The 68597-nt window shown below is 44.8% G+C and overlaps 6 protein-coding genes across 12 annotated transcripts; 2 read left to right on the top strand and 4 right to left on the bottom strand.

Moving 5' to 3' along the window:
- Window positions 1-3623: 3623 nt before the first annotated feature.
- LOC137915999 (protein phosphatase 1A-like) lies at window positions 3624-16298 on the bottom strand. 2 transcript variants are annotated; one of them, XM_068759118.1, is made up of 5 exons: window positions 15450-16298; window positions 15246-15363; window positions 14176-14287; window positions 13945-14002; window positions 3624-4059 (listed from the first exon to the last, which is right to left on the bottom strand). In XM_068759118.1, exons 1-5 carry the CDS (start codon window positions 16284-16286, stop codon window positions 4024-4026), a joined length of 1161 nt encoding a protein of 386 aa, XP_068615219.1. In that variant the 5' UTR covers window positions 16287-16298; the 3' UTR covers window positions 3624-4023. The 2 variants fall into 2 exon arrangements, with proteins under 2 accessions (XP_068615219.1, XP_068615220.1); XM_068759119.1 differs by lacking the exon at window positions 3624-4059 and adding an exon at window positions 11436-12349.
- Window positions 16299-18760: 2462 nt separating this feature from the next.
- On the top strand, window positions 18761-22255 carry LOC137916003 (dehydrogenase/reductase SDR family member 7-like). 3 transcript variants are annotated; one of them, XM_068759124.1, is made up of 7 exons: window positions 18761-19031; window positions 19551-19703; window positions 19797-19903; window positions 20158-20397; window positions 20567-20662; window positions 20747-20962; window positions 21220-22255. In XM_068759124.1, the coding sequence occupies exons 1-7, from the start codon at window positions 18902-18904 to the stop codon at window positions 21259-21261; spliced, it is 984 nt and encodes a 327-aa protein (XP_068615225.1). In that variant the 5' UTR covers window positions 18761-18901; the 3' UTR covers window positions 21262-22255. The 3 variants fall into 3 exon arrangements, with proteins under 3 accessions (XP_068615225.1, XP_068615224.1, XP_068615226.1); XM_068759123.1 differs by having other exon boundaries at window positions 20540-20662; XM_068759125.1 differs by lacking the exon at window positions 18761-19031 and adding an exon at window positions 19117-19172 and having other exon boundaries at window positions 20540-20662.
- Window positions 22256-22348: 93 nt separating this feature from the next.
- Window positions 22349-29165, bottom strand: LOC137916002 (pecanex-like protein 4). The gene is made up of 10 exons (XM_068759121.1): window positions 28468-29165; window positions 28187-28366; window positions 27282-27820; window positions 27080-27180; window positions 26864-26986; window positions 25947-26307; window positions 24514-24617; window positions 23336-24441; window positions 23025-23211; window positions 22349-22876 (listed from the first exon to the last, which is right to left on the bottom strand). Exons 1-10 carry the CDS (start codon window positions 29163-29165, stop codon window positions 22625-22627), a joined length of 3651 nt encoding a protein of 1216 aa, XP_068615222.1. The 3' UTR covers window positions 22349-22624.
- A 3874-nt stretch (window positions 29166-33039) lies between these two features.
- On the bottom strand, window positions 33040-43967 carry LOC137916004 (leucine-rich repeat-containing protein 9-like). The gene is made up of 30 exons (XM_068759126.1): window positions 43800-43967; window positions 43428-43568; window positions 43240-43303; window positions 43068-43138; window positions 42246-42428; window positions 41722-41877; window positions 41387-41580; window positions 41113-41244; window positions 40843-41022; window positions 40608-40725; window positions 40363-40489; window positions 40129-40269; window positions 39924-40039; window positions 39542-39727; window positions 39340-39459; window positions 38986-39177; window positions 38777-38902; window positions 38509-38649; window positions 38236-38410; window positions 37902-38122; window positions 37689-37811; window positions 37478-37605; window positions 37259-37367; window positions 37040-37173; window positions 36403-36539; window positions 35731-35948; window positions 35127-35195; window positions 34127-34264; window positions 33286-33435; window positions 33040-33186 (listed from the first exon to the last, which is right to left on the bottom strand). The coding sequence occupies exons 1-30, from the start codon at window positions 43950-43952 to the stop codon at window positions 33040-33042; spliced, it is 4290 nt and encodes a 1429-aa protein (XP_068615227.1). The 5' UTR covers window positions 43953-43967.
- Window positions 43968-45109: 1142 nt separating this feature from the next.
- LOC137916005 (reticulon-1-A-like) lies at window positions 45110-58214 on the top strand. Of its 4 annotated transcripts, XM_068759128.1 has the most exons (10): window positions 45110-45308; window positions 50049-50370; window positions 50401-50786; window positions 51178-51852; window positions 56320-56527; window positions 56596-56734; window positions 56861-56930; window positions 57135-57181; window positions 57261-57319; window positions 57410-58214. In XM_068759128.1, exons 1-10 carry the CDS (start codon window positions 45110-45112, stop codon window positions 57450-57452), a joined length of 2148 nt encoding a protein of 715 aa, XP_068615229.1. In that variant the 3' UTR covers window positions 57453-58214. The 4 variants fall into 4 exon arrangements, with proteins under 4 accessions (XP_068615229.1, XP_068615228.1, XP_068615230.1 ...); XM_068759127.1 differs by having other exon boundaries at window positions 50049-50786; XM_068759129.1 differs by lacking the exons at window positions 50049-50370; window positions 50401-50786; window positions 51178-51852.
- Window positions 58215-59291: 1077 nt separating this feature from the next.
- LOC137916001 (ATP-dependent RNA helicase TDRD9-like) lies at window positions 59292-68106 on the bottom strand (the record flags this gene model as incomplete). Its single annotated transcript, XM_068759120.1, has 35 exons — window positions 59292-59390; window positions 59480-59552; window positions 59626-59744; window positions 59898-60036; window positions 60119-60215; window positions 60340-60449; window positions 60521-60591; window positions 60985-61152; window positions 61258-61515; window positions 61616-61705; window positions 61883-62098; window positions 62189-62300; window positions 62741-62911; window positions 62993-63093; window positions 63187-63294; window positions 63415-63531; window positions 63857-63910; window positions 64276-64320; window positions 64438-64501; window positions 64657-64720; window positions 64855-65017; window positions 65162-65293; window positions 65372-65469; window positions 65560-65664; window positions 65785-65842; window positions 65915-65999; window positions 66142-66264; window positions 66355-66458; window positions 66529-66693; window positions 66774-66854; window positions 67023-67145; window positions 67305-67529; window positions 67831-67898; window positions 67970-68052; window positions 68100-68106. Coding segments are annotated over 35 exons (3896 nt in total), but the record flags the coding sequence as incomplete, so codon positions are not given.
- Window positions 68107-68597: the final 491 nt, after the last annotated feature.

Genomic DNA, 68597 nt, shown 5'->3' with positions numbered 1-68597 from the left:
AATCAATAATATGAGATTAGAATGGAAAACTAATTTACAGTATTTAAAGCACGTGCCTTTATATTTATTTACCTCAATATTCATAGCTTAAAAGCATTCTTCATCAATTCCAATAATGAAAAATGTGATGTAAAGGACATCGTTATAATCCAGACACACACACACATAGCCAAAAGGACACCTGAATGTAACTTGAAATGAACATTAACACCCACTTGGTTGTTTGCTGGCTGTTTTCAACAGATTTCCACGAAACTCGTTGGGAGGATGCGTTTGGGTCAGAATGAATCCTAATAATTTGTTCGGGCGTGGATCTGAATAATTGAGTTTTTAATTTATTAAATCAGGCTTACATTCACTTCAGTACGTTCACAAAATTTAAAAGGCTATTTGATTTTTATTTGATTTTTTTTTTATAGCGAAGGAATGTTTTTAGCACTGCATTTTGTAGAGGTCAAGCCAATTTGAAACATTGAACAAAAAACACACGTTCAGAAAACAGAAAAATGTACTTCAGATTAATTTAAGATCAAATAAACTGAACCAAAGAGCTGAAGTGGCATTAGCAATAGATGAGCTCACTGGTCAAAGGGCCACATGCTGCATGATAGGCTAAAGCTGCTCACTTTTTGGCCCTGCTCTTTCAAGTTTACGAGAGTTTCTGATGACCTACCTTGATGTGGAGGGCATGTTCATCCTGACTGAGTCTGCTGCAGGATCTCAGCGGCCTCCTCCCCCCTCTCTGGATTTTCCTTTCTGACGTTTTTTTTTTCTTCACGTTAATTGGCAGCAGTTGAACTGTGAGCCGTAAATCAAGAAGTGCGGAGTGTATTAATGAGTTGGACCACCCAGGAAAACTATTTCCCCTGCACTTTCTTAACACACAATGTGAGGATACTCAAGATTGCCATGCTCTGAAAACCATGAATGAAGACTCACAAGAGCAGTGCTCCCCTCCTGCCACATTTCCAGTCGGCTAAGGGCCACAACAAGTACTGACTAAAGTGTTTTATTACATGTATAGTATTCTGGGCAAAAACTGAGTTCAATCAAGAAATTTAGTGTAAAACACGGAGCTGGGATGGAAAAAGTTACAACTTAAATTAACAAATATTTATTAACTATCAAAGCCTTGGAATCCATAAACATCCTTCCAGCAAATATTTCCATTCATCTATTAAAGTAAGGATGGGTTTATATTTTTAAGAAAATATTCCCTTATTAAAGATGAGAATATTTAAATTTGACCAAAAGCCTAACCCTTTCATAATATTAAATAAGAATGAATACATAAAGAATAAATAAATAAATAAATAAAGGCCATACTGATATGTGGCTATTCAACATGCTTCAAGGCACACCCAGAACAAAAAAATATATATTTCCCTCTGCCTGCCAAAAAGATCTTGCTATTAATCTCGCCCATGTGTTTTTCCTCAAGAGCAGATCCTCTGCACTGAAAGTAGTACTTAATTGTCTTCCATTATGAAACCTCACAAAGCTAGACCAATGGCTACTAAAATACCAAGGTTAATCTTGATTAAATGTCTTTACAAGGTACAAAAAGCATATTTTACATAAAACATCTTTCAAGGAGATTGAAACATGATGTTGGGAGAAACAAATAATATATATATATATATATAAATGTTGCTGATGGCAAGGCCAAGCATCCCCAAACCACAAATGAAAGGTATCAAAGAGATTAAAGGAAAAGCCATTACAAATCAACACACTAATATGGCTTTATCTGCCCTTCCCATTATCTTCCTCTCCAATTCAAGTCACGCCTTAGCAAGCTAATTAATCTCACCTTAAAGTACACTTTAAGATGTTGCATGATTCGTTTTCGGTGCATATGCTGTACTTTAACATTTCGTGTTTTAAAAGCTGTGATGCATTGCAAAAGACAAGTTTTATAACCTTAACAAAAAAGCACAAAATGGGCTAAGAGCTGTTGGAAAAAAAGTCAAAACCAAACTAACATGATTCTCCATTTGTGCATGAAAACAGGCAATGAAGGCGACTTAAATACAAGGGTTGATTCAAACAATCTCTTGCACATTACGTTAAGACTTTAAGCAGGACTGATTGTCCAATCTCATTATATACTAAGGACCAAACAAGTGCATTTAATTCAGCTGTAGAAATGCTTCTGCACTGCCAGCTGTATCAAGGCTTCCGGCTCTTCTCTCAGACTCTGCATAACGAGGAAACCCTCCTGCAGGCTGAAAGGCCCTCGCTAGCGACTTTTATTCCCTCACATTTACCCACACAAACGTTGCATCCTTATGCAGTTTAATAAAAAAAAAAACATTTCCTCCCACACCTGCTGGTGAATTGTATTTATGCACAACGTTCACACTGGGCAACAGCATGTGCATCTCTGAACAAGCGAGCACAGTCCTAAAATAGTTTCCTTTTATTGATGACGGTGAATGAGAGGAAACTCTGTTCTCAAAAAAACAACAACAAAGAAGCTCGTGGTCAAACTGGAGTAACCGTCACTGACAAACGGAAAAAGGTCCATTTGTGCTGCATGGCAGGTGGATGAACGGATGAATGTCCTGCCAATACACGCAGAACACCGAGAACCAACATAGACAGTCACGGTTATGTTATCTGCTGCGCTCAGTTGATGCTTTAACCAACCATTCCCAAATCCTTTCAGTTGCACTTTGTTTTTGAAAGAAATTTGTCAATCAAACAGGAATTTTATCATGTGATCATCTACACAAATTTAATACATAACATGTGATTAATACATTAGACAAACTGGTGCGATGAAATGTGACCATAGAAATTAAATCAATTCAGTAAATTTAAGGAGACAGGTTCTATAAATCAAAACAGTCAGATGTCTTCCTCTTACTTACAAGGTGAATTCTGCAGGACACATCACAATAGATTGACTGGAAACATAAAGCTGTATTTCTTCAGCAGCATAAGGTAAAAGGAATGAATGATTCATGGAGTTGTGTGTCCGTATAAGCAAAATAAGCTATAGGAAAACTTCCTCTTTTGAAATCAGGGAAACTTTTTAATTAAAATGCTATACGGAGCTTCTTGCTCGGTTTCATTTCTATTATATCAAATGTTGATATGACACGTTAAGAAGATTTTACACTTAATTGATTTTACTTTTAGAAGCATTCCCTTCAAGAAACGGTTGCCAAATCAATTTATATTTTAGTACAAGGTTGAAAGATTCAGTGCTATGAAACCACGACCGAGCTCTGACTTCAACCTTCAGAGAGGCTCATGCATGCGTTGCTTTAATAAATAAAACCATAGTATAGAGATTAAAACACGTTTGCACTATTAAGCACCATAATGTCATTTTTTTATTTAGAAAGAATGAAGAGAATTTCTCAGGACAGAAACCGATTGTGAATTAAACCAGGACAACTTTACAAAGAACAAAGCTTTACAAAAAGCAGGACAATACAGAAAAATCTGATCCTTTAGATGGAATATATTGAAATGATGTACGGTAATGTCTGTAAGCATGAAAATGCAAATAAGACCGTAACAAATAAGGACACAATTAAACTCAGCATAAAATCTTTGAGGCTGACATTTTGTGCCACAAAATAAGAGCATGTAAATTCATGACCTTTTCCACTCCTTAATCCTGCTCCATTAATGGATCTAAAGAGCGGCGTGTTTCCTATACAACAAAGAAACATTCTGAAATGCATCCGTCATGTTTGACCAATAATAGGCTTAAGGTTTAAAACAGAGAATTTAATTTAGGCATTTGGGATATTGGTTTAGTTTACCTTTACATTTGCAGGGTGTCCCACCTGGATACACACGCTGATGGTCTTATTTGAGACACCAGATCAAATTCAGATCGCTTCATAACCAGCCCGACACTTCTTTCAGCTACTTTGAAGCACAGGAATATTGACCAGATTAATCCTATGTGCGGGGGAAAGACAGCCGAAATAAAGGAAGGAAGATAAATTATAGCGATGGCAAAACACACGTTTGCTTGACATCCTCCCATTTGTTCTTGTTCTAGCTGAAACCACGGAAGGAGAGGATGCCTGGGTCCTGTGGAGGAGAAGAGCAGGGCGGTGTTGAAGTGATGTTTGTAGGTACAGGTGGACCGATGAGACGGCATGCCTAGAGGTTACAAGCCTCCAGATAACAGATAGCATGCATAGCTGATGAAATAGACCCCCCCCAAAAAAAAAAAGTGAAAATGCCATGACAACAAGACACACCTCCAGACAGTCGGGAACATTTCCATCTCGTCACAGACAAATGATGGACTACATGCTGTAAAAAGTGAACATCATACAGAAGAAAAATGAATGTCACATGATACAGTTTCACGGTGAAAGACAACAGTTAGTCGATGAAAAGCAGAACAATGAAGAAACTTGCTGCTGTAGATCCAAAGCAAATTAAGTCACAGCAAATGCTCAACGCCTCTAATGTGTTGCCATAAAGATCCAGGGGCATCGCTGACAGCATCTGACCATGATCACTCGTTCCTAATGCAGCGAGGCTTTATATTCCACTCACGTCGACGTGGAATATGTCGGAGCAGCAGTTCAGGTGTAAAACACAGTAAGGAGGAAGTTATTCATCTGGAAGGGAGTTCTTGTGACAGCAGTTGCTCAGACGCTGCAGTAATCTCATAATGCAATAACAGAAGCAAAATAAACCGAGTATTGATACGAGTGGCACAAAAGGGATCTCATTGACACCGTGGGCAGCTCTGAATATTCATTCATTCATTCATCTTCTTGTGCTTTGTGGGTCACAGGAGTTGATGGAGCCTATCCCAGCTTACTGTGGGCGTGTCACGGGGGGGGGGGGCACACAGTCATTCACCTAATATGCAAGTTTTTGGAGGCGGGAGGAAACCGGAGAACCTGGAGAAAACACACGCGGACACGGGGAGAACATACAAACTCCACACAGAGAGGATATGAATTAACATAATAAAAGATTAATAAAAGATTTAAAATGTGTCAGATCTTGAATATAAACACCCCCATTAGAGTGAGCGCAGTTTTATTCAACTATTTACAGGAGCTTTACCAGAACCCTGATATTTACCCAGAGATGATTTAGAATAAACGCACACAGGACTCCGGGCTGAACCCTGATCTCTGCTGTCAAAGGTGCAATAGAAAAATGATGACAATTAAGATTAAGATTAGGAAGAAATTGATTAAGACTATTTTAGTATTGACTAGAAAAGACCTTGGAGAGCGACAATTAACCTCCGCGAAGGCACAAAAAAAGGTGCCAAGATCATCATCAAAAGGTCATAAAGTCCATATCTTTATGCACCAACCATGAAAAGTAAAACTGAATTCGAGTTGATTTTCAACAGATTTTTCAATACGTGAATTTGGATTTCAATATTAAAATTTAATATTTTTTTCCTGATCAGATCCAGAAGACATTTTGCACTTGATGCAGACGAGTTATTCTAACCGATGTTTTTCTTCCCCTGCAATGCAATACGGCTAAAAATGACAAGGATAGAGGGCAACTGTCAACAAATACCACAGCTTCCCACCACCTCTGATGACTCTGTCACATATCAGAACCACAACAGCGCTGACCTGCTGGCTACGGCTGACATTAATCCTAAACCTTCCAGTCAGTGCGGAGGAACGTCAGGACGCGGCAGCAAACGCTGATGCAGGCTCTAACAAGGAAAGGTGCTGATGCTAATGAGCATATCTGTGGCTCTCTAACAAGCTTGCGTCGTTTCATGCTCTAATTTACAGTGAGCTGTGTCTCAGGGGTGCGGGATAATGAGCTGGCCCAGGATTCCCAGGGCAGCAGCTTGTGTAACCCACCTCATGCAGGAGACACTGAGTGCAAGTGAGAGGTGGAGACAGAAGAGGACGGACATATTTTAAGTCTGTGCGGACCGCTGGGGGGGGGGGCTGGAGGGGTGCATGCCATCCTTGCATGATGTGCTTGTTTTGTACACACAATCAGGGAATCTACAATCAAGGGATTGTAGTTCTCTGTGGAAAAGTGACCTCGGGAAGAAAAAAAAAAGAACTCACAGACAGAGGAAATGGAGAAGGAGAGCATGGCAAGTGGGAGAGGAGGAGATGCAGGATTGGATCTGGATCATGCGCCCGTGAAACACCCATCAAAAGGCATCCATTCCCCGGCTCTCCTGCGATCGATTCAATCAAAAACTTCTCTCTCCTTTTTACAGAGCAACCCTGAAAGAATTCCCGGCTGCCAGTGCACTCAAAAGCAAATTAGCAAACGTGGAGCTCAGTGACCTCAGTGCAGAGACCATCCACACAAAGTAAGCGCTGTGCTCCGCCACCCCCCACCTCTCGCTGCTGTCGCTGCATGGCTGCATTAGTCAAGCTCAAACTGCTTCTTCCGCCATGAGAAGCAGCGCATGACATGCGTTAAACAATGGCAGGCAGATGACGAGCCAGCTCCGTCTGATGATGGCCTCTGCCGACGCTGCTGCTTGTTTTGATGTGGAGGAATATGAGGGCAGCATGACTCATTAGGGGTGCACAGGTGGCCCCGGATCTAATGAGTCACTGCTTGTGCCGTTTTAACGTACAAATGGCTCAAAGGAGAATGGGAGTGCTTCAAAACAAGCTTGTTTTAGACAGGAACAGCGACACAGGATGCAGATTGAAAAACAAGAAGCTGAAAGCGTAACGAGACAGCGGTGACTATTAATGGCTAACAACCAGTTGGATTCAAGAATGGTAGTGTTATAAAAGGAAGAAAAGCCTTGATCAACATTTACTTCATAAAAAGACAACAGTGGTTTCGTTATTTTATTTTGAAAGGATTTGTGAGTGAGCCAGCAGCGCCTTTGTGCAGCTGTTTACTACATTTATTGAAAAGCAATGTGAATATGTGTGCATCTTTTCTTTTTTTTTTTTTTTGCAGAACGTTTAGCACTGTTGCCTCACAGCAAGAAGGTACCGGGTTCGAATCCTATCCGTGCGTGTCCGTGCGGGTTTCTCCGAGTTCTCCGGTTTCCACCCACCTCCAAAAACATGCAATCTGATTACTCTAAATTGTCCACAGTGTGCGCGTCAATGGCGGTCGGTCCATGTGTAGCTGCACGATGCGCTGGCGACGCATTCGGGATGTACCCGGCCTCTCGCCTATGGCGAGCTGGGACAGGCTCCAGCGACAAAGCAGGAAAACGGAAGAACATGGATGGATGGATAGTGAGTGATTGCTACACCTGGTGTCTCTAATCATCAGCCTCAGCTTTTAGCCCCCCCCCCCCCCCCCCAGACTATGAGCTTTAGTCCGTCACTAAAAGCTGCAACAATCCAAACTACACCTGATCTATTAACTGCCTGTCATTAAACATTTGACCTTCTTGCACAGCTCATGACATTATGCTGACATTTACAGCAATCCCTCTCGCGGTTCTTAATCCCAGTGGCCTTGGGCAGCCCTAGTCTATCCTCTGAGCTCAAGACCCTTATAGACACTCAACACACCGACAGAAAAGGCAGGCAAAAAGTCCTCCTGACATCCGGAGAAGACAACCACGCGTCAGCTTTAGAAACGTCACGGGGCTCAGGCAGAAAGGGTTTGAAGCACCAAGTCACACCTCAGAGTTTGAATTTTGGTGTGGAGGCGGCTCCTATTTAATGCCCCTGTTGTTTTAACAGCAGCAGATCTACACATCAATTTCTAGGCATCTGGATCTCACTGTGCACGTTACGTTAGAGCGTTACAACGTCGTAGTGGCACCATGGAGCGTTCCCTCTAAGAACTGCTTTTATGTTCGCTCTTCACAGCCATTGAAATGTTCACAGACCCAAACACATTAAAAAAAAAAGGGATGAAATGAAAAGGTACATATGACAACCAATTTATTTAGTAATACATTCTGCAAACTAGAAATTTTATTCAAACTTCAATGGCTAAAAAAAGAATAAATGAAAGAAAGGAGAGAGAGAAGGGGAGAAATGCATCAATTCACAAGCAAGGAATGAAGTTGTTCAATCGACAAAACACAAATAGTACAATTTAGTTCAGAGAACAAAGCCTTTAAGAAAAAAAAAGGTTTTCTTTTTTTTTTTTCTGCCATTCCTTTGGAGCTAGAACATAATACAAAATATACAGTCATTGAAACATCACTCACAGAGGCCTCCGAGAAGCATTGGAATCAACATTGACAATCTACAGCACTCTAAAGCTATTCTTGATGTCACCATAAATATAGCAGACATTAATGCATGTATGCACAGTTTGGATTCTTACGAGGTTACCATGTTTAAAACACTTGCATTTGTTAGGAGTATGACATCGTCTGCGGTTAAAAATTAAACACGCTTTCAAGACAAAAAGTTAATAGGTGGTGGGGGGGGGGGGGGTCATACAAACCAGCAACTGCTGAAAAGTTGTACCTTGTGAAGCATGACAGTCACTTTATTGATAAGTAAGTACCCTGGCATGGGGGGCTCCTCATAGTGTTTCGTTGAACAGGTATTTAATTGGGCAACATGAAATTGGGTAAGGCAAATCGGTGAGCTTATTTATGAGCTGAAAAACGTCAGCAAAGTGAGGCTCGGGTCGCCCCGCAAGGGGACAAGTTACCCCCCCACCACTAAGAATCACATATTAAACGCCACAACCGAGGTACAGTACATCGACATGTACAAGAGAATCTCTTCAGCCTCCACCTGGTAGTCCCTCCATACAATAATATGGAGTATGCATTCCAGACAACTCGAGTTAACTCGGTAAATAGCTTTATAATCTTTTTCAAAACAGTAAGATTTGTTTTTGTTGATTATACAGATGATCAGTTCAGGCCAATTAGCATTTAGTCACACGTCTCACATTTCTAAAACCCTGAACTCTCAATACAATTCTAGACTTAAGTGAATATCAAGTGGAAAATATACAGGAGAGCTTTAGGAGGGATTGTTTTGGTCGAGGTGGGGGAAGCTTATACGACAGGAATATAGTGTTAATAGTTACTAAAAGAAGTTGTGATTTGCAGGAGCCATTTAAATCATTGCTTTGCTTTTTCTTTTTTTTTTTTTTTACGGCAGCACAATTCAAATAATGTAAATCAGCACAGGCCCATCGCTTTCAAACAAATCAGTGTTAAAATCGTAACTGATGGGGGCGAGCAACAAGAAAAAACACTTTCATTAAAGTCTTGACTCTACTGCTCTCTGATCAGTTCGGGTTTACGCAACATAAGTTGAAAACACTTCCCATAAATGAGGTACTGTATTTCAAATAATGGGGAAAAAAAGTTAAATGTGCAGAATTGGGTTTATTTATTTGCTCATTTTTCAGTGGGTGCAGGAGAAGGTCCCTGGAAGGAGAGCGCTTGTATCTCAGTAGGACTTTTCCTGGTTAAAATTAGGATTAAATAAAATACTAAATGATGCCATGGAAGTCTGTCAGATGTGACAAAACTCAAAATGTCAGCTCCAGATATATAATTTTCACACGGTCATTTAGGGAAATTTGTAATTCGCTAAGCATCATTTAGCACCCACATCCCGAAATGTTAAATTTGATCCAGAGAGAGTGGGCACATCCGAGGATTTCCTGCTTCCGAATAGAAAGTGCAGGAAACGGTAGCCGTTTGATCACCAAGTACGCAGCAGGACGCCGCGTGCTGAAAACTGCAGCAGAAAATTAAACGGCTGTTTATTCTTAGGAAAAAGGTATTATCACACACAAGGTTTTTTTTTTCCTGCAAATACATTTAATTGACTTGAAGGGTTTTCTTAAGTGGCTTTAAAAGTGTACATATTTTAGTAGCAATGCAATACTATCATTTTGAAACAAAACACTGAGGATTATATATTTGTACACTGTCCATATTTTTGTTGTTGTAAGGGAGGAAATATTCCATATATTTTTCATACAATCACTAAACTAAACCACTGTCCTATTTGACATTTTCAGGCTTGAGTCAGTGCAGAAAAAACAACCAGATTCCAACTTGTTAAAAAAAAAAAGGTACCCTGTGGAGTTTTTACTGTAAACAGATTTATATTAAAAAATTTCTTGCAAAAATGCATTTTTCCATTAAGGCCTAATTTCAATCTTCATTGCTATTCCATACATCACACAAATCGGCAGTCTTTCATTAACTCTGTCATTACCGTGACATCAACTGCTGATGTATACGTTACTGCCCCCTGTAATCAGCAGGAGAGCATTTCACCCGCCAAAGGTTTCTGCAGCACAAGCAGTGGCTAAATAACTCCACAGAGTACCTTCAAGTTATACATATTACTAACACCAATCAATCAATCAATTCAGATCTTTTATAGGCGTATAACTAGCTTTTCATTTGTGTAGCTTCTTCTTGTGATACTAAAAACAAGAGCGTTCTTTGGCCTTTTTGCCACTGAAGCAGAAAGCAGATCATTTAAAGTCAAAGTTAAAGTCTAAATATTTAATAACTTCAGACCAAACCGAATCTATATGAAGCGATTGCTAGGATTGTCATTTTGATGAAGAATTTAAAACATGAAGCACTAAACTGAGACCGCCCAGATGCCACTCTTAATTACAGATTCCAAAATGATTAGATGGAATGCTTTCTTTTTTTTGGCCAGAAGTTTCACAAATGCAGCCTCAAATGAAAGAAAGTAGAACTACATTTTGTCCATTGGGGAAAAAAAACAAACACCTCAAGCAACGTGCCTTACTCATTCAGAGCAAAAAAATATATCCACACAAAATTGATATTTTAACCCCCAAAAATTTTTATAAAAACATTTACTGCATCTATCTCTGAAATGAAATATAAATTTCGTTTGTGACTATTCATCTTTTCAGAGGCAAATTAACTGGAAAAAATTTAAACCTTCAACCCACTAAGCAAATATAGCAGCAAACTGTACTGTGCTCTGGCTCGTGGTTTTCAATAGTTTCTCCTATCATCAGGCTGATGGTGTTTTATTCTAATAGTCAGTGCTTTGACTGTTCACATCGGATAAATTATAAGATGTTAAAATACAAATAATAAAAAAACCCGTCTAAAAAAAAAAAGAAATTGGAAGAGGCTACCATAAATAAGAAGCAGCCGATTAGAAATTAAACGGCACCCACAGTGGCCACTTTTGTGTGGCACACAGATGTGTAACTAGTCCACACCCGGCTGCAGCTGCAGACAGATGTGCACCATGGGTAAATTGCACTACTTGCTTCGTCCCACTCGATAGTATAGTTATCTTATGGAGCTCGATGTTGTTCACAGCATGTAAACTCCGCTATCCAAATATTCTGAAGAAGAGTGTTGGGATAATTAACAAGGCTGGAAGAAAAGTGGAGAACACAATTCCCTTTAACTGCAGCCTGGTCCGTCCTCTGATCTGAATCTAAATTAGAGCTGAACATACAGATTTGCCTTTAAATGAACACAAGTGTGCACACACATACACTGAAGCACCAATGCACGTTTACGAGCCTCTATTTGTGCATCCAAAATGGATTTATTTCCCCATCAGATGCCTCAAAGAAAAGGGAGGAGAAACCTATAGACATCCAGAAAGAATGAGAAATACCTTTGCCATTATTACTTGAGCATGTACAGAAAACCACTTACAAAAATAAAATACTATTAAAAAAAGCACAGGGAAAAATTTATTAGGATTTAAATGGTTTGATATAGAGAGCTTACTGTGCTGTCAACTATACAATTTACCCGTTTCTTTAAAAGGAGAAGAGACAAACTGAAAAAGAAAAGAAAAAGCGCAGAATCATTGTGCCTGCAGGCCAAGCAGAAATATCCACTGAATTAGACATTTGTTACAATTCCAGAAGAGCAGGAAAAGGCAGATAGTGCATAAAAAGGTTCTCTTTTTCATTTCTTTCATTTTTTTTTTTTTTTTTAACTTAAAATCAAGCTGCATTAAATACAGGCTGTTTTGTACAGGACAATTGCACTTCACAAAAACAAATATACAAACACACAAGGAAATGTGAATCAAATTAATTACAGCAAAAATAAAATATTACTATTGAAGCTGATTATTTAACAAAAACAAAGAAGACCTTGTGAACTTGTTATGGATTACTTTAGAGGAGAATATTAAGGTAGGTGAACATTAAGGGGAAACAAGACGGTAGGGATCCTGAACTCCAGAGTGAACTGGTGCTGCACTATACCAGGTCTGTGTGCATGCAACTCCTCCTCCTCCTCCTCCTCCTCTTCTTCCTCCCATGAAATTCCCTTCTTAGAAACCGAAAGCTCAGAGTGACGGAGAGAGAGACTGCTGAGCTGAGCTGCTTGTGGGTCTTGAGAGGATGGTGGTTTGTAAACTCTATGCAGTGTTAGTGGTAGGAGGTTGTGTTACCACATGTCGTCTGTGGACGCAGAGTCCTTGAGAGAAAAGAGGAAGGAGACATCCTTCAGACTCCGGTTCTACATCGTCCATATCTTTATCAAGAGGTGGACAGGTTGAAGCATGTATGACACAATCGCGATCATCCAGGAGACGATGGTGCACGAACAACATCATCTCAACAGGTTATGTTGCACTTACAAATTAAATCCACCCCCCCCCCCCAAAAAGAAACTACAGCGTTTCATATCTGAAAGCCAAATCTGATGGACAGAAGCAGCTCTGTGCCGGCGCCACGGATCCATGTTCGCTGGTCTTTGTGAGCGTCCTCTGTGCGGCGCTAGCGAGTGTTCAATTTGTGACTTGCACCACTGGAAACGCTCAGAACATACGACCTGTCTCGGTTGACTAAATAATTAAAGGAGGAGGAGGAGGAAGAGGAGAAAAAGATACTGTGATGTTTTAAAAGAAAATTGCTATTAAGACACAATATTGGAATGTGACCCGAGCATTGAAATGATGGCTAAAAACATGATTTATTTCTTATCATTATGATTTGTTTTACATCACAGTGAGCTTTTTCATCCAGGATTTCAATCCAACATTAGTGCCGATTGTGCATCATGTTCACAAACATCCTGGCCATGTGAGGACAAAGAGATATTGACCTTCATCAAAACCTAATCACTTCATCCTTCGGTCCAAAGAGCAAAAATCCTCAAGAGGGGATGGACATCCTGAAAACATTTTTGGGCACCAGAAAAAGTCAGAAGCCAATCAGAAGCTTGGGGGGGGGGGGGGGGGGGGGCATGTTCAACACAAACAACTATGGCTGGAGGTGGGTGACAAACAAGGCTGAATGAACAGGGCCAAGTGGAGTTATTATGGCTACAAGAAAACAAAGAAAACATCTGAAAGACGCCGTGCTTTATCCTAAACCCGTTGTTTCAGAATGCATCTTAACATGAATAATCCTGAGACCAATAAATGCTGCCGTTTGCCGAGGATGGCAGCTGCTAATCAAATATGCTTGTGTTTAATTTATGCTGTAAGCTTCATAGATGTAGCCTTGAAATAGCAACAGAGCTGCAGCCCTGAAACTGCTCGATGAATGGAGTAATCGATCCACCTGTATCCAGGCACTTGGATTGTCAAAATCTAAAACACGAGTGTTAAACCGCCAGCGCTGATAAGATCTTATCTAATTTACTCCCGACACCAACAGAGCAGCGTAGCCATTAGATTGCGCCACTTCAGTTTCGCTCTTAAGAATCAATTTAAATCACATTAATAATCTCATACTTTATAAATTATCAAGGATTATTATAAATTTTTTTTACTATACAAGATGGTTCAAACAAACATATCTTTATGAGAATAATCTGATAGAAAAGGCATTCTTCATTCAAGCATAATTATTGTTATGGAAACGGATTTTTGGCTACACAATTTAAAATGGGCATGTTGTTACGGCCCTACCCGATTCTATTATTACAAGAATATTTCCTTGTTTCATCTTGAATACTAATGACATGCCTGAAAATGGTTAATCGCAGGTCTCACTTCAAAAAGGCGTGCGTGCATCCATTCAAGGACGCCCACACGGAATGAAGAGACAAGCCGGGATACTCACTGTGTCATCGCTTCGGTATGGGTTGAGTTTGTTGTACATTGCTTCAATAACAGTTCGTCTGAAGGGACGAAAGGCACAACGATGTACTGTTTGCAAAGATATATTGTACGCAACATGTACATAAATTATAGAAGAGCATAAGCGGCATTTTACCCGACAAAAACAAATGTCACCGTTTAATGGTTTTCCAAGAATAAAAAGATAAGTCAACAAACAATAAAGTCAACTCACTTGCTTGCCAACTCTCCTCCAGGGGGAAGGTTAGGGATGGCCTCCGACGCTAACGTACGCATCACGTGGACCAAATCTGGGACGCCTTCATCCCCCTGCTTTTTAATAATTTCTGTTGGAAAACAAAATTACATTCTTTTAAATCCTTTAACAAAATGTACCAGTGAGTCTTTAGAAAATATTAAATTGACATGTACATCTATTGTCTTGTGCATCTATATGTACAAGAACGTGGCGCTATATGACAGAAAACCTCTCGTTTGCATTCCTCCAAATCTAACGCGATTCTTAGACGCAAAACCTGGAATTGGGTTCGAACTGAATTTTCTTTTCTTCTTCTTAAGAATATATTATTTCTAACCCCTCTAATGACTTGGAAAAGAGGCAGTTTAATACAATGCCCAAGTGTCCATTCTGGAAAGATGATGGCTCCAGTGTTGCTCTTCCTGAGTTTCCCACCCTTTTGTCTTTGTTCCACACATGAATGTAATATGTTGTGAGGATTATGAACTTTTTTTGGGACTTAAAGTGCTAAAACAACAACTATGAATTAGTCTTCTTTCAGCCTATTTTGCATTTATCTATAACAGCCACCACTAACACCAACCAAAGGTCATTTACTCACTAAGATGACAGAGGAGTCATTGAAATTTGCTTTGCGGTTTTCTTGTAGCTGTAGGTGCACATTTCATCTTCATGAAGGAAGGCTGTCAAAATCAAACAGGGGTTTGAAGGGCCCCGAGCAACTCGTGTTACTTTCATTCTGGTAATGTAATGTGCAGCTACACCTGCCTCTGGGGGATCTTGCCTTTGCACCTGGCCTCACCTTCTATACCAGTATGTGACCATGAAGAAGAATTTTGCATTTTTCCGTTTTGCCTTGCAGCTTTAGCATACAAACATGTGTATTCGTTAATTAACCAAATTAGATAACACGGTCGTTTTCTTTTGAAAACTTGGGGATGTTTTCAAGCAAAGCAAAACAAAACAGACCCAAAAGGAAGAGCGATTATCAATACCGCACTTTTGTACATTGATCTATTAACACAAATCCAACTTTTATCCCCTACCTTCTACTCTGCCTTCCAGATATTTATCCAACTCGGCCTCCTTTTTCACTGCCTCTGTAGATACCTTTGGGGCCCCAGGAAAGGAGATTAGCACAACACTCATATTGTCCCGGCTTCCCTGCACAATAAAAGAAGACGCAAGTCAATCACAGCAAAACAGACGAGCGTGTAACAAAATGTCACGGCGTCGTGAACGTGCCAAACCTTGTACAAGCAGGTGTCAACAATTTCATTGCTGACTCGCACAAGATCTTCTGTCACTTCTAGCCTTGACCTTACAAAGTCACCCAGTTCCTCATTGGCCATGACATCCCAGATGCCATCACATGCTAGTATAATGAATTCATCTTCGCCCTCACATCTCTCTATCGCATAAACTTCAGGCTCGGGGGACACAAGTTGCTCTGTCGGGCCTTTTCCATGCACACACTTGTAGTCGAAGTCTCCCAAAGCCCGAGACACAGCGAGGGACCCATTAACTCGCTGGATCATGACTGATCCGCCGGCATTCTGGATCCTTTCCTTTTCCAGTGGGTTGCTGGGTTTGTGATCTTGCGTGAAGAAATGCACAGCTCCGCCGCGGCTGAGGAGTCCCCGCGAGTCGCCGCAGTTGATGAAGTAGATGTGGCTCGCAGAAATCATCACCCCCACTGCAGTAGAGCCGCTACGGTCCACGCCACGCTTCTTCTCCGAGATGGCTCGCATGTGCTCATCAATCTGCAAGAATCCCGTGCGGATCCCACTCTTTATGCTATCCACTGAAGGGTCCTCCTGTAGAGCTTTCTGGAAGTCCGAGTTGCTGGTGATGTGCTCCAGCAGGTGCTCGCAGCAGTACTTGGCCACCTGAGAGCCGGCGTGGCCGTCATAAACGGCAAAGAACGACCAGTGGTCAAGACCGTGAGGCAGCCCAATCACGGCCGTGTGTGCGTCTTCCATCTCCACCCGCCAACCTTGCATGCTACTCAACCCATACCTCAGGTTGTTGCCCTCACCGCGGGAATTGTATTTTTCCATCTTTGGTTTGTCCAGAAATGCACCCATTTTGTCGTTCTTAATACCTGCGACGAAATACAAAGAAAGAAATCTATTTAAGAGAGTGGTATTTTCTAAAACGCAGTTTCTAATTGAGCTATCATAGCTAGCATAGGCATATTGGGAATGATGTCATTTCAATATTAAATACAGTAAATGCCGAAGTGCAACCGCGTTCGTAAAGACAGATACAAGCCATATTCCATCCATTTGGGGCCAAAGATTTTGACACTGAAGCTCAGTTTAAACCCTGTGCTCTAATCTAAATATAGCAGACACAAGTACACTTGTTGGCTACATATTGGGAACACTGCTCGAGTAGATGAGTTTGAAATGTCTTTAATCTCCTGGTTGATCAAGTTTGACCCAAAGCACATGTAACAATTTATAATAAAGGTATCTCGCCTTAATTGAATAAGGAATACGCGACCGGGAAACATCTCTGACCTTCACAGCGCAGAGTACTTTAACATACTAGCTTGTCGGGAATAGAATTAGCTTTGAAGCTATCGTTGGCATGCCTGCAGAGACAACCTTAGCTCTCAGTTACTGGATATCCACACCACAGCACAATTTACCTCCCACATTAACGCTGACGTCAGTATAAAAAACATTAACATAAAAAATCTGCTCATTAGGGAACGCTTGACGTTAGCAGAGGAATTTAGCTCTGTAGCAAGACCAAACCCAAATAAACAAACAGGCTTGCCTAGTTGTGGGCCTTGACCCTTGTCCCTGGGAGCTAACTCCGACGGGCCTACTTCTAGCATAGTTTGCCATTCGGCCTTGCTAAAGCATTACCGATACGTGCTAACATAGCTGGTCTAGCTAACTGGCGAAATAAGTAAATGAGATAACTTACCAAATATCCCCCAAAAAATATATCGACTGACAGCAACCACAAAGGTGTCAAAGACTGGCCGGCGGCTAGAGCTTGTACACCGACGAACCTGGGGGGGGAGATTTGCAAGGGTTTAGCTAAGCTAGCTAGCCAGTTAGCTAGCAATGAGTAATCGTCACTCAAGGCTCAAGTGCATATAAATCGTTTAAGAACAGAGGTTCCCTCTTTGCGCTCGCCCGTGATTCATTACATTATTTTAGCTGGCGATCTAATCGATAGCTATTCTGACAGATTTCGGTGAGAATTTGGAGGGTCGGAGGCTTTGCGAGGCGAAGCCAGGGGAAGCTGAAACGTTCGTCCCTGCCTCACCGCTAGACAGCTTGACAGCTTACAAGCTAACAACACTAGCTTGCCCAGGAGCAACAGAGAGGCAGCGCTCTAGCGTAGCGGCCGTACCCGGTAATGACAGCCTGCCTTGTGGCTTCGTCAAGTGACGTCATAATATTAGATACATTACAGAAGGGCGAGTGTAAAATGTTAGATTGTGACAGGTCACGTTAAATTAACAGCTGGTTTTTTTAGATTAAATAATAAAATAAAATGAAATGAACATCTTCATTTTCTACAGCCAAATGCTGCCCCCCCCCGAATTAATAATGTTTTACTGATGTGTCATTGTTTCAAGTGTGGTCTGTGAGTTTTTCGATTCATGTGGGACAGTTAAAGTTAATTATTGAGTCACCAAGTTAAGAAAGTGTCTCTTTTTATTCTTCTATGCAAGCGTGTCACAACACTGATCGACTTTAACATAGCTGAGAACTGATTATTGAATAGAAACACTCATCATAACATCCTTGGTTAGGTAGAGGTAATGAATGCATCTGGACTTTGGCTTCAAGTTAACAATCATGCAGGACTTGTTTCTTTTAACTGTTCCATGTGTCCAAAGTCTGCTCATGTGGAAAGGGAGAGAAAAGATCCAGGCCGAGTGTTCATCTTAGTAAATATCAGTCATCTTTCATTTTTCCTCAACAGCATATGCTCAGAACATTGTAACAAAATCAGGCAAAGACATTTTGAAACATACTCTTGTGACATTTGTATAGCCAAGCCCTTCTAGCATTACGCAGAGCAGTAATAAGCATAATACCTATTCTGTGTGTTGTTTAGACATGCAGATACAACTTCCAACCCCTAATTAAGCGTTTAGGGGATGAGCGGAAGACACGACTACACCCTCTGATCCCACAGTGTAAAACCATTGCATGTCATTACTGTCAAACTCATAAATATATTTGCACCATTTAGCATATCCTCACTCATCTCTCAAAAGAAAATTAACATGAAGCAAAACAAATATGTGAAGCTGAAAACAGTCATTTGAGTTTCACATATTTTTCCAGTGCTTTCTAAACTTTCTAGTCTCCGCACTGATCCTGACATTCCATCCAACTGTCCGACCCTCCATTTATCCGCTAAACATCAATCGCATTTCCTTTTACATTAACAATGTATCCACAGAAAGTTGTGTGACATTGTGCACATTTTGAGACGAAACTCTGCCTCAGAAGCACTCTCGCGAGAATTGCGCGTCGCGCGTCACGCGTAATTTATGTTTTGGCACGCTCGGGGAAGGAGAGGAAGCAGCGTCTAACACCTAATAAGAATGCAGCGTATTCTTTTCATTCCTGACGTGGAGTTTTTGAGGATCATTTAAGTGGAAGAGACTAAAGTAGTCGTCGGACTTGTTATTTCCATCGACAGTATTTAAGTTGGCTCCAAAATGGACTGCTGCGTTGTTACTGCGCTGTGGTGTCTTATACCACTTTATTTGCTCATTCGTCTTGCGCTTTTTATTTTCTCTGATGCAGACTTCACTCTGCTTTGGGCAAGTCTGTTTGGACATGCGCCAGGTAAGCCACCCCCGTCTTTACGCGTCCTTTTAACTGGGCCTTTTACGCGCAAAATAGTGCAATATCACTGTTGCGATGGCGACGACCCCTCTACGCAGAAGATCGGCAGCATGGTGTCGCTTTTGTTACTGCTTGTATTAAGTAAATACCAACCATTTATATTTATATTGCTAATAATAACATCCAAGAGCAACTTTAGAGGAAATTTTTTTTTGTTTTGTTTACTAATTGTAACTAGGTGCTAGTTTTCACTGCTGTATGGATTTTCAGTGGATTTTTCACACAACAAAACAGAATTAGGAGACATCTGTAAATGAAGTGATACCAGTAGTATACGGTGCTTATCTCTGAATGAGTTCTAGCAAAATAGAGATTATTGGGGAGGGGGAGGGGGGGCATTCTGGAAATCAAATGATCTCAAATTGTTTCCATGGTGCTTGGAAGAGACCAAAACCAGTGATATACACAAATTTGGCATATGGCATGAAATACCAACTGCTGTGTGTTTCCTCTATGCAGAGAATAAACTAAAGGGTCAGGTGGTGTGGGTCACTGGAGCTTCGAGTGGGATTGGAGAGGAGCTGGCCTACCAGCTAGCGAAGTGTGGCTCACGCCTCATCCTGTCTGCTCGGCGTGAGGATGAGCTAAGTCGGGTGAAAAATCATTGTTTAGGTGAGATATTTTTATTGTAAGCTACGTTATCGGCTCATTCAGCCGACTTTAAACATTTGCTAACTCTATTATTTCTGTCATTTATTCTTCAAGAGTGCTCCGATCTCCAGACTGACGATATTCTCGTTCTTCCACTTGATCTGTTGGAGAGGTCATCACATGAAGAAAAGGCAAAAGCTGTGATCCAGCACTTTGGACATGTAAGATCGCTGCAATTACTTTATTACAAAGCAATATTTTTGTTTGCATGACTAATAATTCACTTTTACATAACGATTTTCCAGATCCCTGAGGTAATAGTTGTCCACTTTGTCTTGTTTTGAAAGACAGCTTGTTAAATTGGTGCAATTTCACTTAACTTAAGTGTTCTCTTGCTTTCATATTATGTTCATGTGTAACTCTGAAAGTGAAATAATTCCATCTATTAAAATCACACTTTTCTCTTTTTATTCAGATCGATGTCTTAATTAATAATGGCGGTCGGAGTCAGCGCTCTCTTGCTACAGAGACGAGCATTGATGTGTGTGAGGCTTTAATGGAGCTCAACTTCCTGGGTACCGTTTCCATCACCAAGCAGGTTCTGGCTCACATGATGCAGCAAGGCCGTGGGAGCATTGTCACCGTCAGCAGTGTAACTGGCATTATGGGTGTGCCCCTGGCATCAAGCTATGCTGCTAGCAAACATGCTCTTCAGGTAAAGAGAGAATGGAAAGAAACTACAACAATCAAAGAACTCTATGATGAAAAAAAAAAAACACATAAGAGTTTTATATGAGAAATAATTAAGATCAAGATCTTGTACATCCCATTTCTGATTGTAATTAAATTGTCTAAAGGGTTACTTTAATTCCCTCCGGATTGAGCTGAGTGATCGTCCAAACATATTCATCAGCATGGTGTGTCCAGGACCTGTGAAATCACAAATTGTCCAGCATGTGTTCACAGAGGAATTGAACAAGGTGATGTGTTTTATTTATTATTACACAACTGCTAATAGTTAATTATTTCAATTAACGGTAACTGTTTCCCTTTCATTACATAAGCCTCCGCCCAATCCTGGTGACCAGGACTATAAGATGCCAGCAAGTCGCTGTGCGCGTTTAATGCTCATCGGAATGGTCAACGGTGTCAATGAGATGTGGATTTCGCGGCAGCCCTTCCTCTTGTTATGTTACTTGTGGCAGTACACGCCCACATTTGGTTGGTTCATCATGAATACGCTTGGGATGAGGAGGATCCAAAATTTCAAGGCTGGTTTGGTAAGTGTATGATCTCTAGAGGAAATCTATGCACCATCGTGCATAGATGACCTTTGCACATACCAGGGAGATCTTCTGATTTTCTTATTTCAAGTTGATGCCTTTTGTTAAAAATAATTCCAGACACAATGTCCTGAATTATTTCTGACAAAAAATTATATTGGAGATCACATACTCATACTTCATTACAAAGAGTCTCTGGAGCTCGACCGCTTATATACATTGGCACTAAAAACCCTTTTCTTTTTTTTGTCCAGGATGCAGACTCCTCTTACTTCACAAAGCCCAAGACATCCTGAAAGTAAGGTCAATGCCAAAGATGGATTCCTTGGACTTCATATGGAATGTTTAATCCAATAAATGGATCTGACCAGCATATATTTTTGATTTTCTGACATTAAAATCCAAAGAAATGTTTTGGGGTGTTTATAAAAACACGGAGGAATTTAAACTGGTGCTGGTTGTCATGAAAAATATATTCAGATGTTGGAATTAATGATAAAACAAAAAAAATCAGAAAAGAAACAATAACTTGACACGCCTGCTTCCTTCTGAAACTACCTTGATTAGAATTTAAATACAGTAAATCAATGTAATGGACATTTTGCTGATTGTAACTTCTTTGTAACCGCTCAACTGATTGTAACTGCTCGACTGCTTTGAAATGAAATGCATCTTATTTTTTTATCATGTTATATCTCTTCTACAATTGACTAAATCTGACCTTCTCAATAAATCAGTGAATTGTCTATCATGTTAATGATTTTGTTTTCAAATGTTAAGTAAATCTTATATTTCTCTCTTGTAATAAGTGGTATCAGTCTGAACTCCTGGTCGAGAGCCTTCGTGGTACATCACATTCCTTCAGAAAACTGTTGAATTATCCAATACAATTCTAGTTGGAATGATCTTGGTTTAGTGAAACAAACGCTGCCTCTGCCAAAGCTGTTTTATTATAATTATATACAGATACACATACAAAGATATGTACAAAAGAAAAATTCATTTAACTACCATATTTCAGATTGTAAACAAGTGGATTGTAAACAAAACAATAGCAATGAACACCTTGACCACACAGCAAGACATACCAAAGGCACATCCTCGACATCTTTAAACATTAAAGTCCTTTTCCCGGTTTTGTCATGAAGGGAAATTACATGGAAATTGTAATGCAAGAAGCCCAATAAAACCAGAGATATTCATTGTGTTTTCTAAAAGGGAAGTGATGAGCACACTTAATGACATCTTTTTTTTTTTTAAGCATAAACATTAATAAACCACAAAACGTTCTGTGGAAGCCTCACCTGTTTTTCTTTCCACTTTAATGTGCTGTTCTAGGAGGTAGTCCACATTGTCAGTTTACAGGATTCTGCAACGAGTACAGGGGTAATAACTGCTTCTCCCTCAGCGGTGTAGGAAACAATGCCCCGAATAAGTTGTTTCCCATACCGACATAAGTCTCCTGAATTCTTGTGTCAACAATTTCATAACATTCAATACCACTGAAGGTACTCTTTCTTATCTTTGCTAAACTTCCAAACATGACCTTCCGAGTGTCCTTTAACCTTGGAAACTAAAAAGATTCCATACATTTCTGTGACAGTACCAAATAAGAAACCATCTATTCACAGAGTGGGTTCAACAGGAAGAAGCCATATGTCAGAGGCAGGGGAAATGAAGGGGGGCCGAGGAGTAAATGGGGTATCCTAGAGGAGGATCGGCTGCCTGAACAGTTAGGTTCCTCAGCATGAAGGGGTGAGCCTGGATGCTGTAACGCTCCTCATCATCGTTAGTAGCGTACAGGAGCTCCCAGGATAAGTTTGCCCACTGACCTCGCACACCCTCTCCGTTCAGACGGCCCACATGCACTAGCTGCTCCTGCAGGGAAAGGACTCGTCCCGTGTAGGTTCCCTGCGGATCAAACAGGCATTAATAGAAATATACTATACATCGCCGAGACATGCTCTGAAACGTTAAACTAAATTGCATTCCAGTGTCTGAATATAAATGTGCTTGGGACTTTTTATAGTTTAGACTGAAAGTGAAATATTGCTGTTACCATGGCGAGGTCCTGTCCTAAACAGAACAGGAATGGCTTCTCCTGAAGGACACTGTCGTGCCAGCCTTTCTCAGTCACCAGGCCGATGTACCAATCCCTTTCATATTCCTCCAAGGTACTGAACAGCTCTTCAGGAGACGCCAAGGGCCCGAGACTTGCTTGATCAAACAGCAGCTTGAAACTGAACCTTATGGCAAACAAAAACAGAAAGTTAAAAGTTAAAAGTTCAGGGAAGCAACATATTTTCCTGCCACAGATAAGCTCTGGCGATAATTAACAAAACTGGGTCTGCAACAAAACTGAACATTTACCTGAAAGCACGAAGTGCAAGTTGGTAAAGTTCTTTACTGGAGGAGAGCCAGTTGAGTCCTTCCGTCCAAGGTATATCTCCACAATAGAGTCTGTAGACATAACTGGGGCTTGTAAAAGCAGACTCCGCCCCCAGTGAGATGAGGCATGACATTGCAACACGTGTGTGCAGCTCTTTCAAGACTTCGTCCTCCTTCAGGGCTTTAGTCATGTCCTCTGTAGTCCCGCCCTGCACAGCGGGACCAAACTGCCCCAAGGTGAAACGAAACCAGTCCTCGGGAAACAAAGACCTGAGCTGCAGCAAACGGGATGGCAGCAAAGGAGCTGTCCGCCAGCCCATCGGTAGGTTGAATACCTCTGACTGAGGGCAGCTGAAATTCAGCTGAGGGAGAGAGCTGGGACTTTCTGTGAAGACCTCTGGGTTATGGCCTTTATCTGCTGCTGGCATGGCGATGCCCAGACCCAGAGGCTGCAGTGGTTGCAGGGCAGAGAGAGCCATGTTCTCAAAAAGACTGTCCATTTCTACAGAGCCGGGCAGAGAGGCCCCCGTCTGCAATGCCATGTGTCCGGGCTGGGCCTCCGCAGTCACTAAAGCCACAGTCCGCCGGGTCGGTTGAGGTCCAAATAAGTCATCCTCATCTGACCAATCCCCAAAGGAGGTCAAACTGGAGCTGTCCTGTCTGAACCTGAGAGAAGACACATTGGATTCCACGATGACGGCTTCAGGTGGCTGGTTACATGTAGTTTGGGCCAACTGGGAAGACTGGGACTTCCTGCCTCCAACTCCTGGCCCTTCTTCACTGCCCCATAGAACTCCTTTATGCTTTTGCACACCGTGTCGAAGAAGCAACCACACCAGTGCCTTGAGAAAGTCATCCTGAAGTTTTCGCAAGTTGTCATGAGAGTCAATAATGCCAGAGAGAACATTTCGGGCATCGGAGTAGACTCTAACTGCAAGGGTAGCGCAGGGAGTAAGAGCATTCCCCCAGTGCAGGTTAAAGCCCTGCGTGAACCCAAGACGTTCAGGACGCTCAAAAGCAGCTTCAAACACCTCGTCCACCCTTCGTGCCTCCACTGTGTGGCAAGATGTCTCCTGCAGCTCCAGACCCTGAAACAGAGTGAGCATTATGTAACCTTCTTGTGACTGCAAGATAATTCTAAAAAGAAAAGCATGCACCACCTTGATATTGACTGTACAGTAGCCGTATCCTCTCTCCAGGATCATTATCCAAACCATGCGGTCCTGAAAGCGGCCAAGAAAATGAGAGCCAGGGGCTAAAGAACCTACAAAAGAGTAGAGGTGGGGGGGGGGGAGGGTATCCAAACATCTATCATGTTAGAAGGCAACTCGGGAAGAACAGTGTCTTTGTGCATAATGTAACGTAAAGGGCATCTTGTAGCACATTTCTCTTTTCATCAGCTTTGCGTCCCTCTGCTGATTACGTTTATAACGTGCTCACTGGATGAGCTGCAGGGAGACGCTTCCCATCACCGTCGTACAAGAAGGTCATGATACCGTTTTAACTGGATGACTGCACAGAGATCTAAATATTGAATGTTTTCTTGGCCTTAGCTTTCCATCAGGCTCCAAAGCCATCTTCAGTATAATGTTGTTGTTTTTTTGTTCACCAGAAGGCAAGCACACACGTAAACAGCAAAGCTTTTCTTTTAAGTTAAATAGTGCGCATCCTGGTGAAAAATAATGTCATGTCCCATAAAAACAGCTCAGAATAGCCCCGACCAATGCCTCATGATGGGAAGTGAGATACGAGGCAGTTTACTACCCTGCTCAGCGCTCCTCCAATGTTAACAAAGCAAAAGAGCATCGCCATGAGCAGCACTACACCCAAAATAAATAAACATGAAGACACGATCGCTGCTTATTTATTCAGTTTTGAATCATCCAGTCATAAATAATCAATCGTTCCCCTCCTGATGGAACCCAGAACAAAACCCAAGCAGTAGCTCTTGCAGGCTTCGGAGTATGACACAATTAATGGTGCAGAAACATTTGGCTGTAATGAAGATCAGAGGTTTTTTTTGGGGGGGGGTCACATCACAGGAAGCTTAACTGGATCATGCAGGCTCACATTTCTGCTAGCAATACCACAGAGCTGCCCACAACAACATTCCTCTCACTATTAAACCGTATGAGGCGATGCTCCAATGCTCACTGAGTTGCATAACGTCTCTACTTGACCTATAGGAAAGTTCAGTGGCAGCAATAGTACAAGTCAAAACACATGCCAAAATAATTCGAGTTTTGTTGGAGTGGCATGTGTAATGTTTGCGGCCCTTTAATAGCTTTACCAGCGAGAGAGTATAAGCAAAAGGTAAACATAAATCACAACTTCTTTTCTCCGTCTGTATTTCACCTGTCATTAAAAAACGCAGTAATTGAGACACAAACATTTCTAAGTTTTTGATGGATGGGTCAAAAAATCTTTGGATTTTCTCCAAAGTAATTATTTGCAGCGTTATTTGGATTGAATTCGCTGTGCTCAGTGAGCGATGGACATGTAATAGATATGTTCAGACAGATTTGCAAATCTAGTCAATGATAAAATAGCAAAACATCGATTATTAAATACATATCAAATATGGACCACTAACCCATTGATCCTCTTGCAAAGGCCATCCTCAGAGCATAGGCCAGATTTCCACTCATCTGCTGGTAAAATATTGAGTCTGGACAGGGACAGGCGGTGCCTACAGGGCCGGGCCAACTGCGCTGAGGCCTGGGAAACCCCACCAGGAAGATGGGCAGGGTGAAGAGGGGCAACAGAGGGGCAGAGAGCAGAGCAGAGAGTGTCACCACTGCCAGTAGCAGCGGGCAGAGGCAGGTGTTCAGAGCCAATAGAGTTCCAGCTGACTGGCGCCGCTGCTTCTTCTCTGTCCAAGATGTCACCAACAAAGTCAAGGTGAACTTAAGCTTGGCAAGAAACTGGGTCAGCCTGTCAATCATGAGGCCCACCTGGAACAGAAGAGCAACCATGAAGAGCAGTGAGCTACTGAACCACTAGTAGGTCCTACCAGATGTTGTTTGAGTGATTGGGACAATGTTTCTATCGTGTATAACATCAATTTTATCTAAAACAACCACACATCTGTATTAAACACAAGGTAGAAAGAGTACTAGACACTTAAGAGCACGCAAGAAGTACACAAGATCCATAACCATTGGTGCATTTCCACGAAGAAAAGAAGTTAGAAGTTATTGATGTTTTCCCTTTCAATGGAAGATGGGTGCATACAGTTTAGAAGAAAACATTATGTTCATAGATCATCATCATCGTCTGAGACAAATCTCTCAGAATAAACTCAGATTCAACATGTAACCATAGAAATAGAAAAAAGCAAGTTATCATTCGAGTCACGATATTCAATATTTTGATTTTGCAAAAAATATAGTAAGTAAGTAAGGTTGAATTCAGACGTATCAAAAATGTTTCGGTCAAATTTAGCAAAATGCCGTTAATATGCTTTACAGTGGAGGAGGAGCTACTGTAGTGTGAAAAAAGCAAACTCACCAGAAGAAGCTGAACTCCAGTTCCCAGGTTGTCCCACCCAGGCAGCACGTTGTCTCTAGCTGCGAGTCGCATCAGGACCACCACCGCCGTTTGCAACAGAGCTTCCTCTGAACTCTGCCACACCTATACAGCAACAAAGAGCGATCACAGCCAATCCCCACGTACTCATTCTACAATTAAATAATACTGATACGTGAACTGTGAGCGTGAGCGTACCACTCTAAATGCTCGCGTGAATCCCACACTGAGGGAAACCCTATGGAGTAGTTGCAGAGATTTGTCCACTGACAAGAAAGCAATCATTGCAAATGGAGACACTGGAAAGAAAAAACATTAAATGTGCGTCAAAAACAAGTTTAGGTTTTGTTTTCACTCTTGATAGGTGTTACCTTCTTAAAATATATCAGAAGAAGCTCACCAAGATGAAGAAGGACTCTTCTGATTGCTGCAGCAACATACAAGCCTCTGTTCCTCTGCTTGAAAGTCTGCACGCTTGCCATTCCTTTAGGGTACAGAGGATTGATGAAAACTCCTCCAAATAAATAGGCCCCCTGAATCTCTCTGAGAGCCCAGCAGATCAAGTAGAGCGCAAGGAGAAGATAGCCGATAGGTGCCTGGGCTCCTGCAACCAGGCTCTGTGACTGAACTGAACCGAAGAAATGATGCAACAACCCCGCTTCTGTCATCGCCGCCAGAAGCAGGCTTAGATAAAGCAGGAGCTCCCTGCAGCCAAGAGTCCAGCCGAAGGAGTTGGGAGTACGAGGTGGTGACTCCCCTCTGCAGAGTCCATGATCCCCAACGGCCGCCTGGGCACCTTTGCAGAGTGTACCAACCTGGCTGAGGTCAAGGCTCAGCAGAAACCCCATAGAGATGGAGAAGATGACTACACCCAGCGACGAAGGGATGAAATAGTTACACACAGCTACGCCGGCAGATACTCCGAACATCAACAGCAGCCTGTGGGACAGCAGACATGCATACAGATACAGTCAGTGCTGAGGATGTGCATGCTGCTGTAAGAGTCAACTGGAAATTGGGATGAGGAGACGGAGAAAGACGATGAGAACGTTTACTCCAGATGAGGGCTCTGTCAGACTCAAATGGGCACAGTGAAATTATAACAGCGTAACTGGCGAATATATGTAGATGTAATAACTGTAATACCAGAAGATACAAGATACATTCATTACTATGTAATAAGCTATGAAAAGGACAAACTGGCATCATTCATCTGTAACAGTCCCTTCTGTGCTCTTTGTCTGTGTGTTGTCTTCCTTCTCAATGCATTGCAACAATTCTGAAGAAGGTTCAATCAACATCTACCTGAGGTTGCTGGACATGGGCGAGCCTCCTAATCCAAACACGAGAGCTTGTTCCATACCCCAGAGGAGCAGGGCATCCAGTGGAGGCAATAAACCTAGTGCCCACAGCAGAGGTAAGAAAAGGAATAGCACATGAAGAATTTGGCTGGCCAATTGGAGCTCAGGGGCAGGACCTGAGAACCTACATGAAACAATGACATTATATAATTACTTATAATAACAGAGAACATAAACACATTAACATATAAGACTTCTTAATTCATTATTTTTGCTCTTGCTCACCTTTCAGCCAAGTCCACAGTAATAAAAATGAAAATATAGAGGGGCCGGGTGAGCGGAGTGATCTCATAAGTGTCCTGCGCCTGGAAAGTTGCCGTCTCTGTCGCTGTATTTACAATGAGGGAATACTCAGCTATACACAGCGTCACCCAACTCAGGACAAAGATGACCAGCGATATGGCAACGCTGCCATACAGAGCGGTCAATCGTCCAAGTAACACATACCATGTCCCAAAGCCACAGAGCACCCCAGCTAGGACTGCGTGCAGCACAACATTGAGCCCAAACCTCTTCCCGGGGGCAATGAATCGAACGGTCTCTGGGCTAACGCAGTGGGTGAATTCCACTTCCTCTTCATCGATCAGGATGTTGGGGGCGCCGAGTCGCTCCACTGCGCCACTCCTTCGTGATGCGTATAACGCCAGGGCCTGGACAGCTGCTGCAGCCCCAAACATGAGCGTGCCAGACAGCACTGTGGCATGGAGCTCCCGAAGCAGCTGCAGCTGGCAGAGGAGGGTACCGATGCCCCCAAAAAGCCATGGTGTCAGGAACAGGACAGCCTGATTGACATAGACATACGGTGGGGCACAATAGCCCAACTTGAAACGCGGACCCCCCAACACCGTCTGCGGGAAGCGCTTCCAGAAGAACTCCTGCTTGTACTCATTAAGAAGGGGCACATCTGGCCCCATTCTGACCATTCCCGGAGGGGTGGCAGGTCATCTCCACGGAGCTGACGGGCGGAGTCCATTCATTTCCACGTACACAATGAAGCTATGTGGAATGAAGCACACTTTCAGTTAGACGATAGGCAAATGACCAAACCAGCGAAGGACTGACCCACAACAGCACGTCCTGCCTGGGCCTTGTAATGTAGTAGCATCACACAATATGTCGGTAGTAAACAATAAAGGAGTTTACTGCCGTTACACCATCAACCTTCTTCCAAGGAGGTGAATGTCACTTTGTTTTACAGATCTACTGGATATTAGACGTCCTGTAATCAAGGGGTTCGCCTGCATGAACGTTATTGATCATATTATTCTCAGGTTGAATTAGAAGTCATATGCCATCCAGGTAATGAGCGAAGAGTACGGTGTTTACTAGACTTCTGTAAGAATGTCTTTGTCTCTGCGCGTTAGCTAGCTATTAGCAGCAAGACTTTAGCTTGACTCTCCTTTAGCATGTTACTACTAAGAGGTAAATAACAGCAGCTTGGTAACCTGGATGGTCAGTGATATGAGATAGACTTACCGTTAACAGCAGAATAGACAAATCGATTTCAAGTTTGTGTAAAAAAAAAAGTACAATATGTGCGGAATTATCAGGAAACGATTGGAATTCGTTTATAGCTACTAGCTAGCTAACTGCATAAAAAAAACAAGCATCCTCGACGTGACACGCAGAGAGATTGTAACCAATAGGAGTAGAGAGAAGAGGAGAGCGCGTCTTCTGATTGGTTTAAAACATGTAAAACCCGCCTCTCGTGTCAGCCAATCCCACGCCTTCAATAACCCTTCATTATTGATATAAAATTGACCAACAGAGATCAAACAATAACCTTGGAGTGGCTCCTTGTCCGTGCGCAACTGCGCATAGCTGTTTACTGTCGCTGAAATGGAGCATGAGGCGTTCAATGCGCACCTTGGGAATTTAAAATAGAATAGAATAGAATAGCACTTTATTGTCATTACACACGGTGATGCAATGAAATTAGACAGGCTCTGTGTTGTTCTTTTTTTCTTTCTTTAAAAAAAAAGCACTGTGTTTTTTTAAAAGCTGCCTGATGAACAATACCAACTTGAATTAATTCTTAAGAATGCAAAAAGGCCGATGCCAAATTGGATAATCTACAAAAGCAGACCACCTGACTGCTCTGAAGATTCCCATTCTATTTACCAGAAAAACGAACATTCTTCTCTGTTGCGTGGCCATTTCTGCATTGTTTCTGCCATGCTAACCACCTGGAACACTTTGAAATAATGTGATAATCAACACACAAATAACCTGATAAATCACACAAGTCCTGTTGTGCTACACGTCTGCACAAAACTCAAATAATTAAACTTTTCATTTCAATTGCAACTCACTAGATTCTGTTGCCTGATTCGCCTTCTCGTTTACTCTTTATTGTCGGGACACACTGTCACGGTGGACAAATATCAGGAAAATATGGCAATGTGGCAAAATTGCTTTTAGATAAAAAGTAGACAATATATTTGAGGGGATTAAAAATGAATTATTCAACAATAAAATGATGTATTTGTTGATGTTGACCTGAAGTTGATTGCCGTCAGCAGCTGAAAGAAGAGAAAATATTTTATATTACACAAACAATGTAATTGTAATGATGTAATTGTAACCAAAGCACTTCTAAAGTTAATACAAGCTGGTGAGTGTGTATTGAATTTGGAGCTTAATGTTGTTCATCCATTACACGCACTCCGCATAATGCTGCACAAAACATCAATCACTGTCCCCGTCCCGCTCACGTCACTCACATCACCCAACCCTAAGAGTAGAGTAGATAGCAGTGAAAACACGGTCCATTCAGCAATTATTCACAGAGTCTTGGACTAATGGTGCTCTGAATGAACAGACACAGCAAATGTAGGGAGTTAGTGGGCCGGCAGTAATGGCCCCATACAGAGCACGTGTTGTTCTATGTGGGTGTGGGTGGGGGGGGGGAGAGCATCATCTATAACTGATTCGCGACAAGCACAAACATGTCTAATTATGAATCCAGACTACAACTGCAGAAACTACAGCTCACCTCCCCTCCACCGCCCACTCTGTCTCTCTTTCACTCCCTCCTTCCCTCCCGTCCACGTTGGACTTGATATCAGGCAAAATGAAAATGTAACCTGTCACATTCCATCCCGTCCATTGGACCAGCATGTGACCCCATGTGGTACGTTCACATGAAGGGCGGGAGCAGAGGAAGAGAGACATGGAGAGCAGTACATCTGGCTTCACTCGGAAATCGTGAATTATTCATCCTTATGCTAATTTATTTTTAATGTTAAAAAATATTGTCACATATGCAAAAAAGCAACACACTTCGCAAAGTGGCATGCTCAACACGACCTTACACTGCTCTCAGAAATACAGCTGCAGTACTGATATTCTTCTAGTATATCAATACTAGGCACATTTTACTCAAAAATAAAATGTGTGTTTATCCTTTGCAATACCTAATGCATTAAAGAGCTCATGCTGAGCACCCAAATCTGTGCATTAGGGTTGCTCCCCCCCCCCCCAATGTGAGTCCATCAGCTGCCATGTGATGTCAGGCAGAGCCAGGTAATGACAGTGCACTCGCTTGCACAGTCATTAGCCCCGCTTATTGCTGGGAATTAATACAAATTAAGTGAAGTTAAGTACATGCATTAGAGGAGCCTATTTGAGTGGAGCTTTTTTTTTTTTTTTACTTTTGCAGCCTCAAGCGGACTTCTGCCTCACTATGTTAGCAAAAGCTTCAGCGAGGACACACACAAAACCAAACTGCAGCATGCACATCTGCTCTCAACTGATAAAATGACTAGTCTGGAGGTAAAAGTCACCCAGGACTGATTAGCAGTATTTAAATCGAGAGTCAATAGAGCTCCAAGGACCCCTAGTGGTTACCTGAAGAAATATGAGTGAAAGTCTTCCGGAAAATTAAGGGATGAATATTAAATGATTACTTTTTCTTGTTACTCTACATAAAACTTGGAATTAGACAGTCCTATCTAAATCTTTCCACATGGAGGAATCCGTCACGTGTGAGTCCAAGCGGTTCCAAAACGGAAATAGTGATTTGAAATCTCTTTATATAATGTATCTCACACATTTAAGGCTTAGATAGATTTTTTTGTTATTTAAAGGACTACTAGATTAGGCTAAACTAACAGGAAGAGAGGGAGGTTCATAATCTCCTGTTCAGCAGAACTACCGGTAATATCATAAATAGTCAGTAGATTCTGTCCCGGTTACAACGTTCGCCTAATAGTCCAAACTGTGGTGGGGTTTTCGGAAAGAGGCTAACGTGATGAAAATGACTACAAAATCCATTTGGACCTCATTCTAGATTACATCTTTATCTGACCGCCTGCAGATTATTGTCCACAGAGAGGTGTGCTAAAGCTGGATTATCCACTTGCTGGTGATGCATTCGACCTAATGGATGCGATGTGCCAAACTCACACGGTCTTACATCTGTGGGTGTTTTTCACTTGTTAAGGCCCAAGGATGGAATAGCAGCAGAAATGACATCAAAACCTCTCATCCTCAGATTACCATGTTAGTTATCCAGACATGTGGAGAGAAAATTAGGTCACAGTGATTTTAAATGCATTTGAAAGAACACATTTGAATCAGCCATCGAGCAGCCCAGTTTTATTTAATTCTGATACATGACCATGGTCATTCGTTGTTGCACGTGTTTGTATCAGGGCTGCACCTCTTCCGGTCACTACATGGGTGGTGATTTGGGATTACTTGGAAATCTGGAATACAAAAAAATATATACGGAAACAGTGTATAATGACTTTTAAACAGTATGAATATGTTTAGGATTTTAGATTGACCAACGTTCTATTTTTTTCCAGGTTGAGATACGTGACGATGACTGGTCCCATCATGTGAGACGCCTGTGGTTGTCGGGTTGCTTCCTAGTCTTCCAGTGTGTCTAAAAGCAACATCAGTTTGGCCGTCTTGAGCAGTATTACTGTGCTTATCCTTGTCTGAAATGAGATTTAAAATCACAATCATCTGGAAAATCAGATCAAATAAGAAATTAATTATCTCTATTAGGGCAATGGCACACTCACGCTTGTGCATGTGATGAGATTGGGCCTCGTCTGTGTTGCCCTGTAGCCCTCCGGCTACACTGATTCCTCTTAGAGGAGTGTACCGAGGCAAGAGGGGTAGAAATCCAGGTAGGTTTATTTCGGTGGGAAGAAGAGAAGCTGCAGCGCACTGGGGGCATTGCTAAATAGAAATGTTAAATGTTAACGAGGAAGTATAACGAAGATAATGACAATAAAAAGAAGAGTTACCCTACCGATGCTCATACATGTGGAACAACAGAAGTCACAGGCACTAACTGGGAGTGACAACTGAGAAGGCGGTTTAAGAGTCACCAGGGAAGGTTAGGGTCCTAATCTGAATATCCCGGATCTATGCTCTGTCTTTTTCCACATCTACTATATGTTTAACTAGCGGAGGGGTTCATGTTGACCTGGCTAATAGGCTGTAAATCCGCTGGTGCATTATCGGCCGGGCACATTTCATCTAATCAGCAGGATGATGCCAGCGGGCTTATCCTGCTTTTAATTCAGAGCTGTGGTAGCATTACTGCACCGGTCTCTCATAGTTCAGTCTGTTTCATCCTGCAAAGTAAAGAAGCAACCAGAACATGAAAGTGTTGGAATGAACTAACACATATATCCGTTCCTGAAAACTGACTTTATTCCCAATCCTGTTAGTATTTTGGGTTTTTTTTATATATATATATTTATTTTTAATTAACTCAGCATATTTCTCAAACCTGAAGATAAATGGTGTCAAATTGTCTTCACACTGCCAGGTATAAAATTATGGGTATTAAATGCTGATACTTTAATTACTGTGTTGTCTCTAATGCTTTTAAATGTAAGATTGTCGTGTTTTGTTTTTTCACCCCAGTAAGATCTGATGGATCTGTAAGGAGGAGCTCAGCACTGGTCCTCTCTTCCAAGGTAATCGTCACTCCGTCCAGGACCTGTAGCGTTGAAAGCTGCAGCACCACCTCTGGTCTGTAGAAAGAGTTTTTGGCCACCTGAAATAAAAACACAGATTCTGCTTAATAAATGTTGCAGACTGCAGCAGTTTTATCATCGGTGTCTCAGCGAAGCCTGTCCCAAGACATCTCGGATGAGAGTGACGGACACCAATGTGGTTCCAGTGACCCAGCTGACAGCAGCAGCAGCCCCATGCCCAGCTGAGGGCACCCCTCCCCCCCCCCCCCCCCCCCCCCTCTCTGGCAAGGATACATATTCAGCTTGATCAGTCACAGAACTTCATGTTCCTATAGGACACTGCTGCTGCGATCAAGTCGGGAATAGACGCCAAAGGATGTCCAGCAGAAAGGAAGGGACAGACTTGGATGAGGGAATATGGGTAGAGATCTCATGGATGCATTGTCTCTGGGGGTGGCTGTTGGCCTCTACCCCCTGGCAGGATTAACCCTTCCTGTGGGAAAAGGGGGGGGGGGGGCTGGGTCAAGCAGTGCAGAGGCCACCACAGCTGAGCATGGCCCTATGGCTCTGCTCAGGCCTGATCCATTAACTCCAGATGGGTAGTGTAACGGGGCCAATCGTACCCTGCCATTTGGTTGGCGGATTTGTCTGTGATGCTGCCAGTTTGAGTCACAGCAGATGGCCCATCGTGTAATCGCTTAATTTGGAACCACAGAGTTAGGCGGGGATAGTGTGCTTCATTTTTTATTTCTTTTTTAAGTGAGAAATAGAGCTTGTGAGCAGGTTTCTTCTTCATTTCTTTTCAGGTGATGGAGCTCAAACGGTTCTGTGACTGAGAGTCGTGCATCGTAGCTCATATTAGCAAAGTGAACCCGGGTGATAATTTTTCCAAGTTCACGTCGGCTAATTGTGTTTAAGTGCTCAAACATTTGAAATACTCACGGGATTGCCAACAACAGAGAGCACCGTCAGCGACGGAAGAACGTCCAGTTTGTCAAGTTCTGCAATGCTCTACGAAAAAGAACAAGAACAAAGATTTTATGCTTTTCATCTTTCAAAAGTGCCTAATTGAACTTTTCTTGGCTGAACCTTTTCTCAGGATGGGAGCAGCTGCTGTGATGAGAGAGATTAACATGTGTGAGCTCTCATTAAGCTCATGGGAGAGTTTGGGCACGCAACAGGATACGAGAGTGTTTTCTATCGCTCGCAGGTTTAAGGTTCCAGTTTTTGTGGGGGGCTCAGCCTCCAGAGGTAGGACAGGTGCAAAGTCATAGTCTGCTTTATTGTCAATTCTGCAGCATGCACTGGACACGCAGAGGATTGAAATTCCTTTTCTCTCGGACGCTATGTGAAACAATGAGCATTCATAACTAATGAACAATCTAGACAATTGAAAAAATATTGTATAAAAAATATTTTTAAACATCTCATGCATTCTGCATTGACCTTGGTGATCAACGTAAGAAATCATGCAGGCGTCTCAGCTGGATATAGACATAAAAAAAAAACAGGATGTGAGAAAGACAACGCAGCCTGCGGACAATACCTGCAACCTGTTCATGCCAAGAAACAGCTTGCGGAGCTCAGTCAAAGGATCTAGATGGCTGAGGTCCCGGATCCGGTTCTCTGTTAGGTGCAGTGCTACCAGGGCATTCTGGCTGATAAAAGAGTTATAATCCAGAGCTTTGATTCGATTCTTGTCGAGCATAAGCTTTCTGAGGTGGCAAAGTCCCTCCAACCCTTCCACGTGGCTGATCTCATTGCCTGAGGAGAAAAGACAAAAAAAATGGAACAACATCGGAAACAACTGTTTAAGATTTCAGAAAATAAAATAAGGAGTGTAAAATTGCACACTCCGAATAAAACAATAGGTAGCAATTTAACACATTAATAAGCATTTGTTGGATTGTTTGGCGCCGGATGCGAAAGCCATCAAAATTGCAGAGACAGGTCCTGAACGTTTCTCAGCGGAAAAAGGATGAAACGCAAGCCAGGTTTGTTTTGTGGGACGAATCAACCCGACAATGCTCAAGCTCAATCAAATTCATCAAAAGCTGCTGAAAAGACAGTCAGTTGGTCTTTTCTTTATGTCTCGTCTCCCACCTGGCCTCAGGTCAGCGGAAGGCTTTGCTCTCAGCGCTCGTCTTTTCACAGGCTCTATAAAACACACTTTTAACAGTCTTTGTGTGGGAGGAGTGCTTTTCCCAACCTTACACACCTTGAAGAAAGAGTGCTTTAAGATTGGTGAGCCTGCTGAGCTGTAGATTGGCCATATTGGAGATCCCATTGTGTCTCAAATGCAGAACCTCCAGACTGCTCATCAGCGGCTCCAGACGGCAATTGGGCCAAGTTTCCCTGCCACACAATCACAGAATGAAAGTTTGCAACTTCTCTGGTTAAAATGAACATCTCCACCTCCCTCCCGTTGCCTGGATGAGCTAGTCAGACCCCCCATTTTAGCTGCTACATGCCGACGTGTTCTTGGGCAAGACATTAAAAGTGAAATGGTTTGTCAGCCCAGCAACCTTGTGTGGCAGCTCACTCCCATCAATGTGTAAAGTGGTATTACCATCCTTCATTAATATTAACAATATATACATGAGAATTTAGAAACATAAAATAATTATAAAATCTAACCAGCTGGAAGTAGCGTTTGCAGGGTTTATAAGAAACAGCTGTGACAAATACAGCAATATAATAAAATTGTCAAGCGAGTTCAAACATATGGATGGTGAGTGCTGCCCCCTAATGGTCAGAGCCTGCAAGTTCAGTGGCAGCTCGTTCTTCACAATTAGTGATGTAGTAAAATGTAAATGCAGAAATTCATGAATAAATGAAATAATAAGTATGCTTACCATTTGCCTTTGGCTGAGCTCTGCTGGCCATACCCACTGGATGGAACGTTGCTGTGCAATAACTGTTTTTTGGTTTGGTGAGTTTTCTGGCTTGGAAGGATGGACTCAATGTGGTTGTAGTTTAGACTCAACTCCTGTGAATGAAGACATTTTTGATTTGTCCATAGCTTAGGTCTATTTCGATACATGTCGATTGTTGGTATACAGTGTCATTGTTACTTTGATGTTGGGCAGGTAAATGAGGCTGCAGAAGGAAGTGAGGTTGTTGTTGTCTAGGTCGACAGCGCGCAAGCTACTGAAAAGGTCTGCTGGACACAGATCAACTGTCCTGTGTACGGGGGGGGGGACAAAGCACGTTTACTCTGAGTAGTACATAGAACAGTAAATCAACATCATTGGGCTTATTTTTTGGATGTGTGTCTGCAGTCAGGCTATTACTTAAAGGAGCAGGAGTGCAGGATGAGGTTAACGAGGCCTGTGAAGTTTGAGTGGCCGAGCTCTTCTAAGACATCAGGGGTTAGCATTCCTTCAAATTTAAGCTTTGCATCGTCAGACTCAGTTGCATCCTGAAAAAGACAATCCGATAATGACAAATGTTCACCATCAAAACGTGTGTGAAGCTCAGCTGGTTGCTATTATCAGCACGTACCACCGCGATACCATCCAGAATTTTAAGGAAAGGAAGCTGGAAGATCACGTAAAGCCGATAGTTTTTTATTTTCTCCAATAAGGGATTCCCATAAAGGTCTAGAATGATGAGGTTTGTTAAGCCCTGGTAGGAAATAAGAGCACACAATCAACATAATATTAAATAAATCTGAAACCTGTTAGTACGTTCTTTTGTTATTTCTCTCCCTCTGACCTTCAGGATGCGGACATCTTGGGACAAAGAAATGTTGTTGTCGCCAACATAGAGCTCAAGGAGGGCGCTAGCTCTCTTGGTGCCACACAAGCAACTGATATAGTTCTTCTCCACCGACAGAAAGGACAGGTTGGGCAGCTGATCTAGGACAGAGACATCCAGACTGGACAGCTGATTCCCATCCACACTGAGTTTGGTTAGCCGGTGCAGTTTTGGCAGGCCTGATTAAAAATGAAGCGCGAGGGCAGTTATACAAATAATACTGTACATGATGGATCTTAATGTTGCAAAATATAGTCTCTTCATATCCAAGTTGACAGTGTGACGAACTCACTCAGCGTGCTGATGCTGTTGTTGTTGAGAGAAAGCTCCTCCAGCTTTACGCAGCTATCGAGACCCTCCACTGTGGAAATGTCATTATCATTAAAGGAGGCCCAGCGCAGATTGACCAGCTTCTCCAGATTGATCAGTTTGGAAATCCTCTGGTTGTCAAGATTCAGGGAGGTGATCTGGAAAAAAATGTGAGTCCGTTTTTAAGCATCTAACGCACGGCATACAGTTTAAACTAGAGATGTGCAGTATCGACAATATGTATTACGTTACTCGCCTTTTCAGCCCAGTCAAACTCAAGCTCTTGGTTCGGGCCCCAGGGCGCTGGACTGAGATGACATAGGGGTCGGCCGACCGACAGCAGGCTGAGACCGCGAGGACGGTCGCTGTCGGTGCGCGAGTGAGCCAGAAGACATGCCTAGGGCCAAAGATTTGATTGGACATTAGCACATGCCGAACTAAACACCCGGATGTTCAAGCATGTTATTGTTTTTTAGCTTTTTTTTGCACAATAAATCAACTATCTGTATCTGTTATATCTTAACCTGGTTAATCTCGGATCTGGCAACCATTTGAACAGCGATAGAAGACTCCTCCTTTGTTACCATCACATCATCCAGATGAGTGAGAGTCACTAGATGGCCCAGTACGGTCGCTCTGACTGCTTTGGGCTGGAAAAGGAAAAACAGCTTTATTTTACGGCTCCTCGTTGCACAGGGTTTGTCATTTCATGTTATTTGATAAGACAACCCACTCTCTTCCAGGGGTTGTATCGAGCGTTCAGCTTCAGCAAAGCGGGCGTGTGTTTCCGCAGCACAAGAGACTCGTCCCTGGCATTGGTCAACTGGTTCCAGCAAACATCAAGCTGTTTGAGCTGCCCCAATGCCCTCAGCCCCTCGAGGGTCGTGAGCTGGTTGAAGCTGGCATCCAAAAACTCAAGGTTGGGCTAGGATTAAGAAACCAGAGAATATAAAAGGAAATGTTTTCTTTTTTTTTTTTGTACACCACCAAAATGTCATTAAATATAACAGAATCAATTTACTACAAACATGGTGCTGTCTTATGAGCATGCACAGACTCGTTAGTTTCCTGTTTTATATACTTTTACCATGTGAGAAATGTCATCCAGGCAGGTGAACTTATTGAAGCTGATGGTGAGATGCCGCAGAGCCGTGAGGTGGGAAATCGCCTTCATTGTACTTAAACTGTTGCCATGAAGGTTCAACACCTAGAGATGAGGCCAGTACAAGTTTTTTTTTTTCAGTTTAGTACAAAATCAAGAGGTAATTTAATGAAACCAAATTACTTACACTGATCTGACTCAGGACATTGGCTTGGGCCGCATGAAGCCCAATTTTGTCGTCGAAGCTGAAAGATTTGGGCTGTGGTTTCACTACAGGCTCCATGTTGAGGACTTCCATTTCACGGTCAATAGCATCGGACGGACTGTCATCGCTTTTAGATAAGCCGTTCTGCAACAGAGGTTGTTCTCGGCTCTAGTTACAACATCAGAATTGCTTGTGTATTTGATTTTCTTTTTAAGTTTAAACCAATAAGAAAGGAGAGGAGAGGCAAGAAAGTCTGAATATTTGCATGTATTTGGTTCAAAGACATGCAGCTAAAGTTCAGTTGCATGATCAAAAACAAAGTGGGTATAGAATAACAACATAGATTAATGAATGAATGAATTACCCCCGTGATGTATTCAAAGAATATAATGTACTCAGGCAGGACAAGCTCATGGTCAAACACAAACCACCGTCTTCGGGGAGGAACGCCAGTTTGTTTCCCGAGGCCATCGGATCCTTCTTCATGAAAAGCAGAGACAGACAACGACACTGAGCAAAGACGTTCTAAAGAAGGGGATATTTGTCAGGTCTTGTGAGATACTGCGTGCCTTCACCCAATGCAGTTCTTTCCTTGGTATCCAAATCACAGTACACAGAGTCGGCTGCGGGATAGCTGCTCCCGTGGAGCGGCTCTCCCGCGCTGACGGGCACACTGTGGCCCACGAACACTTTGGAAACAACGACCTGACCTATAGCAGGAAATTCTAAACGTAAGTACAAATGGAAGAGTCACATATGGACGGGAAAATAAGGGCATAATAATGCAAGGAACACAAGCTCACTGTTGCTGAAGGAGACTGCAGGCTCGGAATCTTCTTTGCTGGCCCGTCGCACTTCATGTTCGATTCTCGGAATGTCAGCCGCGCTCAAGCTGTTGGTCAAAGGTACAGCACCGCCTCTGTCCAAGGTCTGGTTCAAGTCAACATAGATACAGCACGATCTGCCATTAATATGAAAATAATAATCATGCATTCTGTTGCATAAATTGCTAACTGATACTATGAAATAGATTTCACGGCAGTCAGACCTTCCACTGCGCAGCTGACTTGAAGCCGTCCTCCAGAATGCACAAAAGTTCTTCCTTTTGATGACCTTTTTCCGGCTCAGGTATGTGGAACAAGTACTCCAGGTGACGTTTATAATCCCTGCTTCAAAGATTTACAACAGATTAAATCTAGTAATGGGAAGCTTTGATATATATATACTGTATATACGCAGTTATAACGTGGTCGGTGATGTTACTGCCATCTACTGTAACTTACTGTGAAGTGTTAGCGCCGTCCTCTCTGACCAGAACGCTGCGGAGTTTGTCGTCAAAGCGAAGCCTTATCGCTCTGTTTTGGATGTGGAAAATTCTTCTGACGGTAACCCCACTGACGTTGTGACTCTTAAAGTCTGAATGGCGGAAGCGGGACAGCAGGAGGTGGCAACACGATTCAAACCTGTCGAGCACACGACACACAAAAAGTGGGCTCTGCGTTCCGTAACTGTGAACTTTAATTGTGAATGTGACTTCGACCCATCGTATCTACCAAGGGTCCGTGGAGCAGCCCTCTTTAAGACGAATGTTTCCAACACTTTCTAGCTCCATTTGCAGGAACTGGACTGTGTAGTCCATCGTGTTTCTGGCTAGGATCAAATCCTGCTCGTGTCCCGCTTCAATCCTGTATGTAAAGGAACGTGAAATTATTTTTACCCCCCCACTGCGACTGTTTTAGTAATCAGATGCTTAAATGTAGAAACATGCAGTACAGTATGAGGCTAAATTGTCCCCCCCAAAAAAACAACACTGTAAAATATACAGACTCGCTCAGTCTCCCGGTCCAGACAACTAGACTTCTTTTCAATGCCTCAATCTTGCTGTGGATTTTGCGCTCCATGGCAGCATCATGACTGGCACTGGTTGGGTCTAAACCGTCAACCAGCTGGAACGATCCATCGTCTGGGTTGCTGGCAGATTTCTTACAAACGCCGGGCCCCTTGGAGAGATCACCTTCGAGCTATAGGGAGGTGTCAAAAAAGAAATATCTGTCTTAACTGTTTACAGCAGCAGGCGAGCATTAAAGCTAAAATAACTGAATAAATACGCTCGTCACAGCTGCCGAAGTAATTTGGAATTATCTTGAGGATTTTTTACGTACAGACTTGAGGGCATGGCTGATTCGTCTGACGCATTCCTCGGGTGACCGTGACAAACTTTTCTTCCGCTCCACCAGGTTTAATTGCCTCCTTTCCAGGTCCCTCTGAGCGGTGCGCACACGCATGTTGTAGTACATCATCTTCTTCATCACTGTGGACTAAAAGAAGATGGAAAATAATACAGATTTGGCGGGAAAAAAATCAAAGTAATTCGGAGTGTATTTATGCTGACATAAATCAACCCCATAGAATCTAATTTCAACGTCTCAAATGGGCTTCAGAGGATATTCTGCAAAGCTGAACTAAAGTAAAAATGTGTCAGTAAATCATTTTAAATTTAGGAAATGTGTGAAAATAAGCGCCTTGGATTGAAATGATTTACTTGTTACCTTTTTTTAAAACTCTTGTTAATAAGAGACACTTAAGGAGAAGTGATTCAGAATTAAATATATCATCTGAAGAGGCAAACAGAGATTCAGGAAAGCTCAGTCGGGTGTAACTGAGGTCCCGCTGGCGTTCTCGCTACCTCAGCTAATTCCTTGTTTTGCCTGCTGGAGACATCGTAGATGTCAAGTCGCCGAAGCCCCGGCATGTGGTAAAGTACATGCGTGGCATAGTTACACAGCAGGCACACTGGGTTTGGGGTTGACATGGGGTCATTCAGTGCCAGGTCGGTCAGATGGGGCAAATGGGCAAGCGTGGTCAGCTCCTGTAAGAACGACAACAACGGGTTTGGCTGGTTGCGTCAAAAACACTGCAAAGAGAATTGTCAGAAAGGTCCACATTTTGTATTTCATTGCTATGCGAACAAAATAGTCAAATACTTAATATTCTCTCGCAGGCTGAAGGCAGAGAAATGATGATGAGATACCTTTTTGTAAAACCATATGCTATTTTTTTCTTTTGGCAATATTTATTTACAACAGTCGTAAAAAAAAAAAAAGGAATATAAAAAATGATGCATGGAGAATTGCAATAATATGACCTGAGGCAGTTTTGGGCTTAGAATGACCTTGAAGAAGAGAATGACTGTAAATCGACTGAATAAGAATGTCGACTGAAAAATGTAAAACTGACCCATACAAACCCAGAAAGTTTCTTTTTTCTTTTTTTTTAATACATAAATAAACAAAATAATGAAAGCACAAAATGTTTTTTAAATCATGCTGCTCATTAACCCTTCGAAGTTCTTGTACTGCCAGAACTGATTGGAAATATGACCCTTGCATTTCACACAGAAATTACAAATGTAATTTCCTCCGACCGCGTTTAATAAGATGTAATCACATAAATAGGAGCATATTTAAACGAAGGACTTTTAAAAGAGTATTTCTGTGTCTGGTCTTACCTTAAAGGAACTGATCTTGTTTCCTGAGATATTAAGATTCTGAAGGCTGGCATTTGAATCGAGGCTGTGTCCTTCATGGGAGTTAGAAATTATTTGAATGTTAGTTTTTCCAAAATCCCAAAAATCTCAATCAATCTCTTCACAGAAAATGTGGAAGATTCTTAAAACATACCAATAAATTCAATACTGTTGTCAGAAAGGTTAAGTTCTTTAAGATTTGTCAGTGTGTTCAAGCCCTGTAGAAACACACACACACACACACAATGCACTTCTATCAAAAGATAAATCAGAGTAATATAAACAATGTAAAAATGCATCGTAGATAGATAGATAGATAGATAGATATTATACAGTCCATACCTGTATCTGACTTATGTGGTTATTGTTGAGCCAGAGGACTTCTAAATTGACCTGCAACTCTAAATTATTTATTTCACATATCTGATTATCATAAAGATAGAGTTTCTGTAGTTGCAGACAATTCTGTAGTCCAGATATTCCCTGGAAAAGGAGAGGGTAAGTCAAAATATTATTTTAATGAATGTGTTATTTAATATTTGACACATGTTCATATGCACAATTGACTTGCACATGATAGACTACCATTGTGCTTAAAATACTGGCAGTGATCCACACATGCAAGAGTTATTGTTGCAAGAGGAATATTAATACTACTACTACTATTGCTGTGATTAAGCAATGATTACAAGCAGCATAAGAGAACAAACTCACTGTCAAAAGGCACTCCACTACCCAGAGCTCCTGCAGCAGAGGGCAGCTCTCGAGTGCTTCGATGTGTTCAATGGCCTGGCTCACTATGGTAAGCTGGCAAAGCCTTGGGAAAAAGGGAAGCCCGACCATGCGGGGAAATCCACTGAAGAACATCTCAATGGAGACGATGTCATTTCCTTCTTGTGCAATATTTTCATGGGACACTCTATTGGCCTCGCACTGTTGAAGAAAAATATCCATCAACTCGGGTAGCGTCCCTCAGAAAAGCATTACAGATATGCTCTTATCCTACAAGCACAACTTGGGTGAAGAAAAACAATCAGAAATATTTAACACTTTAAATTGTGGATGTATTATGTGCAGTTTGTGCAAATCCAAATAGAAATGGACTTTAAGTTCATGTGACTGGGCTTTGAGTAGGGTATTAGTAATTTAAGGTAGACTTTTGGTCAATATAAGGATGCACGCCAGATAATGAGATGTTCCATTTCAACACTTCACATAACGACTTGAGTTTCTATTATCAGACTCACCAAGTCTTTGATCACGTCCTCGTCAGTGCGCTCACTCATCCTCGTCACTGTTTACATTGATTTATCAGCAGCTCATTTGGCGTCCATGCAAACCACGTCAGGCTTTAATAGACACAGCGGAGCGTGTGCAGCTTGGCCACGTTTGGTATCAGTTCGTATCCAGGCAGCAGCGGCTGTTTGGGAAGGAGGAGCCTTTGTTGGAACTTTGCGAGGTGACCTTTCTTTTATCGGCCACACGAGGGCGCCACAATGCAAATCTACTTATACATTTTTCCTTTATTTGATCAGTTTTACAGAGCGTTATGCAGAAAATTATCTCTTTTTAAACAAATAAGATTTTTGAAACAGATAGTTTTCTAACCCGTATGAAGTCCCTCTATATATTTATTTGGCTCTTACGTCACCTTATCTGGGTCAAACCCAACACACTGCTCTTGGAAAATTACCTTTCATGTTTGACTCTGCCATCCCATGACGTCATCGCCGCCAGAGCGCTGAACTAAAACAATCAACCTCTCTCCTCTCCTCCTGCCCCCCCCCCGAGCGACCGCACCGTGCGTGTCTGTGTGTCTGTGTGTGTGTGCGTGTGTTTGGCGTTTACAAACCCCAGACTCAGCTGACAGACGCCGACCAGAAGCTGCGTTGTTGTGTCTGCCTCCATCAGCCATCCTTGCGCAAAGCCGCTGCCTCCGCGCCCTGACAAGAAAAGGAGCAGCCTGAATAAGCTTTTCTTGTTTTCCGATCACAAGGAGGGGAGGGGGGGAGGAAAGAAAAAGCATGTCTGCTAAGCCCGGCGAGGAGCGAGGCTCGGAGGGGAGGCGGTTTGGGGATGACTGCGAGAGGAACGGCCTGTTCGGGAACTCATCCACCCGGTTTGGCGATTTGCGCGGCGAGGTAATAGGCGACATGGATCAACAATTCCATCCTTTCCAGGACGACGGCAAAAGGCCTGTTGCTATGGAAACTGCTCCTACAGGTAAAGCGGATGAGAGAAATTCATGTTTAAAAAAAAAATAAATAAATAAAAGGCAGCCTGCTATTTCATCTTTGCCGTTCGGTGCCATTTGCAGGCTGCTGCTGGTCCGAATAAAAGAAAACATGTCATGCTTTTTTTTTTTTTTGCTGCATGTCCATTAAGTTCAGGAGTAAAAGGTACTGGATCATTTACTCAACCTTTAAAACATAAAAATGCAAGAAATTGTGTAAATAAAACAACAACAACAACAAAAGTATAGTTTCATTATGCCGTGCCAGACACACACACACACACGCACACACACACACACACTGTGTTATTTGTGTTCCTGGTGGAGGAGGGCGTAGCTCCTCTAACAGGGTAGAGTGGACCTTTTCTACTTGACTATAATCATTTCTGAACTTTGTCAGACGTTCATTTCCAACAACCGACTCCGACACACGTTCTCCATCTTTGCTTTTTCAGGAAAAATTAATCTGTGAACTCTGACTGTCGATTGTGTTGCCTTAGAGCAGAACAGAAGTTTGGCCTTTGAGGAGTGTGCGCTGTGAAACAGTATCTCTTCATGATGTCTGGAATCGCCTCTCTATAGTAATCGATCCATCCCTATCCTAAATCTCGCTCACAATAGTGATCCAACAAGGATGCTGATACTGCTGACCTCAGCTGTATTAAATTACCCGAGGACCGAACCTTAGAACACGGATCACAGACAGGACGGCACAGTAAAGCCTGCAGTTTATCTTCAAAAGGTTCCAATATCTTCCTATAGCCAGGAAGATATTGTCGAGTCATGACCAGGTTTTCTGTGCAAATCACACAGTCGAGCGCGTTTCCAACACGTGACATGTCTGCAAGTCTTCCCTGGTCTCTGGCACAGGGGGAAGCAACTGAGTGCATATTTTAAGCTCTGGTACATTCTGCAGAAAGCTCTTTGAAACTCCTGATGCGTTCTAATTTATTAGGTCTTCAGTCTACGGCTGTCAGAGAATCAATTCAATCCAGGTGGATCAGATTTGTCTTTCTCTATTTCAGCATCTCCTCAGTGACCAAGATGAGACAAGCGTCCATCTGGCTCCATATCTTAATGATAGAGAAAGCACTTAGTGGTCTCAGCTGGGCTGGACAGAGCAGGGCAGGACAGCTGCGCCTGTAGCTGGTGAGAGCCCTGCTCCTGTTCCCCGGGGGGGGGGGGGGGGGGTCTTTTCACTCTGGGTGATGGAGATGCAAGATAATACAGGGGTGGAGGAAGAAGAGGGGGAGCAAGAGGTGAGGCTGTGATGAAGAGGCTGAACCACATCCCGCTGTACGCGTTACCTGGCAGGCTTGCATTCGCTTTCATCTTCATCTGTTTCCAGGACCAATTAGCTAATCCAGTGGGGTTAAAGGACAGATTAAAGCATACCCCCCCCCCCCAAATAAATCAAACAGAGCCCCGCTGCATGGGACAATAGCTAAGCATTATATCTATGGACCTTCATTTCTTATGCACTTTAATCTATTTGTTCGCCCTAAAAACGATTACAAACCATAATGTGAAACACAATCCTCCTGTTTACAGTCAATCTCATTTTAGAATAATCCCTGGAGAGAGTGTTGCAAAACTGTTTGGGATTAGCGCCGCTATAGTAGAGGAACATTGTCTGTCGAAAATCATTCCCCGTGCAGGATATCGCTCGCCATCTGAGGCCTTTCATGCGAATTCAGTCCGCACTTGAAAGTTGAAATGCTTAAGATCACATTTAACTGGAAGCTTTGACTCAAAGCAGACATCTTGAAGAGCAGACACACACTCTGGATCCTCTCTGTTCATCCACGACGCTCCATCCGAGCCAGACAAGTGGGATCGATCCAGAGGAAGACGGACACAGTGATCCGACACCACTGATTCTGAATGTCGGGGCAGATTAGCTCTACATCAGTTTGTCTTTGACAAAGCCTGCCGTGCTGATTCGCTCAGCACCGCTAATCGACCTCTGCTACTCGCTCGGCCTTTTCGTCCCTCGGCTCCGAGTCCAGACTCTCCGCTTTCCTCTCGCTTACCAACGTCACAGTGGGATAGTTAACGGGAAGGTTTTGTGTATTTGTTCAGTCAAGTACATTGTGATCAATACGTTGCGAACGTAAAAATGTTCTAACCAAAGCTTTTAAAGCCAGAGAGCATTAAGAGTTCGTGCGTTGTTATAGTAGTACTATAAATAAAGTCCATTAAGGAAGGGCCTGAAAAGAACAAAACATTATTCCATCCTCCAGCAGAGTCATACTGTGATTGTTATTATCATTATTCACTTGATCATTTAGAATATATATTTGCAAATACTTATATATATATATGTATATACCAATATGGTTTGGGGGAAAGGAAAACTTCCATAATTTGTGATTTTGTTTGGGCTTAAATGAGCTTAAATGATTCAAACTACATTTTGAATCGTAACAACACAAAAGTCACGCGATGACTTCAGTTGGGATATTGTGATCTTTGTTTAATCCATGGCACACATGATTAAAATACGGGTATACACAGCGAGGTCAGTCTGTGCATCATCAGTGTTTATCTTCTCAGTGCATCCGTTTGATCCTTTAAACAACAAAATGGAGATCTGATTAAATGGCAAAGGCACAACATGGCTTTGAAAGGAGAGCACCGTCCTGACAGACTGTTTTCCCAAGGTCACGGAGCGAAACCAGAACCACATCCAACAAGGTCATGGATGGAGTGATGAAATCAGACCTACATATATTTTAAAGTGCACCTAAATGTCTGCTGGGGATTCATGGCTAGACGACACTGATGGACGACCAGCGGTCCTTGTTGTTGTTTTCCTGTGTGGAACCAGCGGCGTCTCCTCTGTGTCCTGCTTGCAGGAGGTGATGCCCACGTGTTCTTGCATCAGTTTCCCCCACATTGCTATGCTCTTCTTACTCCATCCTGGATACTGCAGCGTATCGTTTGCGTGCCTTTAATCCTGCTGGGTGCAGATTCCTGCGCTAACGCCCTCATTTCACAGTTACAATGCGTTCATGTCTCCACTCGGGCTCTTGTGATATCGCCTGTGCTCACGTTTTTTTTTTAATTCTGCAGCATGATAATTAGGAGCCCATGCTTTGGCGGAGCAGATTGTCAGGCTGCATTAGTCCAGCCCCGTCACAGCGGCTCCACCAGCACTGATTTATTTATCTGCTTCTGCACCATCCTTTCAGTGGCAGTGTGGCATGATCATTGTGTGTGGCCCCTGCAGCCCGAGCTGAGAATTCCTCTGTTGTCACATCCAATCCCGTTTCAGCACAGCCGACCACTTGTTTCCACCATATTGTTGGGGGAGGGGGGTTAAAGCATGGGTGCAATGAAGACTCAAAAATGCCCTCAATCCCAATAAACTACAATTTCCAAGCACCTGTTCATCTAAAGACAAGCAGTCTGTCTCTCTATTGGAACTGTTGGAAAGTGAGTCTGTGTTTCATGTAAACTGTTGATGGGGGGGGGGTACAGTGGCCTCAGTGGGACAGTGAATCAGTGACTGTTCGATTACGGCGGTGTCGCCAGGGTGACGCCTGGTGCGACCTGCGCAATGACAGCGCACTAAGAGGATTAGACATTAGTTCGCTTTAGCGACTTAGCAAAGGGCCTTGGCGTCACCGGATGGAACGTGCTTCAGGAGCCGTGCTCGTCTGTGTTGCATAATGTTGCAGAACACGACTTAGAACCGTCGTTACAAAATCTAATAACCTGAATTGAATGAAATGGGCCAGCTTTGGCCTTTGCCTCCGTGATCCAGCGCCGCTCCCTTTGTCTCCTAGCATGGGCGTGTGGTGATTATTGCATTGTTGCTGAGGTATAATGCGGCTGTTAATTCACCCAGGGAGCAGCAGCAGGAAGGACGGCAGAAGGGAAGGGTGGCGAGGGATTACAGGAAGTGAAGACCGGGGACGGGATGTCCTGACCCGTTGGGTCCTCTGTCAGTCAGTCTGCATCCTCCAGAGCAAACCTTACGACGCCCCCCCCCCCCCCCCCCCGCCATCTTTCAGCACCAGCAGCTGGACACGTCCTATTTATAGCAGCGCCGCAGCCCTGGGAGAAGCAGGGCTGGAGGGGAGGCGGAGGAGCTGACTTCAGGGAGGTGTTTGTGTTTATGTTTGTGTATGAACCGAAGGTGGGGGGGGGGTCATTTAGCTGCTCCATTCAACGGCATTTAGTGGAAGTTAATGGGTCTGATGCTTGATCTTGACTTCTGACCTGATCATTTAAAAAAACAAATCATCTAAAGTTTACCTTGTCCCATTTTAGAGGACAAAATCCAGCTGACGCCGTCCCTCAGCTCCAGTTCCCTGATAGTGGTTGAAAGCCATGTTAACGCTACAGTTATCACTATGGCGATTATTACCCTGCTAAGCAGGTTGTGTTCTTAACAACATCTCTTTGTTTGTTTTCTTGTTTACAGCACCAGTGATTATAGAGCGGAGATGAGACTAGAAAAAGGCATTTGCTAACATGATTTAAAATAATCTCATCGTGTGGACTGTTGTTTTTTTTTGGGGGGGGGGGTCTGAACAATGCCCTTCTGTCCCGCACCGGGTACAAGTACCCTCTGTTCCCACCGCCTCACTCATCTCCCCTGCAGCACCGTCTGAAACATCGCTTTGTTGTTTGTTTGGATGCTTTCATGTTTTCTGATTTTATTCTTCCTTATCATTTTATTTTATTAATTTTTTTTACTTCTCTCTCTTCCTGCTCACCAGACGCCCCGATGTCTGGGCTGTTTCGGAAGCCTACGAATGACGACGGCGACGTCTACACTTCCCTGCTCTCCGATCAGAGCTTCGCGTCGGGCCGAGACGCCTCCTACCCTCTGGATGACCACAAGCCACCCAAACCCTCCTCTGGCTCCTCCGCCCTGGACGACCTCACCAGCGACCCCTACAGCTTCGGCTCAAACGCCAAGACGACCTCCGGCCTGGCTGACGACATGCCGAAATCTCTGTTCGACTCGGACGAGGCAGAATCCTACCACTACATGGACATCAGCCACGGGGACGAACGGCGTGACCGGCAACAGGAGGCGTTCCACAGCCTGCTGGACACAGGTTCAAGTGGTCACGACCTGTTGGGGAGCTACATAGATAAAACCCCCGGGAGATATGAGGACGAGGAGGACGAAGACGAGGAAGAAAACTTAGGTCCAGCGCTGGACTCCCATTCCTTCCCCTACGTGGAGGAGCCGTCGGATGAGGAGCTGCCGGACTACCGCTCCTATCGAAACCTGGGAGGCACCCCTCAGACGGCCAGCCCAGTGAAGATCACCTTGACCGAGTCCCAGCCTCCGGCCGCCAAGTCCGAGCCGCAGCAGCGACCCCCTCCACCCGGCGGGGTGGAGCGTGAAAACGTCCTCAGCGTGGGCTTACAGGGGGTTCCCACTGTGACGCTGTCAGAGCCGGAGGATGACAGCCCTGCTTCGACACCCAACGCTTCACCCACACGTAGGCACAGCACACACACGCACACACACACACACACACACACACACAGTAGATGAATGACATCATAGTTAACAGTGTGTCAGGCAGTGAGGGTTTCCTGCTTCCAGCCCATCACCAGACCTTTTACCTCTGCTATGTAAAATGAACATAACCAATAGCCATAAATCACTGGTGACATCAGTCACACGTCAGAAACAAGAGCTACATCCGGAATCATGCAGTAGCGAAAGTATCTTCACATCTGTCAGCATGACAGGAAAGCCACTCCATATGTTGAATTCATAAAATATGTGTTTTATTACATACAAAGTAATATTTCATCTGAGTCTGAATTTGTCATCTGAATGGGAGAATCCAGTGTCTAATCCTTTGTGCACTTCTTTGTGAGCAGACAAAGAATTCCCCTCCCGTGACATGTTCGAGGCCGACGCCGTGCAGATTGCGACCTCCAAAAGTCCTCCGAGCACAAATGCCGGCAGCCGGGAGCAGGACGGCAGCAGCGCCGAGTCCGGGGACTCAGAGATTGAGCTGGTGTCAGAGGAGCCTCCAAAGGCCAGCGGCAACCCGTTTGCAGAGCCGCCGAAGAGCACGGGCACTTTCAGCAGGCCTAACAACCCCTTTGACAATCCTCCTGTCGCCAAGGGAGGTTTCGGCCTGACTGGCAGCCACGCTCCTCCCACGGCATACAGCATTCTGAGGGAGGAGAGAGAAGCTGAGCTCGACAGCGATCTCTTCATCGAGTCGGCATCTGAAGAGAGCCCAAAGAGAGAGCAGGGCTTTAGGGGCCCCAAACAGGGAGTCAGCCCTCCCTCTCCCCTAGTTCCCAGTGCCGTCGCTCCCCGCAGCTCTGCTGAGGCGGTGCCCACGATCACAGAAAAGGTTAAGCCCCCGGTGAAGACAGAGGAGGAGCGCGCCATCAAGCCCAAGCCCCCGACTGCTGCCGTGCCACCAGAGGTCCGGTTTGAGAGGCCTCACCAGGACGACATGCACCAGCAAACCAAGGAGAGCAAAGGAGACCCCGGAAAAGCTGCTGCTTTACTCTTCCCCGGCTTTAATAAGCAAAAAGGTCAGTCCACTTAAAAAACTATGCAGGGATGTACATTCTTACCGCCTCTTATAGTCACACAAAGCGTCTTTTCATTGTGACAGTGTTTGCGAACAAAGTTCTGGAACTGGTAGTGTCGTGTGCGCCATATCTCGGATTGTGCACTATTTTTAAAGTTAGTGGCAGTATATTTTAACCGTATCACAATTCCAGTACTGTTAGTTTACCTCTTTGTAGCGACCCGCATGGCATGCTTTGACATTGTTTTGTTGACAGTGTCGGAAAGTAATCAGGATTGTACATGGAGGTGAGGGAGGGGACATGTTTCCATTATATTTTTCCTGCGTTCTGTTTCCCCCCCCTGGTGGTATATTTGAGAAACAAGTGGATTGGAGATGCACTGATTCCTATTTAAATGCGCATGAACTGAAACTCAGCAGCAGCTACAAAGTATAACTTGAAAATATTCACTCACTTTTCAGTTGGACAAATATAAAATTGGGATGCTGGGGGAAATAAAAAAATAATACCTCAAACATCACATATGATAAGACAAATCAGGCATTCCAGATACAGTCAGCAGGAGATCGTCTCAGCTGCACATTCGATGTTGGTGTTTCGACTTCTGTACTTACTGGCAGCGGTATTTAATGCCACAGTGTCGGAACTGGGGCAAATTCCTACCTGAAGGGCTTCAAGCTTCTCCTTGAATGTAATGCAGGCGCAGTGCAGAGAAAAATGACCGCTCTGACTCCTTTATGAAGCGACACCCTGAAACACACAATCGGGCCATTGCATTAGGTGATCCACCATTTTTCTTGTAGACTCAAATATATGACGCTGCAAGCTGGAACCAAAGCACGCTCTACTTATTTTTGTTTACTCACGCTGGAAGAAGGTTCTGGAAATGCTAAAAAAAAAAAAAAAGGAGGTCAAATGTGGTTCTCTATTCCCCCACGAGAGGGCGCAGTGTGCATTTGCTCATGCGCAAGAGCAGGTGCACGTTCAGATGAGTTGCCATAGCAACAGAGATGAGCCAAGTGTGTTCCGTCTGTTTTCAGACAATCAGCTTTATTTGTATTCATTTGTTGTGGTGATGGTGCGCGCATGTGCATGTGCGTGTGCATGTGCATGTGCGTGCACCACTGCGTGTAAGGGGTTTCTTTACGGCTCCATTTGCATGACACATGGAGGAACTCATAAAGCACAAACACATCCGGCGTTGTGCTGCTGCGCTGTTTGTGGGATAAGCCCCGCCATCTTTGCGTGGATGGTTTGCTGCTGCAGTAAATGTGTTTACAACTGAACCCCCTCCCCCAGCACACACGCACACAGACACATTTACGCCCCCCCCCACCCCCTGCTCCTTCTTGTCCTAGCCAGTGCTGCTCCTCAGCATCAGTCTGCGTGCTCCGCCAGCCGGCAGCACCTTGGAAACCTTTCCTCCCTCCCTCCCTCCCATCCCTCCGATCCTCATCTCCGCATCCTTCCTGACCATTCATGCCATTTCTGGGATGAGTGAGTGAGTCGGTGCTGCCGAAGAGGGAGACGAAGAAAAAAGAGCAGAGAGCATAAAGAGGAAGATTAGAGGGACGTAACTGACCGCCAGCATGCAGGCCACGGCCGACGTGACCAAGAAGGAAGGCTCCTGGAGCGGCTGGAAGGGACAGGGTACTGACGCCTCCACCGTGATTTACCCCTTTGTGTCGTTGCGTGGCTGTGAGAGAGGGATGTGTGTGTGTGTGTGTGGGTGTGCGTGTGTGCGTGTGTGTGTGTGCGTTGCATGCTCACGTGTGTCGTGTAACTGTATTTATCACACGTCGGTGAATCAAACAAACCGTTTACCTGCGCCTCCTTTCACGCGGACACGCCCTGATGACAGATCCTTTCTGCTGTGTGTGTGTGTGTGTGTGTGCGTGTGTGTGTGTGTGTAGGTGTGTGTGTGTGTGTGTTTGAAAAAAACAAAGAGGAGAGGGGAGGGGGGGGGGGGGGCAAAGAGACATCTGTTTTGGGTGCCTTCAGACCGTCGTTGCCATTTTAGCACGTATGGTCTGTTTTTGTGTAACAAAGCAGGCTGAGCATCCGGGCGGCCCTGACAGACTGTCTCCATGGTAACCAGGACACACCCAGTTCCAGTCGACTGCCATGGCACCTTTGCAGCGACTGGGGCCGGAGAGGAGCCTCCTCTGTAGCACGGGGGACTCCTGCAGGAGGTGATCGTCGGTTTAATCGTTGAATCTTTGGCTCGGCGGTGAAAACGCCAAATAATGGTCGCCGAATATAACGAGGACGATTCGGCGCCGTCTGTGGAGCTGCAGCTCTCGTCTTTTTCTCCCGAGTCATTCCTCATTTCAACTGGACCAGTCAGGAATTCCAACCCCCCCCCCGCCCCCCAGCGTCACGTGATGTTTTTGGACGAGAACTCGCCCCAACATCCGGATGGCAGCAAATGAAGCTGATGCCATCGGCACAGCCAGAGAGGAACTGGAGGAGGTTCACTAATCAATGTCATGTTCATTTAGTCACCTTCACCATAAACCCCCTGACGTATTTCACCCGGGGGGGGGGGGGTGACACACGATGCACATCTAGAGGATCTTGCTGATGATGATGATGATTTAATGTTTTGGTTTGTCATCTAGCAGACGTTCGTCTTTACCAGTTTATCGCGCCGTGGGGAGGATGACTCATCACGTACGTCGAATTCAGGTTCTAAAGAAGAGAACTGAAGATGGTTGTTTAGAAATCTGATGCCGACGGCTCGTTTGAAGCCACGGGGACGTCTCAATGAGGTCAGGTTAAACTAGTTTCACCGCAGAGACAGCCGTGACCCTTTGAGCATTTTAAACGCACAGTTTTCTTGACGGCGACATGGACTCTGACTGTTGTCGTGTTAGAAGCCGCCATTGTTCTTTTGTGCGCCACCACAAAGGGAGGGAGTGGCTGCGTCCACGAGTCCGGGCGTGGAGACGCATCGTGTGCTGCCGATTCCCCCGATTCGGAAACAAATGAATCTCACTCTGCTCCCACAGGAACGACGGTTCCCCATCCCTCCCTCTTCTTCGTTTTTTTTGGCCCCTCCCTTGCTCCATCTCCCAGTGAGGGGTGGGGGGGGGGGGGGATCTAGCACGGTTACTATGGTAACTGCATCAGGCGAGCGCTCGGCGGATCCCTGCTGCTGATGGCTCTACGGTCTATTAGGGTGTCGTGATCTCATCTCTGGAGCGTAATACAACGTATTTTAGTGTACTTCCACAGCGTAACATAGTCCGTGTGTGAGTGGATGGCAACCGCGCCCCATTGACAACCCCCCCCCCCTTCCCCGTCTCTGTTCCTCTGTATATGATGATGCTGATTTGCTGGTTTAGGCTGAGGCACCTCCCCTCCTGTGCAGGAGGGAGGGGGGACGCCCCCCCCCCTGTCAGTGTGCTCCTTTTGTCCGTGGATAAAGCAGCTGGCTTTTTCCCTGCTCAGCCATGGGAGCCGCAGGTCAGTACATACTTCTACTGCACTAAGCTAAAGCGTTTCATGCAACGTGCAGTCCGGGTGACATCACCAGGCTCAGCCACCGCCGCTGGTCCGCTCCCGTGTCTGATGTGTGTGTGTGTGCGTGTGCGTGTGTGTGTGTGTGAGCATCTCCATTCAAACAGCAGGCAGTTTGATCATGTTCCTGCTGTTTCTGTGTCTTAGATTTTGGGGATAGGTAGGGACTGGAACCCCCCCCCCCCCCCCCACTGGTTGCCGACGAGACAATTATACACATTATACACGTATTATTTTATGTCTAGGTCCGGTGAACGCGTGTGGCACAGATCCTCTCTGCCTTTTTTTTGCCATCCACAGATGCCTTTAGTGGCGAGTAAAGATGGCCGTCATCACTATGCTACTCCACAGCCCCACGGCTAAAATTAGAGCGGGCAGGCCAGAGAGGGAGAATAAAACACCCAAGAGACCGCAGCCATGATTACCTAAATGTAAAGTGTGTTAGCGCTGCTGGACTATAAGGGGAGGAAGGCTGGTTCCGGAGCTCTGATGGAAAACAGGCCCGCGGTTTGAGGCAGACACAGACGACTGCCAGCCTCCGGAGCTGTAACGGTACATTGGGCTAATCCTCTTCACTTCTTTCTCGTCTTCGCCAGTGGCTTTGAATTACAGGCTCCGCCACCCAAAGAAGTGAGCTGATGTAGAGATAGTTCCTGCTTCAGTATTCCAACACGTCGCCATCCTTTATCGTGGGCCACAGAACCGTCTGGCCCGGTCGCACTGCACTGTTATCTCTGGCCTGCCGTTAGGACGTCTCTATCTGCTGCCGTAGGTCAATCATTAATGCTGGGTTGAACCAATCGCCTGACAGCTGAAGCTCTCCGAGGATGTCCGGACATTTCCAGACATTTGACCCAAACGATGAGAACAGCGCGGCCGTGGACGTCCAGGCCTGCCGAGGTCACGGTCGTTGCGGATCCTAACCGTGTCCTCCTGCCTCCACAGCGATCGACCTGCTCTACTGGAGGAACGTGAAGCAATCGGGGGCCGTGTTCAGCGGCGTGCTTCTGCTTCTCTTCTCCCTGACCCAGTTCAGCGTGGTCAGCGTCGGCGCCTACTTAGCCCTGGCGGCCCTCTCTGCCACCATCAGCTTCAGGATCTACAAGTCCGTGCTGCAAGCCGTGCAGAAGACCGACGAAGGCCATCCTTTCAAGTAAGGCGGTTTATGGATGCCATTTAAGGATTTACTTCCCGTGTTTCTGATCCATCGTTTGTTACCAGATCCTACCTGGAAGTGGAAATCTCTCTGTCCCAGGACCAGATCAGTAAATATGCCGACAAGATGCTGCTGTACGCCAACACCTGTATGAAGGAGCTCCGTAGGCTTTTCCTCGTGCAAGACCTGGTTGATTCTTTGAAGGTTTGCCTTTAGCGTTGTACTCCACTTTACACTCCACCAGCGCCATCGCCTCCGATGGGGCATTGACAGATCGTACATGAAGCCCACAAAGACTAAAACACGTCTGAACGTCTGTCCGTCTGTCAGTTCGCTGTGTTGATGTGGCTCCTGACCTACGTGGGCGCCCTCTTCAACGGCCTGACGCTGCTCATCCTAGGTGAGGTCATCCAGATTCTCGCTCAGCAGTTTAATAGATTACTCCTGGCTCTTGTCCAGCAATCTCCAGGACGTTCGCTGCTAATGACAAGGTCGGCGTGTCCTTTTCCCCAATTCGACAGACTGCCGTGCACGCACAGGAGATAGGTTTAGGGCCCTGAGTAGGTCAGAATACTTGAACGCTTCTCTCTTTATGCCTCCACAGCCGTGGTCTCCATGTTCACCATGCCCGTCGTCTACGAGAAGCATCAGGTAGGAATCTGAGCACGAGGAGTTCAGCAGCGGAAAGTGCTGCAGAGTATTTACCTCCGTAATATTCTTTCCTTTCCAGGCGCAGATCGATCAGTACGTGGGACTAATACGGACCCACGTCAACTCGGTGGTGGGGAAGTGAGTGCGTCTTGTTGTTTGCTGTAAATAAACGCAGCTTCATCGACAACATAGCGGCCGCGTGGTATTAAGTGCTTGTTTTCTGGACAGGATCCAAGCGAAGATCCCCGGGTCCAAGAGGAAGGAGGAGTAAGACCAGTCGGTCTCAACAAGAAGCCGACGGTCCGGTCCGGTCCAGCTCAGTCACTGTTGAAGAGCCTGGTCATCATCTGTGGGACGTAGTGCTATGTCATCTTGGTGTTCTCTAAAAGCATCCACTGGAGAAGCCTTTCACCCTGTCGATAGCAGTCTTAACACTAACACAGCCGCACCTGCGTACCTTTTCTCTAGGTAGACGAGTACACAAATAGAAAACAAAAAAAGAAACTGACTTTTTGTGTTGCTTATTATAAAGTGCATGAAGTTGGGCCTTGGGTAAATAATATATGGTATCTTTTGTGTAGTTATCACACTACATTTTTGCTTTGCAGTGCTTACCACAACCTGTACGGTTTGGCACAAAAAAAGCTAAATGCCCTCAGACGTGCTCCGCTGCCAATATTAAATACTGCTTCATGTTTCCGAGTTAGCAGGCAGGGCTTCTTAGTCTTTGTCAAGATATAAATATCAGATATGATTTCTTCTTGGTGTTTTCAAGCACAAACTTTAATTTGATAAGCGTCTTAGATGTGGTATCTGTAGAGTTTTTGCTTTTGTACAACTATAGGGAACAAAACACGCTCATGTTTTAGGAATTGTTGTACAACTACGTTAAAGACAAGGAGTATCTGGTGATATTTAGCTCGTTCGACTTTGTACTATGTTCGACTATACGCTGTAGTTCTTTAGACCCTGGACTCTAACTATTTGCACTTGCATTCACTATGTATTTAATTACAAGACTAAGAAAAATAAATGTACCTTGGTGTAAAACATCTCGTCAACCACTTTTAAATTCATCTTCCTGGGAAGGGGAGTGGCTACATTTACATGGACAACATTTATTCCATCCAATCAGAGTCCGGATTCAAATTATGAACGGACGCACTGTGTTCATGGATCCTAAAATATTGATCCGATTAGGATTTGCGTATTCATGCATTACTTTCGATCGGAATAGATTATTTTGACATCCGGGTTAAGAAATATACTGCTTCAAACGATAGCGATATTTCGCGCATGTTTCCCGTTTGCGCTGTTACTTTGCATTAACGCCTCCAAATTGAGCTCCAGCAACGAGTTTGTCTCAGATATTGACCAGCTCTGTCTTTCGCTCGCTCTGCTTCGACTTCCGGCAATAACAGAAGCGCGTTTAGCTGACGTCACAGACATGCGCAGTAAGGACTGTTTGTACCGAAGTGTTTTCATTCTGATCGGATTATCAATCGGCATAAGGTGCCCTTCTCGATCGGAAAATAAAATCTTGATCGGGTCAGACTATTCCAATTTGGTACCGTGTAGATGAAGCATTTTTATTCCGATCAGGCTTTTAATCCCGATTACATGTGTCCATGTAAACGTAGCCAGTGACGGTGAGTCTGTGTCACCACAGAAAAGTCTCTTTGGATGGGAGACCTTGAATGATGCTATAAATATATAATGCTATAAATACAAGCAGGGTTTTGACACATAAGCACCTCTCAACTTGTAGTGGGAGTTTAGTGTGTGTGTGTGTGTGTTGTGGTGTCAAATTCACCCCGACCAAGTCAGGCTATTTGAATAAAGACTGTTTGACAAGCCTTATCTGTTGCAAGCAACTATTTTTAATGGCCAACTGCTGAAGCATTGTTACAAAAAAAAAAAGCAGGATAAACTTTCAGGCCACGTCTTAAAACAGAGAACGACTAAATCAGCTGAGAATTTGGCTGTGCTGCTGAGAACTGCAGCTTAATTTGAGCCTAAAAACAAATCTCAAAACATAACTTAAAAGTTACAAACAGCTCACAGTGAAGAACAGAACGAGTTCCACTGTACGTGCGTGTCTTGTGGATTTTTAGCTGTTGAGGAGAGGGATGGGATGCAGCTGGAAGGGGACGCCTCTCGATCCTCGACTTCCAGGCGCCACAATTTCCATCTTCAGAGCAGGATCGACCTGCAAGTTTCAAAACAGCCATGTTGAGAAGTACAGAGCTAGAAAAAGAGAAGGGTGTGGACAGGTGGGACCGCTGCCGTGTGCCATACCTGGTTCCATTCCTTGGGTTTCTCACAGTACACCGGAGTGACGGCTTCCCTGGCGGGTGACCTGGTGAACAGCCTGCATGATGCAACATGAAAACAGATTAAAAAGTGCATTAAAGCTCCAATTTGCGCGGGTGAGCTGCAGTGACCTTGTGAGGCGGTCACAGCAGACGTCCTGCAGGTGGCAGATCCTGTCAAGATCAAGATGCAGCATCCCACGGGCTCCTTCGCACATCAGATGGTTCATCGCCACCCGCAAAGCATTTATCTGACAAAGGCACGAAACGCTCGGTAACACCAACAAGAGAACTGCGATACTGGGATTACTGATGAGTCTTCTGTAAACTTTATTTCAGGCATTTATACGAGTTGTTGGGGCGGTGATCATCTCTGAAATCAGTCCCAAGGCTTGTCCCGTTACCTCGGTGATGTCCTCAACATCAAATTTGACATCAAAGGCGAGTTCGATGTCATGCTCGGACAGGATGCTGGCCCCCGTGTGGCTGTTCCAGCCCAGGCCACAGAGCGCACCAGTGTGGCATGTCCCCTCTTCGTCAGTGCTGTAAATGTGGGGGAAATGAGTATTAGCGTGTGATTGTGCCGCGCGAGGCGTTCACTGACTGGGCCCTGCTTGTGGCTAACCGCAACTCCATGATGGGGGTGAAGAGCATGAGGATGAGGGCAGGCAATCCTGGGATGTCAGGCATGATGGAGGTTTCTCTCAGCGTAATCCGACTCCCTGTTGGATTTAGACCTTTATGAGAACACGCTACAAGGGGTTTACGCAAATATGCAGCAGAAACGGCTGTCAGGAGCAAACCCTGCAACATGAACGTTCCGAGAGGGCGGGGTGCAGCCGATACCTGAGGAGGAGACGCTCACGTTTCGAGCCACGAGCATCTTCTGATGTTTGTAGTGAGGGTTTTCGTTGACAGCCAAGGAGTTGATGCTCCCCCTCTCCGTAAACACTGACCTGCAGGAGCGCACGTTCATAAGAGGGGCGTGTCTGTGTGCCGAGCTCCGGGTAGTGAGCACGCCGCTTACATGCAGTGGGTGTTGCGGCTCATGCTGTGGAACATCAGCTTGTAAGGGCTGCTTGGCCCACGCAGGCGAACCTGCGGAGGAAGGCAGCAACCAGACAGTTCACTTGATGCGTTCAGGCATCCATTACCGCTCAGCTCGCCAGACAGCATGGGTGTGCCTCCGAACGGACTGAGCCAATGAAATGGCGCCATCTCATGGTCAAACTGGGAGCAACAGAGAGCGGCGCGGTGACGCACATCCATCCAATCCAAAAACATCCAATTCAATGTACAATTTTAAATGAAACCCTAACCCTAACCCTAACCCTAACCCTCCTCAAAAATTATCTGATCATGCTTTAATTTAACTAATTATTTAATACCCATTAATATAATTAGGTTCACACTGCAACATTCATTTGAGCACGAGTCAAATCAAACATGAACAGATTTATTTATTTTTTAGGGGCTTGCAGCGCATCTTGCCTTGTTCCTGGAGAAGGACTGGCGGCTCGTGGAGAAGTGGGCCAGCAGGTTGTCAATAACCTGCTTCTCTTCGGCCTTGCGATTCTTCCAGGAGCTGCCGGTGGAGCTGGGGACATACGCACCCGTTTCCATGTCCTTGTACAGCGACATCAGCGACTCGTGGTTTTGCTAAAAGAGCATAAAAAAAAAAAAACTCAGAACCTAAACTGTAATTAATGTGACCAGAGCCACCAGCCCTCTCTGGTCTTTCATGCGCTCATAAAGTCGTTTCACCTTGGAGTCAAAGCTCTCCTCGGCCTCCACAGCGTGTCCTTCTGCCAATAAAATGTCAACCACGCTGGTGTTTGTCGTCTCAGTGCTGACGAGCAGCTGCACTCGCATGACGCCATGAAGGATGGAGTACAGCGACACGAGGAGCGAATGGCCTTTCACCAGCTCGATGAAACGCTCTCGAGCTCGACCGCTCCATGGGTTCCCCGTGATGATGGACTGGGCCGACGTTCTCATTCCAGTGACCATGAACTCCTGCGCCTGAGGGCATGTTGCAGAGCGTTTGTTACCGTTCCACAGCGGGTAAAGGAATAATTTGCAATAATCTCCCTCTCTGAGCAACGGCGGAACTCATCGCTACCTGGAAGGGAGGAGACAGGAGATCGGGAGGGAGCTCCCTGAGGCCGCTGCAGGGAACAACTGCTACATTGCCGAAGTCCAGGAAGAACACCTGCAGGACGACACATCACACGCGCCATGTGTGCGACGGTCAAGCGACAACTGCTGACAGCTCTTCGATGGGCAGACATTTGATATAAAACACTACAAACACATGGGACCATGCTAGAATAATAGTAATGACGTCTGTGTTTGGTGAGAGAACGCTTCCGTGTCGACACACGCTCACCTCCACCGTGTTGCCACGCAGGTGCAGGATCCTGGCACGGTAGTACGAGGGCTGGTCGTTAGTTTCCGCGTAAAGGGCCGCACACAGCAGGTTGGGGTAGAGCGACATGCTTAAAGGAGGCAGAGGACATTTGTTCATCTCTGCAGTCAGGTGGTGCTGCGTCTTCAAGCTGCATTCATCCGACCGGAAGCCCCAGAAGTGGCCGACGTCCACGACCTGAGAACAGAGTCAACGATCCATGAGAGATTCAGGCACTGGGATTTTTTTCTCTCATGGAAATTCATTCGTACGTGGAATAAAATTTACTTCGGTGATGTTGATCGCAAACACGGGGTTGGGAGGCAGCTTTTCTGGGTCGATGTCACAGGTCACCACTCCCACCGGACAGACGGACTGGCTCTGGAAGTCCACGTTCACCCTGCACAGCCGAAGGCCCGGGCGCCACCGTTAAATGGATCATTACTTCCACGGGACTCAGGTTGGCCTTTATTTTGCACAGCTTTAATGTTATTAGTCGATATTAAAGCCGTGTAATCAATACCTTTGAGTTAGTGATCGAAACAACTCAAGAGTTCATAGGATGCTTTTTCTTCAGACTGAATGGTTCTGAAATATGTGCTCTAGATCGGGGGTTCCCAAATGTTTAAACCTTTAGCATGTATCTATTCATAATACCTTTGAACACTTCATATGAGATATTACTTTTGTTGGGGGGGTGAAAACACTTTTTCTAGAGGTGCAAGGCATGAAAAAAGGTCGGGGAACGCCTGCTCTAGACAAAGACGGACAGGAACATAAGATGCGTAGCTGAAACGAAAGCAATCTTGATGGGGCGCATGTGTAAAAACAGAGCCGTACCGTGTGTACTTCATGTGGGTTATGGTACTCTTGCCAGCAGCCATTTCTATTTGCTCAGTGGGGTAGACGGACAGCTCCATGGGTACGCTCTGCTGCCCCAGAAGGAGGGCGAGGGACACCTCAGGGAGCACCGCCAAGTCCTGGGAGGTCCTGTAGAACTCCACGTAAGCTCTGAGCAAACAGAGTTATTATGAGCATTTCATCTTGAAATTATTTTTTTCCATGTCTTAATTGTGCGGCAGCCTTCAGCACCTGGAGCTGTCAAAGGAGATGCTTTTGACCTGCCCGCAAAGACGGCACAGAGACTGCAGCTGCTTGTAGTACAGGAAACTGTACGGCGGGAGGTTCCTCAACTGAAGAGAAACACGTGCACCACCGTTACCTGACGAGTTCCCCACACGCGACGCAAAAAACAGTCAACATTAACGTCACAGGAGGAGACGCACCATCACCGTTGTTCTCGGGTTGAAGCCGCTCAGTTCTCTGGAGGCCAAGTCTTCGTCCAATTCCCCCTGGAGGAAGTAGTGGGGGTAGTAGGCGCCAGCGATGGCCACCTGAGACGGAGCAGACGCGAGCCATAGCAAACCTTAGGCGTCCAAACTCAGCAAGTTCACTTCGGGGGCGGCGACTGGACCTGAAGGGTCGCGTATGCAACGCCCCACTTCCATACGAACCTGAAGAATGAACTTCTGCCTGTTTATGCTGCTGTAATCCAGCAGCTCCGTGTCCTTCGACACGTGCATGTTGAACTTGAGCGCGCGCTTCTTCAGGTCTTCATACAGTTCTGCAATCTAGAAAGCGGATTATGTTTGAGCCACGAAACAGCAAAGCATTCGCTCATAAAGAGAGGGGAGCGCACGTTTACCGAATCACCAGGGGGAAAAGCTGACCATTTATCGGCTGAAATGTCATTAGGATTAAAAAAAAAATCAACTAAAACCCTGTCTGCCATTTAATCATTCTAGGTTTATGGCATTAAGCCCTTGATCTGCACAACAGAGGCGTGTTCCACCATCTGTGTCTACAAACTGTAGGATCAGTCTTCATGTTGTTCACTGCTGCAGCAGGATGAAGATGAGGATGATGATGACAGAGAGGCTTGATGAATCGTCGTACCTCCTTGATCCTCTTGATCTGAATGAAGTTCTCTTTCCCCCAATCCAGCTCGTCCTAAAAGAACAAGGCAGCAGAGGCAGAGAACGTTTACACCTGTGCTGAGGTGCCAAAAAAGGTGCTGCAATGAGTCATAATACCCCCCCCCCCCCCCCAAGTTTCCTGTTTGACCATTCATGAAGGTTAAGAAAATATCAGTCTCTCTTTCCTCTGTCATTTGCTCATCAGTAAACCCACTGCGCTGTCTGACAGGCAGTCATAAACAAATGTTCACAGTATAACAATTAGCTATAAAATAAATCAGTCATGTACAATTGTACGATCATCTTTTTGCAGGATAAACCTGCAAAAAAACAACAACAACAAGTCAGCGTAGTTTTTATTCTCGTTGTCTGTGAGGTGCCGTTTCTTGGTTTGTTCACCTTTGGGTGTCTCAGTTGTCCTTTCCTTTTGGCTGACTGCCAGGCCTGAGAGTAAATGACAGTAGGGGGAAACAGAGATATTTAACAGCAGCCGAGGTGTAAAAACATCCTTCCAGCACATAATTATAATACGAGCCGCTGACGTAGCCTCAAACACGTTACCTTGAAGGCATTGACAAAAGCAATGGAATCACTCGGGATGCCGCGGCTGAAGGCCAGCTTGCTCCTGTGGTGGAAGAATTACTGCTCAAATCACAAAGTAAACGCAAACGGCACGGAGAACCGGCGCCGTTTGGGACATATTCTATATATTCTATGGGACATTAAAGAATGAACTGCCAGCCTGCCTGTGAGTCAGTGCAGCGGCTGACCGTGACTCACCGGTGACCGGCAAGCTGCTGCATAGACGAGACGGCAAAGAAACTCTTCAGAGACTGGGAGGCAGCTGTTAATAAGAGCCGTCGTTAGTTTGAGCAAACAGGCTACGAAAATAACTTCACCGGCGTACAAACGCCCCCCCCCCCCCAGGAGGACAGATTCGATGACCGACAGTTACGCGTCCACGGCTGACAGACCGACCTATGATGAGACACTCGTTCAGGCAGCCGAAAACGTGGCCCAGGACGACCAGCTTGCCCAGGTACAGGTCCACGGGCAAGTGGGCCAGCACCCGGCCCAGGAAGGTGAGCTCGCCGTCCTCGTTCTGGCGCCCTTTGTCGTCCTTCACAGACAGCGCACCAATCTGCAGATTTAACGTGAGAATTTTAAACCCTTTCACCAGTTGTAATCATTTTCCTTCCCCACACTACAAGCTGTCTGATCCCGTCCTACTCTACTGGACATACCGTCTCTCTTAGAAGACACTCGCGAACCTGCATTTACTTACCTCTTTGAGTTGAAGCACTGTCCCCACTATGTCACTGAGCTTGGGCGGTGAAAGGGCAGTGGACAGGACGGACCGGGGATCTCCCATGTCCAGCAACTTCACCTTCAACATGATGGCGGACAAAGGAGCGATCTGGGGATGACGGCAAAAAGCGCCATCGAGTAAGGTTCAATATGTAGGAAAACGGCGCTCCGATGTAGATTCTTTTACCAGCATCTCCGGGATCATGTGATCTGGGATGTCATCTTTCCAGAACGCTTTGGTAATGAGGCGGTAACAGTAGCCCTTAGAGACGCGACCTGACCTGCCTGACGGGAGAGGAGACAAGTGTAAAAGCACGGCGGTGAAACGACACGCTGCAGAGGTCAGGCTGTGTGCGCGCCGACGACGTAACGGACCTCGGCGCTGGTTGCAGTTGGTTTTTGCCGCCCAGGTGAGACGCAGAGACTGGTAATTGGTGTCTTGGTCACAGACCAAGTGACGGGCCAGGCAGAAGTCGATCACTGCGACGGCAAAAACAGAAACGACTCGGAAATATTACCACCAGATACACAATAAGCTCACGTGTGAAACGCCACTGAGGAACATGCCAAGCCCCCCCCCCCCCCCCCCCCCCCACCCACCGTATTTGACATCTGGAACAGTCACGGAACTCTCGGCGATGTTGGTGGAAAGGATGATCTGTGAAGACGGAGACGTCAGTGCAGCAGGTTGTAAAGAGGACGAGACAAGAGACGGGTCAAAGTATTTCACCTTCCTGTATCCTGGGACGGGGAGCAGAAACACGCCGCGCTGCTCCTCGGACGTAACCGTGGAGTGGAGAGGAAAGACCTGCAACCTGAAGGACGGGACTGAGCACTCATCGCGGCGAGAGAACGACAAGGACTTCAGATTAGGATTACCGATACACAAAAACCGACTCCTCTCTGGAAGCGAAGACAACATGAATGAGCTACAGGACAGGAAACACGGACGCGTACCTTTTGTGAACCAGCTTGGACAAGGCCTCCTGCATGTAGGTTATCTCATACAGCCCGGGAAGGAAAACCAACACGCTCCCCCGCTCCGTTGGGGTCATGCCACCGCCTTTACCTCCTTTGCTACTCAAAGATAAACACACACACACACACACACGATTAGAATCGCTTCAGGCGTCTGCCACAGCAAGAGTGCGAATACGCCGGCGGCCTCGCCTGGCGTCTCTGCCCTCCACCTCTTCGAAGCTCTGGATGAGACTGATGGCCAGATTGTACATCTCCGCTGAAATGCGAGGGTCATCAGCGTGAGGAAACTCAACCTGTGTGGAAAAACACACACGTCAACGTCAGGCAGGCGGCAGCCTCAGCAAACGTTTGCCATTTTCTCACCAAGCGTGGAACGAGTTTGTGGAAGTCATCCAGGTAGAAGTCCTCGATGGCATAGGGAGCCCCCTCCACTTCAAATACGTACGCCGGACTCATCTTGCCGTGAACTAGAGTGCCGAAGTACTCGGCGAACTCTCTGCAGTTAATGGTGGCCGACATGAGGATGATCTGACGCAAAGAATTAAAAAAGAGTTCCATCGGATTCAGCGAGAGGACGAGCAGGGGGTTGTTCTCGCTCCGAGGATCACCTTGACATAAGGAGAGTTGGAATGAAGAAGTTTCCTCAGAATGAGCAGCAGGAAGTCCATATCCTCGGTGCGGTCGTGAACCTTTGTGCAAAGGCGTGGACAGAAGGTCATTGAAAAGTCAAAGTGAATCAGAGTCGATGCGTATTTGTAACTTGGTGAATGAATTAAATGCGTATTTTACGAGATTATTTTTTATTTTTTTATCCAGAGAGGTATCCGGATCGCTCTCAATAATTCACACTCACGCACCTCGTCTACGAAGATATGAGAGAACTCTGTGAGAGACTTGTCCTGAACCAGCTTCTGCAGCAGCACTCCCGTGGTCATGTAGATCAGCCGGGTGTGCTCACTGGCCACCTTCTCCAGTCCAACCTGGGAAGGAAATGTGCAAAAAAATTTTTTAGAATTTCAAAAACAGAAACACTCGAGCTTTTATTCTGGCACTGAAATCGACATTAAAGCCTCATCGAGGAGGACTTGAGATTTATTGCACATCTATAAATCAGACTCTTGTCTAAACGTAGCTCTGACCTGATATCCCACTAGACTACCCAGAGTACACTTCCGCTGCGTGGCAATCCATCGGGCAATGCTGGTTGCCCCGATCCGGCGTGGTTGGGTAACAGCGATGTTGCACGCGCCATCTTTTTTCTCTATGTAGTGGTCCAGGACGTACTGCGGCAGCTGGGTGGTCTTCCCACTGCCGGTGGCGCCGCGTATGATCACGACAGAGTTGTTTTCTATGAGAGAAATCAGCTGGAAGGACACACACGCACACACACGCACGCACACGCACGCACACGCACACACACACACGCACACACACATACGCAGTTAAAAACACATTCAATCATTTGTACCACGTCACTGAAATGAATGATGATCCAACAGTAAAAAAAAAGGCTTAAGTGCACCGACGTCCTCGGGTCTCTGGTGCACTCACCGCTAGCCTGGTAATGCTAATTATAGCAAAACTCACATGGTCAAAAGAAAAGGTACTTAGGGCACTGAAAGGCCAGGGCGTGTGTGTGTGTGTGTGTGTGTGTGTGTGTTGTACCTGCTGCCTGTTTTTCTTAATGGGCAAGCTGGGGTACTCGTAGCTGGCAAGGGGGGGAGCAGCAGCACCTGAACAGGCACAGAAAGGGTTAAACCAGAAAGGCACGGCGGCAAAAGCCAACGCAGCGGTTCATGCTCACCCCGCCCAGGTTCTGGGTTTTTGACCTGCCCGTTATTCGAGGTCACATTTTCCAGGCCGTCCTCGTCGACGACATCCGGCGGGCTGAAAACAGAGAAGAAGAAAAAAAAAATGAGTCCAGTTCTGTTTACCGCTGACCTGCAACAACACAAACACCGATTCCAAGTCGACACATAACACACGACTCGTTGTGCGACCCTTTCCTTTCTCTCCAATGCACACATTTCATACACGCCGCCGACCTTACGGCAAGGCTGCGCTCGGCGCAGGAGAGAGAGAGCGAGACAGAGACAGGGACAGGGACAGGGACAGACATAGGGACAGGGGGCGGCTGATCTACGGAAGTGAAAACAAACGTTCTGCATTCACTGATTTGTGACTTCTCATCAACGCGTCGGCACGGCGACACTCGTGAGTTAAATACCGTTTGATCCACCGTGTTAGAGCTGATCACCTTTGATCCACTGATGCAGGAATCAGCCGATTGATTAGGCTTTACGGAGCCTTTGATGAAACTTATTGATGCCGACCTCGTTTGTGCTTTTGTGTTTGACACAGATTTTCTTTTCTGGTTTCGGCATCGTGATAATAAACGCTTCTCTCCCTCAGGTTCTCCGGACCCCTGCTCA

This window comes from Brachionichthys hirsutus, unplaced genomic scaffold (genome assembly GCF_040956055.1).
Source record: "Brachionichthys hirsutus isolate HB-005 unplaced genomic scaffold, CSIRO-AGI_Bhir_v1 contig_587, whole genome shotgun sequence".
Taxonomy (NCBI): domain Eukaryota; kingdom Metazoa; phylum Chordata; class Actinopteri; order Lophiiformes; family Brachionichthyidae; genus Brachionichthys; species Brachionichthys hirsutus.
This window is presented reverse-complemented; position numbering and strand designations above follow the sequence as displayed.

Bases quoted from the DNA above. Each gene is read 5' to 3' on its own strand.
- LOC137916005 (XM_068759127.1), top strand. From the start codon at position 45,110: ATGTCTGCTAAGCCCGGCGAGGAGCGAGGCTCGGAGGGGAGGCGGTTT. The intron at 51,853-56,319 runs GTCAGTCCACTT...CTGCCTCCACAG, and splicing joins CGGCTTTAATAAGCAAAAAG to CGATCGACCTGCTCTACTGG. The intron at 57,182-57,260 runs GTAGGAATCTGA...TTTCCTTTCCAG, and splicing joins TCGTCTACGAGAAGCATCAG to GCGCAGATCGATCAGTACGT.
- LOC137916002 (XM_068759121.1), bottom strand. From the start codon at position 29,165: ATGGTCAGAATGGGGCCAGATGTGCCCCTTCTTAATGAGTACAAGCAG. The intron at 27,181-27,281 runs GTGAGCTTCTTC...TTTTCTTTCCAG, and splicing joins AAGAGTCCTTCTTCATCTTG to TGTCTCCATTTGCAATGATT. The intron at 26,987-27,079 runs GTACGCTCACGC...GTTGCTGTATAG, and splicing joins TCACGCGAGCATTTAGAGTG to GTGTGGCAGAGTTCAGAGGA.
- LOC137916003 (XM_068759123.1), top strand. From the start codon at position 18,902: ATGGACTGCTGCGTTGTTACTGCGCTGTGGTGTCTTATACCACTTTAT. The intron at 19,704-19,796 runs GTGAGATATTTT...TTATTCTTCAAG, and splicing joins GGTGAAAAATCATTGTTTAG to AGTGCTCCGATCTCCAGACT. The intron at 20,963-21,219 runs GTAAGTGTATGA...TTTTTTGTCCAG, and splicing joins AAAATTTCAAGGCTGGTTTG to GATGCAGACTCCTCTTACTT.
- LOC137916004 (XM_068759126.1), bottom strand. From the start codon at position 43,952: ATGTTCTTCAGTGGATTTCCCCGCATGGTCGGGCTTCCCTTTTTCCCA. The intron at 39,178-39,339 runs GTAAAAGTATAT...TCTTAATCCTAG, and splicing joins TGGATGACATTTCTCACATG to CCCAACCTTGAGTTTTTGGA. The intron at 33,436-34,126 runs GTGAAAAAACAA...ATTTCTATTTAG, and splicing joins ATCCATCAGATCTTACTGGG to CAATGCCCCCAGTGCGCTGC.
- LOC137915999 (XM_068759118.1), bottom strand. From the start codon at position 16,286: ATGGGTGCATTTCTGGACAAACCAAAGATGGAAAAATACAATTCCCGC. The intron at 15,364-15,449 runs GTTTGGCACGTT...TTTATTGTGCAG, and splicing joins TTGACACCTGCTTGTACAAG to GGAAGCCGGGACAATATGAG. The intron at 4,060-13,944 runs GTGAGTATCCCG...TCTCCTCCACAG, and splicing joins CATACCGAAGCGATGACACA to GACCCAGGCATCCTCTCCTT.